The sequence below is a fragment of the Ostrea edulis genome, chromosome 10 (genome assembly GCF_947568905.1).
Source record: "Ostrea edulis chromosome 10, xbOstEdul1.1, whole genome shotgun sequence".
Taxonomy (NCBI): domain Eukaryota; kingdom Metazoa; phylum Mollusca; class Bivalvia; order Ostreida; family Ostreidae; genus Ostrea; species Ostrea edulis.
The window spans coordinates 39807544-39866561 of NC_079173.1; the positions used below are offsets into that span (position 1 = coordinate 39807544).

At 34.9% G+C, this 59018-nt stretch overlaps 1 protein-coding gene and 1 pseudogene across 1 annotated transcript; both read left to right on the forward strand.

Moving 5' to 3' along the window:
- The first annotated feature begins 10576 nt into the window (after positions 1-10576).
- On the forward strand, positions 10577-34183 carry LOC125666075 (uncharacterized). The gene is made up of 11 exons (XM_048899197.2): positions 10577-10644; positions 21366-21475; positions 22783-22909; positions 23576-23707; positions 24631-26512; positions 28562-28717; positions 29640-29813; positions 31850-32170; positions 32318-32529; positions 32924-32996; positions 33674-34183. The coding sequence occupies exons 3-11, from the start codon at positions 22847-22849 to the stop codon at positions 34054-34056; spliced, it is 3396 nt and encodes a 1131-aa protein (XP_048755154.2). The 5' UTR covers positions 10577-10644; positions 21366-21475; positions 22783-22846; the 3' UTR covers positions 34057-34183.
- A 13422-nt stretch (positions 34184-47605) lies between these two features.
- LOC125665411 (uncharacterized) overlaps positions 47606-59018 on the forward strand; it is a 17942-nt pseudogene continuing 6529 nt past the window's right edge.

Genomic DNA, 59018 nt, shown 5'->3' on the forward strand with positions numbered 1-59018 from the left:
TCGGTAGATTATATACTGATATCATCTAAAGGTCATCTAAAGGTCAGATGATTCCATTACAAGGACAAAATAGTCATCGATATCTGTCAATCGTCGTACTCGTCATTCTCCTTGTTTTTATCAAAGATTGCAGTTATGCATTTTTATTTCTTCTTTGAAATTCTAAATAGCATACACAGAAGAAAAGTTCCGCTCAAAATTCTTAGTGACTGTCAATTTATACGTTCTTAACGTTTTGCTAGTTTGTGATGAAATTAATCATAATAACAAAAATGTACGTCATTATTTCTTATCTTTGTGTCAAAGTCAATTCAGGGTAACGTTTTGATATAAAATGAAATTCCGGCGTGTCAGACTATATAAATCAGATACTCTATAAATTACATGTAACGATAAATGTGTATATAAGTGCCATGAAAAATACTGATTAATACTCTACACAATTAGCATTTCACTCCAATTTCATCAACACAATAGGTACTACAATTGATACTAAATATCTATAAATACAGATGTATTTCAAGCTAACTAGGTGAAACTAGTATAATCCGTTCGTTCTGCTTTTTCCAAGAGTACATTTTGTCCATGTCTACGTTAGCCTAATTACATTGTTAGAAATTAATTGTAGCATAATCTGAGACCATCCATATAGGTATGCTAAACCCATGCAAGCCTACACTACAGTTTTGGTTCTCAAGACAGCGTTGTTGTTGCTTACTACAACTTAAGTACACCTACTAACGTAAAAGGAAGACACTTATACAGATAACTTGAGGTACTGATTAGATGTTCAATACGCAAAGAGTGGGTTCTGGTCTGCTTATATGTATCCGTGACATTACTGAGGGTGCCATATTAAGCTCATCATTTATCTTTTATTCACATACTTGATCAGTACAGAGTCAAACGGGGTCCAAAGTAATATCCGAAGAGGTCCATATATATTGCAATACTTGTTATATGTAACTGAGCCAACCATGATCGAAGGGAAAGTTGATCGTTGTTCACTGGTTTTAATGTTTGGTCAATGCAGAGTCAAATGTTGTCAAGTCAAAGGAACTTCGAACGAAACTTGTTCATACTGCTATAAACATCATGACATACTGTTATAAACATCATGACATACTGCTATAAACATCATGACATACTGCTATAAACATCATGACATACTACTATAAACATCATTGTATACTGTTATAAACATCATGACATACTGCTATAAACATCATGACATACTGCTATAAACATCATGACATACTGCTATAAACATCATGACATACTACTATAAACATCATGACATTCTGCTATAAACATCATGACATACTACTATAAACATCATGACATACTGCTATAAACATCATGACATACTGCTATAAACATCATGACATACTGCTATAAACATCATGACATACTGTTATAAACATCATGACATACTGCTATAAACATCATGACATACTATTATAAACATCATGACATACTATTATAAACATCATGACATACTATTATAAACATCATGACATACTGCTATAAACATCATGGTATACTGTTATAAACATCATGACATACTGCTATAAACATCATGACATACTACTATAAACATCATGACATACTGCTATAAACATCATGACATACTGCTATAAACATCATGGTATACTGCTATAAACATCATGACATACTGCTATAAACATCATGACATACTACTATAAACATCATGCCATACTACTATAAACATCATTGCATACTGTTATAAACATCATGACATACTGCTATAAACATCATGACATACTGCTATAAACATCATGACATACTGTTATAAACATCATGACATACTATTATAAACATCATGACATACTACTATAAACATCATGACATTCTGCTATAAACATCATGACATACTATTATAAACATCATGACATACTACTATAAACATCATGACATAGTGCTATAAACATCATGACATACTATTATAAACATCATGACATACTGCTATAAACATCATAACATACTGCTATAAACATCATGACATACTATTATAAACATCATGACATACTACTATAAACATCATGACATACTGCTATAAACATCATGACATACTACTATAAACATCATGACATAGTGCTATAAACATCATGACATACTATTATAAACATCATGACATACTGCTATAAACATCATGACATACTGCTATAAACATCATGACATACTATTTAAACATCATGACATACTGCTATAAACATCATGACATACTGCTATAAACATCATGACATACTGTTATAAACATCATGACATACTATTATAAACATCATGACATACTATTATAAACATCATGACATACTACTATAAACATCATGACATACTACTATAAACATCATGACATTCTGCTATAAACATCATGACATACTATTATTAACATCATGACATACTGTTATAAACATCATGACATACTATTATAAACATCATGACATACTATTATAAACATCATGACATACTGTTATAAACAACATGACATACTGTTATAAACATCATGACATACTGCTATAAACATCATGACATACTGCTATAAACATCATGACATACTACTATAAACATCATGACATATTACTATAAACATCATGACATACTGCTATAAACATCATGGTATACTGCTATAAACATCATGATATACTGTTATAAACATCATGACATACTGCTATAAACATCATGACATACTGTTATAAACATCATGACATACTGCTATAAACATCATGACATACTATTATAAACATCATAACATACTGTTATAAACATCATGACATACTATTATAAACATCATGACATACTATTATAAACATCATGACATACTGTTATAAACATCATGACATACTGTTATAAACATCATGACATACTGCTATAAACATCATGACATACTGCTATAAACATCATGACATACTACTATAAACATCATGACATACTGCTATAAACATCATGACATACTGTTATAAACATCATGACATACTATTATAAACATCATGACATACTATTATAAACATCATGACATACTATTATAAACATCATGACATACTATTATAAACATCATGACATACTACTATAAACATCATGACATACTACTATAAACATCATGACATTCTGCTATAAACATCATGACATACTATTATTAACATCATGACATACTATTATAAACATCATGACATACTGTTATAAACATCATGACATACTGTTATAAACATCATGACATACTGCTATAAACATCATGACATACTGCTATAAACATCATGACATACTACTATAAACATCATGACATATTACTATAAACATCATGACATACTGCTATAAACATCATGGTATACTGCTATAAACATCATGATATACTGTTATAAACATCATGACATACTGCTATAAACATCATGACATACTGTTATAAACATCATGACATACTGCTATAAACATCATGACATACTATTATAAACATCATAACATACTGTTATAAACATCATGACATACTATTATAAACATCATGACATACTATTATAAACATCATGACATACTGTTATAAACATCATGACATACTGTTATAAACATCATGACATACTGCTATAAACATCATGACATACTGCTATAAACATCATGACATACTACTATAAACATCATGACATACTGCTATAAACATCATGACATATTACTATAAACATCATGACATACTGCTATAAACATCATGACATACTGCTATAAACATCATGACATACTGCTATAAACATCATGACATATTACTACAAACATCATGACATACTGCTATAAACATCATGGTATACTGCTATAAACATCATGAGATACTGTTATAAACATCATGACATACTGCTATAAACATCATGACATACTGCTATAAACATCATGACATACTGCTATAAACATCATGGTATACTGTTACACAATGAATCGAAGTCCTCCATATTCTCGTCTTTTTGCTACAGGACTTGTAAGCAGGAAAGGAAGTGAGCTATGGATAGCGTGCAGAATGTTTTAAACCCAACATTACGGAGCTAGAGTGATGGTATTTTGAATATAGAGACAAAGACAATTTCAATATAGGGCTCATGGTGGGTGTGACCGGTCGCCAAGGGATGCTTACTCCTCCTAGGCGCCTGATCCTACCTCTGGCATATCCAGGGGTCCGTGTTTGCCTCTACTTTGTATTGCTTATAGGAGTTATGAGATTGATCACTGTTCGTTTCGTCGCCTTTCATTACATCATTTATATAGATATTGCTGCATTATATTACAATTTTTAAATAACGAGATAAACATTAGGATTTATTTCAATACCAAGTTATCACGGACGTATTTATATCGGTATGGTGAAAATTGAGTGGATTTTCAATGATACAGTAACGCATATTGTTGAAACCATAGATTCATGAATGTATTTCTATTATTAAGTGTAAATGAATTAAAGTAGAAAAACTAGAATGGCATATCGTTAAAAGACGCCCGCCCATACATAATGGTTCTTCTTTATTCAAACTATAGCACTACGTTTAATTGTGAGCTTAAGTGAACGTTAACCTGCGTTAAATTTCAGATTCATCTTACATGTCTTTGTGAACCATACTCGTCACGAGTTGTACATATCTGATCATTTCAGAACGGCAGTGCTCTCTCTGTATCATGATCAAGGTTCAGATATCTTTCTACCAATCGAAGAAGCAGGTTAAGGAAGTTATGTACGTATATTGAAACTCTATCTAAGGACGTATATTGTACTTGTCCATTTAAAGGGACTGGTTCACGATTTTTGATAAAAATATTTTTCATTTTTGATGTTAAACATTGAAAATATAACTCATTTAATGTTGACAGCCAAAATTTTGACCTTCTGAATGGAACGATAAAAGCAATATTTTAGTCTTAAATCTGTGTTATGTAAACAAAGACTCGAGTCATTTTATTTTTACAAACAAACAAGTGAAATATTAATTTTGTAATATAAAGCATCTGAATTTTGCACCATCACAAATTTTGACTTTTAGATAACACGTTTTACCCCAAAAATGCTTGATATGTGAAGGATATAATAAATTTAGATAGAAATCCATTTCTTTTGAGAATTTTGAAAACAATAACATACCACAATCTTTGTGTACAAAACAAATAATAAACTCTGTAAATGAGCTTCTGTGATAAAAATATAACCTTAATTTTTATGTGAAATCTTTTAAACACATTAGACAGATTTTGATCATTAAAAGTGAAAAAGAAAATTTTGAGGAAAATCGTGAATCGGTCCCTTTAATTAAGAATATTTTGTTTGGTTTATTTTTGACCGCGGATAACTCCGTTTACCTGATCAGGATATAGGGCCCAGTCGAAATCTTTCCACCCATATCAAAATATCATCGGCTATAGGTGAAACATCACAAATTCAAATTAAAGAAAGGTGAAGATAACGAACAGTGATCAAACTCATAACTCTTATAAGCAATACAAAATAGATAGTTGGGCAAACACGGAACCATGGACACATCAGGGGTGGGATCAGGTGCCTAGGAGGTGTGAACATCCCCTGTCGACCGGTCACACCGCCGTGAGCCTTATATCCTGATTAACATTGCTATCTGACGTGTTTCATACCAATTGTTAGGTCGTTCTTGGTACACTGATTTTGACTACGGATTACTCCGTTTACCTGATCAAGATATAGGGCTCACAGTGGGTGTGATCGGTCGATAGGGGATGCTTACTATTACTAGGTACCTGATCCCAACTCTGGTATATCCAGGAGTCCGTGTTTGTCCAACTCTCTATTTTGTATTGCTTATAGGAGTTGTGAGATTGATCACTGTTTGTTATCTTCACCTTTTCTTAATGAATTTTAGAGGAAAGAAAATACATTCGATTGTCTTCGATACCATAGCGTTTTATAGTACAAACTTGGTCGATCTTGAATATATGTGTAGACTACAGACACCTGTTCTATACCTCAAAATGATGTTTTCATAAACTAGAAATATGTTACATGTACACTGTAGATATTTTTCTCATAAAGTATCATTGGGTTTACTTTGTTTTTGTCTTGTAACAACTGCACACACAAGGAATGAACTATATGCACATTTGGAACGTAACAGAATCCTGATTTTATCGCTTACACGTCGCCTAGTCTTGTTAAACTAGCTGCATTGTAGGTTTAAATATCCGTGTACATTCAGTCGTATCAATATTGTTTTTTACCTGTAAAATGGCTCCGATGACTGACGCTGCATATAAATGCTTTGCTCTCTCTCTCTCTCTCTCTCTCTCTCTCTCTCTCTCTCTCTGAGACATAAGCTATGTTTAAGGTACAGTATGTCTTCATTAAATTATTTTGATATGCATCTAATCAAATTAACTTGCTTCAATATAGAAATACAGTAAAGTCGATGATTGACATATTGGATTTAATTTTTAACATATATCAATAGAAACAATAATTCATCAAATCATGGATTAGTTACAATTGATCAAGACTTATATACTTTGATAGAGATGTTCATCAAAAAATTGTTCTTTGGGACTCGCTTAAAACACATTCAGGGTGGAAATTACTACTAACATAAAATGGAAGCAGATATCGTTTTTGCTTTGATAAATCAAGAAATAACATCACTGTAACGTAGACACTTTCAGCTTTCCGAAACAGTATAACATTAAGTACTTTGCGTTATTTTGTAACCAAGAAAAGTTGGTTAAATTGAAAAATATACATGATTTATAGGGTATGATTTGTGGATTGTTTGTATTTATACAGATCATTTACTTATTCAAATTCAAGAAAAGGTAATTACATTTTTATTTTAGTATTACAAGCATTCCATACACTTTCTTTTAAAGTTTACAGTTTCGGATTTGGTTGAACAGTAACAAAATAACAAAAGAAATAGTATCAGCACCTAAGTGTGTTATTTTCAAATTTTCAGGTTTATAGGTATACTTTGCTTAAAATATTCTATGTGGCTGTATATATGGCAATCAATTTAAAACTATATTTTAAGTATTTCATCTATTAACAAGTTAATTTCAATGAAAATTTACTCCTTATTATCAGATAATTGGAACTTAGTGTGCAAAAATGCTCACTGTTTGTAAATTCCGTAGCTATGTTTCTAGTAAGAACGGTTTTGAAAATATTTATTGATGACATGAATATATTTTCTGTTTTGTTCTTCAGGACTTGGAAAAGGATTATTACAACGAGTTTTGTAGAAAACTGATGAACAGTAAAATATCATGAGTATTATTACAATATTGTGTATAGAGTATTTTTCCTTGAAACGTTCTAGTTTACCATTTTTGTAATTGTAATAGTGTGTACAGAGTCAGTAGCCCTAAACAATTAGATGTAAAACTTATACAGTACCAATTTTGATGCACCAGATGCGCATTTCGACAAATAATGTCTCTTCAGTGATTCTCAACCGAAATGTTTGAAATCTGAAATAACATTGACGTTCTAGAGCTATTTTAGGGGAAAACAATGTGCCAAAATAGTGGAGTCGAATTCGTCTAAGGATACGAGCTATGCCTGAGGGAGATAATCGTTAATTTAGAAATGGATTTCTAAATTTTATAACAGCAATTAAATATACATCCGTATTTTCAAGGTAGTAACGAAGTACTTAGCTCCTGGGCTGCAGAGACCCCCGGGGACTAACAGTCCACCAGCAGAGGCCTCGACCCAGGGGTCATAATGTAAAACTTATACGGTACCAATTTTGATGTCCCAGATGCGCATTTCGACAAATAATGTATCTTCAGTGATGCTCAACCGAAATGAATTACAATATTCAGAATCTTTGTCATATCCCTATTTTTCTAGAATTATGTAATAAGCCCACTTATCACTGAAGGTAAGAAATTCAGACTATAAAACACAATTTATAATGATTTCAATGTAACTTGAATGTACTTTTAAACGTATGGATATGTTAGGCAACTTTGATAAAGGTCTAAATTGTATGCGTTTAGCACTTTGTGACAGATACAGTTTGGTCCTATTGCTTTACTAGGAGTACTGACAGAATATCAATAACTTTATTCTCCTTACATACTACATCAGTTAGATTTCTTCACGCATGGTATATTATCGTGTTTGTGATCTACGTCATTAATATTTGAAATTGAAGTACCAAAATTGTTAAGTAACACAACTTTCTCTAAATCAGATAATAGCAGGGTTGCATTGCCATTGCCATTAGCACACTTGCATTGAATGCGATGCATTTCACTCTTGGGTTTGTCATGGAAAATAATCTTTCAACAATTTTCAATACACTTATCTAATATTCCTAACAACATCATTTAAATAATTTTCTTTGTTGTTATAATATAGTTTAAGATAGCGAATTTCTTCATATTTGTTAACTCTATTTTTGATTTTCCCGAATATTGCAAAATTTAAACAATTTCCAATACAGTTTATTATCGTCCCTACTATCATCAGTTAAATATGTTCTGTGTTTAATGTCATAATGAAATAGCACATATAACACATGAAACTGACGTGTTTCATACCGATTGTTAGGCTGTTCTTTGACCAAGGATAACTCCGATTAACTAATCAAGATATAGGGCTCACGACGAGTGTGACCGGTCGACAGGGATGCTTACTCCTCCTAGTCACCTGATCCGTGTTTGCCCAACTCTCTATTTTGTATTGCTTATAGGAGTTATGAGATTTATCGTTGTTCGTTATCTTCACTTTTCATATGTTAACTCTATTTATGATTTTACTGAAAATAGCAAAATCTGATTCCTTTCATGTAATGAAAGGTGAAGATAAAGAACAGTGATCAATCTCATAACTCGTATAAACAATACAAAATAAAGAGTTGGACAAACACGGACCCCTGGACACACCAGAGGTGGGATCAGGTTCCTAAAAGGAGATTCTTTCAGAACCTATAACATGTACATGTACGTTTGTATTTTCGTAATTGCGAGTCCATTCAAGGTTTGTCGTTGGGTCTTACTGTGACAGTTGTTTCAGGTATACTTTCTTTGATAAATAACATGGCCTGTTGAGTGACAATCTCTGTAGCTGAATCCTTACTTTCAGACACAGATAAAATTGTTTCCAGATTGTTAAGTTGATCAAAATGCATTCTTACAGATCCCAACTTTGTGTTTATACGACACATTTATGTTAACATTTCGTCCAATATATATGCAAGTTACCTTGTGATCGTTGAGCAAATGATCAAAGCTCATATTTCATGAATCGTGCACTATCAATACTGAAGTTCACGTACAAGAATTGGGTCGACAAGTGCTCCACCTTTATGGACTCTGTATTTTGTCTGAAAGGCGAACGCTATTTATGGTGTTATATTTCATGTGTGTTTAAAAAAATTAAATAACTTAGGATCACAATATTACTTGATAAATCACTGGCTTAATCAACCGACCATGAAAAGGTTGGCCGATAATACATTACCTGATTTGGGAGGACAGTAATTGCAACATACGACCTCCAATAGGTTACTAGATGGGTGTGCTATTTTTATATATATACATTCTGTATCATTAGTTTCAAAATCCTCTTGGCGATTAACATTCAATGAATTTTAAACGTATATCAGAACACATTTTCCATTTTAGTGCAACCATACCCTTATCTTTCTATCACCCATACCCTTACATCTAGTAAACAGATTTTTATGACTTTAATACAAGTATTTCAAAGCCATTTTTCATAACGCTATTTCATTGATTAAAGAGACGAACTTTACAATTTTACAAATGTGGTATATACATGTAATTGTAGGGGTGTAGTAATAGGTGTTAAGTGGTATACTTTGGGCAAATATGGAATACATAAATGCAAAACGAATGATCAGTCATGTGTTTAAAGTTACATATATTATCATAAATTGTGTTGGGAAATAGCAGAGGAAATGTAAGTTGAAAAAAAAAATGAATGTCATGGCATTTTGTCACTTCTGAAACAAATTTACGACTTTGTTGTCTAAGTTGAATGCGTCCACTGAATTCCTCCTCTTAGAAGAAATTTTGTTTATACTCTCAATGACTAGATAAACAGTACTCAAACCCGCAACACTCGGGTTTTACATTGCATGATCAACTTTGGTTACATTACACAGCTATGCATGGTGGTTTATATTTCGTTTGGTAAACAGTACCACACGGACGAAACATTTGATTTAATATTATTACATTGATGTATACCACAAGACACTTTCGGAACACTTTTTTGTTTTCCCACTACTCTATGACGTTGTAAGAAATTCCGAAAAATAAATTAGCCTGACAATACAGTTTTCATTGATCACGTGATTGCTACCCATCGTTACCTTAAAGAAGCTATCTCCCGTGTTAAAAAAAACTTCATTTGTTGAAAATTACGGACCTGCACGTCTAAAACTAATTTATGACAACACGTTGTTGATGTGTGTTGCCTCATGTGTGGTTAATTTTAGCCTCCATGCTCGGGTACATGTCACGACTGCGCATGTTCATTCTATTCTTTGTGAATATTCCATTCCAAGTCGGCAAGAAAACGTCGATCCAAAAATTAACCAATCATCGTACAGGAGAATTCCAACAGGATAGCATAGTTATTTGTACAGGAGCTTGGGTGGCTTCTTTCACCAGGTAAATATGGGATTTTGTTTCGTAACTTTATTGAGTGGTCTTAATGTTCTAGTCAAATTTCTTGTTACCAAATTAGTGCATAATGTAGCGTTAATTGACCCTTTTTATTATTTGCAAGGTCTTCCTGGTTGGATATTTTTGTTCGTTGCTTATTGTGCACTTAGCATATACCAGAAAGCTGTTTTTATTCATTATTTGTTGTCATTTATATTTAATAAATGACCCTATTTTATCTTTATGAATGAGTTGGTTTTTAATGGTGAGTTGCAATCAAACATAAATGGAGGAGTGCTCAAATTACATTTTTTCTTTTCCAACACATCTCTCATTATAAAAGCTTTGTCCGTCTTAACACTGTAATTTTAATCTAATAAATCTATAACGAAATGAAACCTGGTGGTGTGATAACAACAAAAAACTTCCTAGTTGTATGATTTACAAAACTGGATGACCTCTGTGTGAAAAGTTCTGTGCAGTCGAGTATAACTTAACAGACGCATACTTCAATTTAAATGATGACATGTGCAGGAAACCGATTTAAAATTTCAGTTCAAATGCAAGTAACGAAATCAAGGTGGCAAACTACTTGGAAAAAGTACTCTCTGATATACCGAATATGTGGGTTATATCAGAGGTGAACAGGCCTAGTCTAAGTCTAAGTCTCAGAAGGACAGCAAGTAACTGGTCAATCAGCTCCAACATCCCTAGGATTTTCTTTGTCTGTCTGTGGTTTGGCATGCCTTAGAGCAAATCCAGTACCTCATTCTCCGCCTTTGGACTAATGAAAAAAGAATGGGATTAAATAATGCATCAGGATTATACAGCAATAGAAAAACATGTAATGCAGATATATATTTGAATGCTGTGAGACTTTGAGAAAAGTAAACTAAAATTACCTAGGCATGTGTCATGTGCAAATGTAACTAAAATTCTATGCCTAATAAAGAGGCGACATAACAGCTGCTAAAGAAGATATTCCAGTGTAAAAATTTGCCTCAACATAATCATTGGAAATGTTCAGTACATTCTACGTATATCTGGGGCGTTCTCTCTTGAGGTCAGAGTCACACTGTACATAGTATACAGTAATTAACAGATAATATTAAGGATTAAAAACAGGCAGATGAGTGTCTGATGATAAATCTAAATTCGAATGGTTTGGGCAGAAGAAGGAAAGATAGAAAAAGCGTATAGTGTGCCAGCTGATGGACATGGATTTATACTACTCTATTGGGAGTGGAAATGTTTCTTTCATGTCATAGTTTTGGATTAAGATAATTTGGAACAACATTTCATTTAATCTTATCTATCTTTAAGGGGTTGATGTCTTGACAAAGATAATATTAGACCTCGCTCACATTTTTGTCAGACGTTGCACTTAATTTGGATTGTATTTTGTTTAAGATAATTTGCCCTAATATAATTCAAGCCAAGACAATTAAATTTCCAATATTTAATATTTAGATATCTTGTAAATGTGAACATTTTCTTTTATATACATTTTCATCTTTTAACGTCTTTATACCAACATTAGCAAGAAGTATATTATCCTCTTTGTTGTTGTTGTTGTCCTACAGACAGTCAGTTTATACAACAACAGCTATGTGACGTCATGGTGTTTCTACAACAGCTATGTGACGTCATGGTGTTTCTAAAACAGCCATGTGACGTCATGGTGCTTCTACATCAACAGACTCTTCTAGGTCTCTCATTGATTTCCTAAAAATCGTATCATATTAAAAATAATTTAGAAATTTTAAACATTATTTATGCAGTTCTTATAAAATTAATATATGACTCAATGTGAATAAATCTATCACAGTAACTAACTCAATTTCATGTCATTATCAGTTAGAATATGAAGAAAGGAAAACAGTCAGACAACATGGACGCTTTTTCATAAATTGTCATTCTTGCAAGTTGAATTAAATTTTATGTCAGATATAGACTAAGGATGTACAAAACCTAGTCATAAGTGAGTCGTCATTTTATTTTATGAATATGAATTTTGAAAAATGTGAGTTTTAAAAAAATAGTGCAATATTTAGGTATTTATTCGAAATGATATTTCCTTTAGGTGTGCGCTGATCAAAATGAAATTGAAATTTTAGACAAATTCGAAATGGACATCTGGTGCATTAAAATTGGTACTGTATAAGTTTTACAGTAAGGAATTCTAGCATTTTCACATCAAAAATGTTGATTTGATGACGCTCTCTGGCCTGTTTCATACCAATTGTTAGGCCGTTCTTTACACTCTGATTTTGACTATGGATTACTTCATTTACCCGATTAAGATCAAGATATAGGGGTCACTGCGGTTGTTACCAGTCGAGAGGGGATGCTTACTCTTCCCAGACACCTTATCTCACCTCTTGTATGTCCAGAAGGTTCATGTTTTCCCAACTCTATTTTTGTATTCCTTATACTATTTATGAAAATGATTACTGTTCGTTATCTTCACCTTTCATATTATAGTTCATATCTGCTATTTACTGTATGACGGGCTCTAAGTGAGTCATCATTTCATTTTCTCACACTATATTTCACACTATATTTCATTGAAAAATAATTGTGAGGTCACTTTAGTCCATTTTCCTCAAAATTATTCAAAAATGTTCAAATTTGTTGTTCTAAACATGCTAAGAAGAACTGTGATGCATTTGAGTTATGAGATTGATCACTGTTCGTTATCTTCACCTTGCATTTGCATGTAGATTAAGGGCTTCAAAAGTAAACCGCACCGTAATTTTGGTGTGAAATTTTACCTCAAATACACATGTATTTACTAGGGAAACTGTTTATCAACAAGGAGAGATGTGTATTTACAAGATGAACTGTTTTTCCTAAGAGGAACTGTGTAATCAGAAAGTGACTATGTATTTATAGGAATTATGAGATTGATCACTGTTCGTTATCTTCGCCTTTCATTTACAAGGGGAACTAACTATTTACAACGGGAAATATACATGTATTTGTAAGGGGAATTACGTATTTACACGGGAAAAGATGTATTTCCAAGGGAAAGTGTGTTTTTACAAGGGGGACTATATATCTATAACGTATAAAAAATTGTCTGTAACTGGTTTTGGTCCATGTTATTCCAACTCTTTATTTTGTATTCCGTACAGGAGTTACGGAATTGATCACTGTTCATTTTCTCTTGTACCTATTCTATGTCTCCGCTGCTTCTTTGTTTAATTAACACAGTATCCTAAAATCATGAAATGTTTCATGTTGTAGCATATTTTCTAAACGCTTATGAGACATGCATAGAAATCGTAATAGAATCTATATACAAGGACTGTGTAGTACACATGGCATATATCATGTATTACACAGGAAAGCACGCCTTTTACAAAACGTTTTACTCCTCAATACGCAAGGTTTAAAAAAATGTCATGTATATCTTTTATTATCTACCAATATGATGAATTAAAAGCATAGTGAAAAGTGGGTGAATGCGCTCTATCAATGATTCATATAACATTGAATGTGACCTCTTTACACGTCTTACAAATCAACATATAATTGTTTCAAGTGTAGGCGTCTTAAATTTAGCAATTTAATTCCTCTGCAAATGTCCTCATGTAGGACAGAACTCAATGACACCCGGGTTTCAGAAATGGGGGGCATCGTATGATGAAACATACTAGGGATTTAATGTTATAGATAGAGAAACTGCAGTTATTCACGTAACCTATGTAGCGTATGTTCCCTTTGTTTGTTTCTTTATTCACTTGACCTATGCAGCGTGCGTTCCCTTTGTTTGTTTCTTTATTCACGTGACCTATGTAGCGTATGTTCCCTTTGTTTGTTTCTTTATTCACGTAACCTATGTAGCGTATGTTCCCTTTGTTTGTTTCTTTATTCACGTGACCTATGTAGCGTATGTTATCTTTGTTTCTTTATTCACGTAACATATGTAGCGTATTTTCCCTTTGTTTGTTTCTTTATTCACGTGACCTATGCAGCGTGCGTTCCCTTTGTTTGTTTCTTTATTCACGTGACCTATGTAGCGTGTGTTCCCTTTGTTTGTTTCTTTATTCACGTGACCTATGTAGCGTGTGTTCCCTTTGTTTGTTTCTTTATTCACGTAACCTATGTAGCGTGTGTTCCCTTTGTTTGTTTCTTTATTCACGTAACCTATGTAGCGTGTGTTATCTTTGTTTGTTTCTTTATTCACGTAACATATGTAGCGTATGTTCCCTTTGTTTCTTTATTCACGTGACCTATGTAGCGTGTGTTCCCTTTGTTTGTTTCTTTATTCACGTGACCTATGTAGCGTATGTTCCCTTTGTTTGTTTCTTTATTCACGTAACCTATGTAGCGTGTGTTCCCTTTGTTTGTTTCTTTATTCACGTGACCTATGTAGCGTGCGTTCCCTTTGTTTGTTTCTTTATTCACGTGACCTATGTAGCGTGTGTTCCCTTTGTTTGTTTCTTTATTCACGTGACCTGTGTAGCGTGTGTTCCCTTTGTTTCTTTATTCACGTGACCTATGTAGCGTGCGTTCCCTTTGTTTGTTTCTTTATTCACGTGACCTATGTAGCGTGTGTTCCCTTTGTTTGTTTCTTTATTCACGTGACCTATGTAGCGTATGTTCCCTTTGTTTGTTTCTTTATTAGTTTTTTTTTCTGTCGTCTGGGATTTTAAGATGTTTTACAGGGGAAACTAATAGTTCAGGTAATATTCGAAGTTCATGTTCCTTTTGCTTGTTGTTGGTTGGCTTTGTTTTTAACTTTATTTAGCTCGACTGGAATCTAATGTTGAACATGGAGAATATATAATAGTTCGGGTGGCCTATGTAGCTCACCTTCCTTTTTTTGTTGATTTGATTGTTGGGATTTTTAAAGTTTGTTAGCTCGTCTTGGATTTAATGTTACATATTGGGAAAATGCAATAATTCAGTAACTCTATAGTATTCATCTTTCTTTTGTTTATTTCTTTGTTTATCAAATTATCAGGTAATCTATGTAAATCGGGTTTATTTTGTTTGCTGCGCGTTTCTTTGTTGGTTTTTTAAAACTTTGTTTAGTTCGTCTGCGAACTTGTATCTGGGGGGAAATACAGTACAGTAGTTCAGGAAATCTATGTAAAGGATATAAGCCAAAAACTGTCCATTCTGTGAGAGAAAGAACTGATCTCTCACAGAATGACCAGTTTGAGGCTTATGTAGTTGCTATCTTTGAATGACAATATTGTTCTCTCTTTTTAGGGTTTGTTCTTTATACATGTAGTTCATACTTTAGCACTGATTACTTAAGGGTCCTTTTTTGATAGTGGATTAATACGTAAAACAGCGGTATCACCTTTGTTGCAACTACAATCTGGTTTTGTTTTTAAAAAAACGTGTCAATATAATTTTTTTCGAAACGTATCAAATAAAATATTTTTATGGATTTAATACATCACGAAAACATGAAGTACTGTGGCTTAAGAAAAAGAGAAGATAACGAACAACAATCTAAATCCTATAGAGAATACAAATTAAGAGAACAAAAATGGATCCTTGGACATAGCAGAGCTAGGGCCAGGCGACTAGGAGGTGTAGGTAAAATTTGTTGACAGGTTCCCTCCGCTGTGGAGTATTCACACCTAGTCTACACGCTGCAGTAAGTATTCTGTTGTCAAATGCAAATGTTTCAAAAAGAAAGCTCGAAAAAATACAGACATATTGCGTAAAGTAATTCAATTTGAGACGAATTTTTACCCTGTGTTGTCCCGGGAAATCATGCGATCTACACAGCAAAGTCAGTCAGAAAATATATAATCATAAGCTAGGTTAACCCGTATGCTATTGGGAAAGGTCAGATTGTGCATTTGCACCGGAGCTTGACGACGTGACCTTCATAGATTGGAACCTAACAGGGTAGCACGGGACCGTACACATGGGGGTCAACTTGTGCATGCACATGTTTCATAAAAAAAAAAGTCAAGAAAACTGATCTATAAAATTTGTGAAAAGAGTTAGTATCATGGAGTCTAATTTATTAATTTACACAAAGTTACATGATATCATAGTCACATAAACAACGCTCAGCAAGAGACAATGTACTGGTATTGTTCATATCTTAGAATGGACATCATTTGTAAAGTTGCACCGAGTTCTTGAAATGAACTTGTGAGTATCAATACTTTTTTGCCAGATTTATAGCATTGATTGAAGATATGTTGTTGCCAGATTGATATATGCATCATATTTACATTTGCAATTGTTTTCTCCTACATAACACTATTACGAGCAATACGTATTTATCCCTGCATAAATCCACTACGGGGTCAACAGTGCGTTTTTACATTTGTTAAAAGTAGGTAACAGGTACTACTTTTAATAAGGCAATACACATCTAGCAATCGCTCTCACTTGCTACAGAAATCTATCAATAGATGAAATCAACATCACAAAATGTATTTACGGTTTTATTTGTATTCCAAGCAGTAGACTTTCCTCCATAAATGATAAAAGCATTTCTGTAAACAATATTTTACTATCGTCTAAAATGTCGTCTGGTACAACTTCACCCTGGTCATCGGTGATGCGGAATTGTACCTACTGCTAGACGATGACATTAGGCTTTAACAAAAAGGTCATTCACAGGATGTATGGCCGATAAGTCGCCAAAGTGCATTAAGACCTACACACCACAATGCTTCCGTGCTACAGCAGCCATAAGTGATTGATGTCGGTTTCCAAGTTTATGTCGTGACATCGAAGCGAAGCGTCGTTAAAAACCTATAACAGAAATTTATCGAGTCAAAAGAAGCGTTCAGTGAGCTCATGTTTGTCAACAATTTCATGTCCAAATCCAAACCGTCCCTTACCTTTGTGCAGTTCCACATTCTCTGCGATGTTCAGTTCTTTCCGGAGATTCATCTGAGCTGCGTCCTCTGTCCTGTCTATAAATGATTTGCCTACACCTGACGACTGCCGCCCTGTTCTTCATGTTCTTCCATCTCAGTCTTCTGTTAACTCCGTAATATCCACAGAATATCTTTCAAAGTCGGTCTTCAACGTCTTCACTTTTTAAAAGTGAAAGCGCATCACAACTGCAAGTGTAACATTGCGCACCCCCGTTTAAATCATAATTCTCCACCCCCTAAAATTAGACATATGGAAGAGTTTTCCATTATAAACTCCCGAGTTAATGTATAAGTATATGTTGATATACTTGCTTTCTAGCGTCTTAATAATTAAAACAGTTCTTCATTTTATGGAACTTTGTTTTGTGTTGTCGTCATTTTGAACATTTATGACGTTTCGTTGTGGACGTCAACAATTTGAAATGTATGGAAACGTGTTGTTAACACAATTCAGCAATGTTACCGACCAAAAATGTAAATATAAGTAATAAGGTATCATTTTAAAATATTTATCGGGATATAAATACGGGTTGGTACATGATCAAATTTTCCATGACGTTTGATGTCCCCCTCCTCCTCCAAACATAACGTGACGTGTTAGCATTTTATCTTTTACATTATGAAGAAAAGAACACACGTTCACGGACGGTAGAGAACAGTCTTCCAGTTTGAAATGGGTGTCTTCACAAAGGTAAAAAGAACAATTGTGATTGTGTCATAATACTGCATTAAGACTATTGCTGTAGCACCGCTAATTATGTTATTTGATATGTTGTCTTTATAATTACTTGCTGTAGGATGTATGGATTCCGAGGTGTGATGCTTTGTTTTACAATGTGGTTAATGTATTTGTATCAGTGTCTCTTATTTTATTTTATTTAGTTAGCGACGGTTTGTATCTAATAGATTGGGTACGGTGAGGACGGTTTCAGGACCTAAAATGTACACATTCTTCAATTTATGTAAAATGCCGTAATTTTAGATAATCAGAGACAAAAGAAAGCCTCGTTCTCAACACGGGTTACTTTCTCATAATATGACGTCACAAAATTGACGGTTATATACAATTTGCTTGAATATGTCGGCTTTTTAAAAATGAATATGTATGCCCAAAGATCAAAGATGTCATGCTTGAAACAAAGTTATTTTCTGGTATTTGCAATATTAAGGTGTTCAGTGCGTAACGAAAGGTCAATGAACAATTTTGAATTATTTAAATCAAAATAAATGTTTATTGTTAGATAGCGATGAAAGTGAAGTAGATCTAATTTACATGACTGGTAAATGATTATAAGTTGACCTTAGTGCAGTGAAACTTGTACGATAGTTAATTAAGGTTATTGCATTCTTTTATACAAAGAAAATGCATGTAACTTTTTACTAAGAGATTTGTATGATAATATAATTTCTTTTTAAATTATTTTGATACCACACACTCTTCCAATAGACTTCAATTTAACATTTTGGGTGAAATAAATCAAGCAGTAATCAAAGTTTTGAAAATTCACATTGTTTTAATTATTTTAATTGATGAACCTTTCAAAAGAAAAATTCCAGCATCCATTTATAAGGTATTGAATATGATAATTATACAATGAATACCTTAAGATATGAATATCAACACTTTCTTATCTTAGTTTGATACAACCCATACTTTGTAAATTAATTGTATTTGATGGGAAAATGATAAATGTAAAAAAAAAATCAAATTACAAAGGTGAACGTAAAGAAACACAATATTTTCACAGGATGATGACAGACAAGGGACGTAACTTGCACAAAGTGTTGATACGGGCATTAGGCCAGCAAAATAAGCATTGAACTGGCACCTTCACATTTATAACATCTAACACAATTTTGCTCAGATGCTGAGGAATGAAGCTTCTTTAAATGGGAGCTAGTAAATGGTATGAACCAGATAAATATTGCGGGAGAATTGGCTATATTTGGGGATATATCTACTCTAGAGTAAGATTTGTAGCGTGCGGAAATGACTATGAGAGAACCATGTGTCTTCATACATTAACATTACGTGCGTTTTATGACAATTCATGCAGAAAGCTATGTTAAATTTTCAGTTTGACTTTCTTTTGTCATAATTATTAATTCTAATGTATCATAATACTTTTAGAATTTTGTCAAAATTTGGTAATCGACACAGTGCACCGTGCCTTATATGGTTGTTATAGCCAACGTCAACTTACGGTACTCAAAATAATAGAAGAAATTTTGATTTATTTCATTTTTGTACATTTGATAAAGTATCTGAAGAATACATATGTTGCAGTCAATAATTTTCAAGAAAGTCTATCCATACAGTATGTAATCAGATTACAATACCTAGTGTCTGTCTATCCACACATTATGTAATCAGATTACAATACCTAGTGTCTGTCTATCCACACAGTATGTAATCAGATTACAATACCTAGTGTCTGTCTATCCACAAAGTATGTAATCAGATTACAATATCTAGTGTCTGTCTATCCACACAGTATGTAATCAGTTTACAATACCTAGTGTCTGTCTATCCACACAGTATGTAATCATATTACAAAACTTAGTGTCTATTTATCCACACAGTATGTAATCAGATTACAATACCTAGCGTCTGTCTATCCACACAGTGTGTAATCAGATTACAATACCTAGCGTCTGTCTATCCACACAGTATGTAATCAGATTACAATACCTAGTGTCTATCTATCTACACATTATGTAATCAGATTACAAGACCTAGTGTCTGTCTATCCACACAGTATGTAATCAGACTACAAGACCTAGTGTCTGTCTATCCACACAGTATGTAATCAGACTACAATATTTAGCGTCTGTCATTCAAACAGTATGTAATCAGATTACAAAATCAAGTGTTTGTGTATCCACACAGTATGTAATCAGATTTTAATATCTGGTGTTTGTCTATCCACACAGTATGTAATCAGAGTACAATACCTAGCGTCTGTCTATCCACACAATATGTATTCAGATTAGAATACCCAGCGTCTGTCTACCCACACAGTATGTAATCAGATTACAATACCTAGTGTATGTCTATCCACAGAATAGGTAGTCAGATTACAATACTTATTGTCTATCTATCCACACAGTATGCAATCAGATTACAATTCCTAACATTTGTCTATTTACAAATTATGTAATCAGATTACTATATCTAATGTTTGTCTATCCACACAGTATGTAATCAGATCACAATATCTAGTGTCTGTCTATCCACACAGTATGTAATCAGATTAAAATACCTAGTGTCTGTCTATCCACACAGTATGTAATCAGATTACAATACCTAGCGTCTGTCTATCCACACAGTATGTAATCAGATCACAATACCTAGCGTCTGTCTATCCACACAATATATAATCAGATTACAAGACCTATTGTCTGTCTATCCACACAGTATGTAATCAGATTGCAATATCTAGTGTTTGTCTGTCCACACAGAATGTAATCAGATTACAATACATAGCGTCTGTCTATCCACACAGTATGTAATCAGATTACAACACTTAGCGTCTGTATATCCACACAGTATGTAATCAGATTACAATACTTAGCGTCTGTCTATCCACATATTATGTAATCAGATTACAATACCTATTGTCTGTCTATCCACACAGTATGTAATCAAACTACAATACCTAGCGTCTGTCTATCCACACAATATGTAATCAGATTACAACACTTAGCGTCTATCAACACAGTATGTAATCAGATTACAACACTTAGCGTCTGTCTATCCACACAGTATGTAATCAGATTACAATTTGTAATGTCTGTAAATCTACAATGACTGGAATTAGATCACAATTTCTAACATTTCTTTATTTTATTCTTTAGGTAGTAGCCATTTCTCTTTACCTCATTTTCCAGTTTGTATTTCTATCTGGAGCTCAAATATCTTTCGCAGCGTTCCTCAGTGCCAAACGATCAACCAATTCTGATATCTGGTAAATGCTTTTATGAGAATACCCTATGAGTATATGGGTTGTAATGTAATGCAATATTTGAAAAATGTGTATAGTACATGTATTGTATGAGTGTGACGTTTGGTGTACCGTGTATATGCAACATTGAAAAATAAACAACAAAATGACAGTTCCTGAAATGTTCTACTTTCTCATTTGAACAATGAAAGAATGAGAGAATGTTGAGTGGACGAAAGACGAATGAAGATCGAACTGTGAGTGCACGCTTAGCGAATATTGAGTAAACGGAGATGAAACGCTGAACTAGCGCTGTGTGAACGCTGAACAAGGGCTGTGTGAACATTGAACAAGTGCTGTGTAAACATTGAACAAGCGCTGTGTGAACGCTGAACAAGCGCTGTGTGAACAGACACAGAGCAAACAGTGAGTGAATACTGAATGCAATCAGTGAACGGTTAATGAACGGAGAATGAATTCAGAGCGCAAATAATCCAATGATAGGTTGTATTGGTAAAAATAGATCGTTATAACGACCATTAGATATATGTATCAAACACGGATACTATTGTACATGTGTCATCTTCCAGTACAATGACTTCACTTTTGTCATTCTTTCTACTCTGTGCTGCTAGTACACTTTGTGTTTCGTGATAATTACCATTAAATTTTAGTGTTATTCCTATTTAATCATGATTTTCCACAATATCAATCAGCTTATTGTTATACCTCCAACGATGATTCCGTTTTAATCTACCGCCTTTTCTAAATATAATAATTTAGTATTATCTACATTGACCTTCACCTTCCACGTGGATGTGTATTTCTGTAAACGCTGGTAAACCTGGTTCTGTCTTTGAAAACAGTACAAAATCGTTTGCATACATGATCAAAAACAAAACAATGTTTCTTATTTCTACAGGTGTACACAAATTTCCAATGAATTCCATTTGAAAATAAGTCACATGCAGAGAAAATAAAAATGGAGAATTTTTTTTGTCCTGTATCAAGCCCTCTTGGCACTTGGATATATATTCAACATTTGTAAAACTCCTTTAAGCACACGTTCCTTTTTTCATTTTGATGTCGTTAGAAAGATTGGCCCTTTCACTATGGATTTCTAAATGACAATGAAGAAAGGAAAAACTGAATGATGAGTGAACGATGAATGAACGATACGTGAACGGCAAAATGGGGAAGAAGAACGTTTTGTATATTTGACTCTGTGACATCAAGCTGTTTGTATACGTTTATTGTGGTTCCAAATATTTTAAATAACATCAGGTACACCTGTTGCAGGCTTATACTTTATTTCAATTATTTCATTACAGGTATGCAAACGTTTTGATTTTGCTTCTTTTCCCGGAAGTGCTAATTCTATTGCGTGACGTGTGGATGTCCAACCTTATAGCACAGAAAAAGTATAAGGCATGGCCAGATCTAAAAACATTGATTATGGTAGGTAATAAATTTATGCACATTTATTTTTATAAAGAACCTTATAAAGACGTGGTTCAGTGAATTGAATTTTATTGGATATGAATGTGATATCTCCAATTATACAGTAAAACACGGTTACAGCTAATACGCTTACAACGAATTCATGCTTACAGTAAAACACATTTACAGTGAACACGCTTATAAGGAATTCACGCTTACAGTAAAACACGGTTACAGCGAACATCCTTATAACGAATTCTCGCTTATAAGGAATTCACGCTTACAGTAAAACACGGTTACAGCGAACACCCTTATAACGAATTCTCGCTTACAGAAAAACACAGATACAGCGAACACCATTATAACGGATTCTCGCTTACAGTAAAACACGGTCTCAGCGAACACCCTTATAACGAATTATCGCTTACAGTAAAGCATGGTTACAGAGAACACGCTTATATAGTGAAGTCATGCTTACAGCGATGTGATTTTCATTCGTTGTTACTTTGAAACATTATAACTCATTTAACATGAATTACATTGATAATGAATCAAAACCGTTCGTTCACAGCACTTCACTGTAAGCGTGTTTTACTGGATACACACTTGTAAGTACGTGTAAATACGCAATATTGTTACCATTCTACCACAGTTATCTACATTATCTGTTTCTCTTTTTGATAGGGTATTGTAACCTCTGTAACACACTCACTGGCCTTGACCTATCTGACATCCGAGATATTTCCAAAATTGCCTCCATTTCTGATACCATGTATTCTTTATGTTGGGAACTCACCCACGATCCTAGAACAACAGGTAATGCATGCGCTTTTCTAGCCTGAGTTCAATGTACATTATGCATAATTGGATTTATTCATTAAGAATAAAAGGATTTTTTATTTGTCGTCTGCAACCTAGCTGTTCATGTCTTGGAAAAAAGAGATACTTGCATACTGTCGAATATGTTTTTGTACCGAAAAGACGATATCTAAACGCAATTTTACTTTCCAACTGAAACGTGTGAATAGGATAGTGCAATTTATAAATCTCGAAATGATACATGTATAAAGCTGTGCAATATTCATGATTTTCGAAATCAAATGGCACATCATACATGTTTAATGTACAGTAACTTCAAAATTTAGAGAACAGGGTTAATAGCGTAATCAAAAACTTGAAAAGGCATTAAAGATTTAGAATGATTAATTTCTCCCCTCTCTTTATCTCCCTCCCTCTCTCTGTCTCTCTGTCTCTCTCTCTCTCTCTCTCCATCTCCTCTCTCTCTCTCTCTCTCTCTCTCTCTCTCTCTCTCTCTCATCGGTCGCGATAACTCAGTGTTAGAGCACTCGCTTCATACATGTAACCGTGAGTTCGAGCCTTGCTCGTGTCAGGCCCACTTCAAACCTTAGACGTAAATATAGATAAAGAGTCATCCTTGGCCAAACGCTCATTATTTATTTAATCACCGGTCTTTCGGATATGGCTTGAAAACAGAGGTGCGATGTTGCAGTGTGCATTAACACCATAAAGAATCCTGCCTGCTACGGCTAACCGCTAGACAAAGATCTAAATTTGTAGTACTTCACCTACAGCTGGCGAAGCCACAATATGAGTGAACAATTCTTAAAGAAATAAACAGTCAACCAAATCGATCTTTCTATCTTCCTTTAAGTACTTTGTAATCACTACTTTGGAACTTTGGACAATTAGTAAGGGCCTATATTTATGATTACTTTCAGAAAACCAAAGTACCACATTCATGTAATACGGGAAGAAGAATCATTCATATCATGCAGATACTCTTAGCAGCTGTCGTATCGACCATGTCTGTATTTAGCAGGTTACTCAGTATTGAAGAAGGGTGCTTATTTGGAATCTTTATATTAGTAATAAGTTATTTACGATACATACCTTTGCAAAACCTCATCGTTGGAGATAATGCAAATGAAGCACAGAATGCTAAATTGTTGTATCGACTTTTACGCATTCTTGTAATTGTATTGACTACTTCGGTCGGTTTCAGCAGTGGAAAAGGCTACAACACACTTCCTTATTTTAACAATATTCCAGATGATGAAATCTCCTATTATGTAATTGCCATATCTTGTTGCGCGCTACTTATCCAAGTGAAAGCCTTCATACCTTCTTTCAGTGTGAAAGTTTCATTACTGTCGACGTTGATATGTTTTTGCAGCACAGTGGCAGTAAGCGCACTTGCTTTGTATATTCATGCCCAGAAGAATGATCTTGGATTGTTTACACCGTTAAAAGATTTCCCGGTATCATTTTCAGTTTATCATATAGTAGTGTACTCTTTCACTTGTTGTTCTGTACTTCTGTATTACTTTGCTACTTTCTATGATATCAAAAAGGGGTATCCCCCTATATATAGAAAAATCGCTATGACGGTATATGACAACATATCTCTTTGTCAGGATCTTCTGCGGACAATGTTGTGTAAGATTGATAATTTCAATTCATTTGATAGAAATCATAAGAGGATTTTCTTATGCACCACAATGTACAGGGAATCAGCTCATGAAATGAGTCGTCTCTTGTGCAGTTTAAAAAAGGTATCCAACTCCAAAGCGATTCAAGTACGTCAGATACACATTGAATCTCACATATTTCTTGACAATGGAGCTAACGGAAAGGATGTTAATGAATTCGGAATACAGCTTTTATCTCTCATAGAGGAGACTTTCATGATGAAAGAACAGTATGGAATCATGATTCATACACCATACGGAATAAAATTATCATGGACTGTACCAGGAGAAATGCCACTCTGTTTACACCTGAAGGATAATAAGCTGGTAAAGGGAAAGAAAAGATGGAGTCAGGTTATGTATATGAGATACATATTGAACTACAGGGCAAATATTGACAAGATGTATCGTAAAAAAATTGATCCATTAAATTCTATGCGCAATGATTCTTCCGAATTCGTAAACGTAGGGATATCAATTAATGAACAAACCACACAAACCGAAAAAGACATGATGGACCAGGATGTGCCCACAGTAACGTTTGAAACCTCAAGTAAGGCATCCTCATTCAGTGATCCCACAACAATTACAAACCTCGAAGACGGCGAAACCAAAACTACAGATCTCGAAATACCATCAGGAAGAGTGGATTTTGACTCTCCAAAAGAAAACAAATCAGAATTAACTTTACGTGTCCCCCGTCTGCATTTTAATTCCAAAAATAGAAGATCTTCATTTGACAACAGCAGGTTTTCGTTCGAAACTCTACAGGACCGGAATAATCAGAACGGTTTCAAATATGCCTTTGACGCGGATACGCAAAATCATGATTTCACATACAATTTTACTGAAGCAAAATTCCGATCTTCATTCAATGACATAGAGTTTCAATATCATAAATATAAGACAGGGGAGCTAAGTCAGGCATATAAGGGTTCCGTTGAAGATGAAAAATATCGTGACTTCATTTTAGCCACAGATGCCGATATGTCTTTTGACGATCATAATGTTCTGAATTTGTTGGATGCCATTGAAAAAGATGTGAACATAGGCGGTGTTTGTGGAAGAACCCTTCCTATTGGCATCCACAGACATCCGATTGTTTGGCTACAGATATTTGACTACGCTAAAGGTACTTGTTTCATTGCAAATACAAATGTCATTAAGTGCACTTTTATAACAAAACTATTTAAACTCATTGAATCTTCTCTGTTATGTTTCTTTTGAAAATGACATTGCTTTCAAATGGAACAATGATCTCATGTTTGCTGTCAACTAGATCGATCCGGTTTTTAGTGTCATCTGTCTGCGTAATCATAATCAAATATAGAGTGTCATCAAGATCATATGGTGATTTGGCTGTTCGATTTAAAGTCAACAATATGATCTTAAATCGAGTTTATATTTCTAAAAAAATTGTAGATATGATTTTTATGTAAAGAAATCTTTCCTTGTTGTTTTATTCAGTGGTGAATATCTAAGACATGATAATAGAAGTAATTTAAACAACCTTTGCGAAAACAAGGGTCCTGAAGGGGTATATTTCAACTGAGAACTTGTCCAAAAATGATTCTGAAATTATGCTTTAATAGAAGTGAAGATAACAGTGATCAATCTCATAAATCCTACAAGCAATGCAAAATAGAGAGTTGGGCATACACGGACCCCTAGATACACCAGAGGTGGGGTAAGGTGCATATGGTGAGGAAACAGTCACTGTCGACCGGTCATACCACCGTGAGCCCTATATCTTGATCAGGAAAATGGAGAATTGCTATGCATCCCATTTTAATCTTAAATAGTTACATTGGAAACAAACCGGTCGCTGTGGCTCGGTGGTTAGAGCGTTAACTTGTAACCAGAAGGTCGTGCATTCGAGATCAGCTCGAGCCTTGACGATGTTAAAGTTAATGTGCTAAAATAGGTAATGACTGTACCATCGCCAAACATTTAGAATTTAGACCTACATCGATTAGCAAACGCCTGTTAAGTCGGGTAATTAGAAGATGAATCGAGTGTATCGAATTGTTGAACGTCGCAAGCAAGACTTTTCCCGCTTATACCTGGGTACAACCCACTTAAAATATTGGTAGTGTTACGTCACAGACTTAACTGTAAACAATGTAGGTGTGTCTCATTATTTTTAGGTTATATGATCGTTATAATGATATAGTATGTCAATATAACCTATCATTGGGTCAAATGCTGTCTGTCGTGTTTCATATGGATTGTTAGGCTGTTCTTGGCACACTGATTTTGATTTCGGATTACTTCGTATACCTAATCAAGACAACAAGGACCCTTCAATATACCAGAGGTATAAAATGTGAAAAATTAAGCTATATCCTACCACTCCTAGATCTTTGGTTATGATTATGTACTGGTTGTAATGCCGATTCTTTGAGGCCAGTTATATATATATATATATATATATATATATATATATATATATATATATATATATATATATAGGGCAAGGTAACATACATCAATCCTACTATCTGCATGAAATTTCACTAGTCATTTGGAGTCTATATATTTTAATGGCGAAGTGAGAGGACCATATAAAACCCTGTACCGCAAATCGGAAAGTGAAATTGCTCTAAAATTGTGTGCAGTTATTGATAAATTTCATGGCACATTTCAGAATTTGTATTTTATCGTAACAAAGTCAGAATTGAGTAGCAAATCGCATCAGAATCATGTTTAATCGTACCATAGAATTACGTCACGAATCATGTAATGGAACATAAACATTGTATTTGTTAGAGGAATCTATGGATTCGATATTATCTGCGTATGATTGGTGCATGAAATGTGAAGATAACACACATTGATTAATCTCATAACTCCTATAAGGAAAGGTGTTGGGCACACACGGACCCCTGGACACACCAGAGGTAGGATCAAGTGCCTTGGAGGAATAAGTGTCTCTTGTCGACCGGTCAGACCCGCCGTGAAAATGCCGTAGAAAATGTTTTTGTTTGGGTCGTTTCGAGACGTTAAGTACACATATCACATCGTGTATTCCCTTGACTATAATTGACTTCGATGAAATGCCACATATCAATTTAGTCTACTAGTATGAAACAGTTATATAGAATTTAGATTGTGTTAGCGACAAAATACAAAACAATGTTTAATTGAGAATACATTGTATATATAGATGTTATATTTCAAGATTTTTGGATGATAAAGAGCGCACAAAATATAATCGGCTCCGTCATGTGTTGTCCTGGTTGCTTCAGTCTGTTTCGGCTTGAAGCCATTAATGATGTCATTGAAAAGTTTGCGGAGCCCACACAATCAATTATGGATGTATTTACGAAAGACAGTGGTAAGAGGCTAAGTAATGACAATAAAATAAGATATTGTTAATTAGCACAAATTAGAGCAGTCACAAACTTCCTATACACACAATAACAGTACGTGGGAAGTCATTAGCAGTGTAAGAATAAAACGGAAATCATCGCTCCCTTATTGTTTCACTTATTACAATTGATGATATTAAGACCGATCGCATTCATTGTGTATTTAGGAGAAAATTAAACTTACGCTCCAGCATCTTCGAAGATGGCCTTTTCTCATATTAATGAAATGAATACATGAAACAAATGTTTTGCTCTGAGACCACACGTCCACATTCATCAAACCTGTATAAAACGTTTGTACAATGCATCTATCACTGTCACAGACACATTTTGTAATGTTATGAAAAGTAAAAACGATTATGTTGTCAACACATGTGACGGCATGTTCAACTTAATAATCAACACGATTTTAGAAATGATTTTCAACTACAAGGTAATACTGTTCTTTGTAAGTGACATTTAATTTTCCACAATTGATGTGCAGAGATTGTGCTCCTTTATTAGTTACTTGTTTTCATATTCTTATATTCTTACGAGGAAAAATTTATTCAATAGGACACAATCTTTTTCTGTGCCCTTCAATTCAACATTTAGATGAAAAGTGAAAATAATGAACTGCGATTACTTAATTTTTCACGACGAATTATTTTTTACTTTCAAGATTCTAGATTGTTTGGCTTTTTAAAAAAAATTAATCCTTTTTTTTTTGTTTGCTTTTCAGTGTAATCTTATATGTTCTTATGACGAATTATTTTGCTTTTGAATACATATACTTCTATGACGAATTATTTTGCTTTTGAATACATATACTTCTATGACGATTTATTTTTGCTTTTTGATCCTATATAATTTTATGGTCTGTCATTCAAACATCGTTTGCAACTTTAGGAGAAGACAGATGGATGTGTACGCTAATGATGAAAGCGGGATGGACTCTGAGATACTCGTATCACGGAAAGAATACAACATTTTGTCCGGAGGAAACCGAGGAATTCATGAAACAGAGACGGCGCTGGCTTTTGTCGGACTTTGCCAACGCTGCAGTGACGATTGGTAATCTATGTGAGTGAATGCCGGTTAATAATTGTTTTTCATATCTAGTACTTCCTTTTTGGGATTCGCGAAGTTGAGATTGTCAGAAGCGACGCGCTTTTAATGTTTCATTCTTTTTTAATGAACTTATATTTATGTATGAAGGATGGCAAGGATTTTGAATGGAAAATCATCGAGAGACCCAATTGCTAAGCACTTGAATGACAGTTATATTTCATATACATATAATATCTTACAATATATTTCTAAAATACAGCAATGTGGCCAGATAACAACATGGAGTATGTTGCGGAGATTGTCATTTGACAGTTGGAACACCATGTATATCTAAATATTCAATAAACTCAGAAAGAAACATTTGATTCATTAAAAAGAATTGAGCATACATGTTATCAATTGCATGAACACACATAATTGAGATTATTTGATTTATATCAAATAGTCTGTATTAATTTTGAAACACCCCGTATGTTAGGTCAACATCACTTAACTTACACACTACGTCATCTATGTCACAGTTAGTACTCCCTGGGAAAGACCCCAATCATTAGGCAGATTCAACCCAGAACATGACATCCTAATGATTCCCTAGATGCAGTGAATAATGAAGTCTGGACCTGTTGGACCATGACTGAATTGTCATTCGGAATACAGTGCCAGTGATACAAACTTTAATTGTTAATGGGACATTTTCTTTTTTTTCCGTGAATAGTAATATACTACTGAACTGAGTCTAATAATTTAAGCTGTCGCATGTTTTGGGGAAGCTGGGGAGTCGGTAATGGTATTGAATGACCGTTTGTACATCAAAACCTGGGTATCCCCTTCTAAAGCAGGGACAATTAAAAGGACTAAAAGCCTTTCCAATTAAACGAGAGTTAATCTACTATAATGTAGCCACCACCGGGGGCGGATGGGGCCACATCCACCTCACTTCAGTAAGGGAATGGTACAGGCTGGTGCATGTTATTGGCTTATGTATATGTCCCACGTTATTCCAAACCAGATAGCACTGCAGAAGAGAGAGTGAGAAGGACAGGTATCCTTACCTCCTTAGAACACGGGTTTAGGTAATTAGGTAATTAATGCTTTGCACACACACACCCCCCCCCCCCCCACCGTTTGCCCCCTTACATGTTAGGTTAAAATAGTGTTGAAGGTGATTTCCCAGCTACCCCACAAAACCATGTGACCGATATCTATTCAATTATGTATATCCCGAATGCACCATGCACATGTATATATCATAAAGTATCCTCGTTTCACGTTATGCAAATGTAATTAGTTTACAGGCCAATATGCATTTAAATATCTATGTCAATTTAGTTATTTAATTATCAAGGCGTATTCAACGATTAATTAATAGGATGGCAGTCAATAACCTGTTATCGCTAACGTATGTTGTTTTGTGGATACCATTGAACCTTCAAAATTTGAAGAATTTTATATACTCCTCGGTCAGTTGTATTGCTTATTGTAAAAGCACCGTAATGACTTATTTGGTTGAGCAAATTTAGTTATACATGTAGGTCTGCATTGTGATGTAGTCATTCGCCTTTGACCGGACTACTTTGTATTCTAGATTTTTAAGGTAGCTTATTACATCAAGCATTTTATAACTCTGTATCACAAGATAGTGATTCAAATTTTCTGTGAAATTACTTGTATCGATCAGTTTGTTTCAATATTTACGTAACTCGGTGGATGAGGTATTGGGTTACTGACCCACAGATCCCGAGATCGACAGCGCAGTTGTCTTTTGTGTTTTCAGGTATTTATTGAAATAAGGTTTTGAAAACCATGTCTCTTCTCTCAAAAATTGCATATTTTGTGCCTTTTCACATATGTACTTATTGCATATCACCATATCTTTCATGATCAAATCCTTTCGTGCTGATATTAACTCTTTCAAGGTGTACTGAGCTACCTTAAGTTTCCTGAAGACAATCTTGATAGAATACATTATGAAAATACTGACATTTTCCTGTTATATTCATTTGTTCTGTTAAATCATATATATAAGTATCATATTCTTGAATTTACAGTGACTTTGATGAGAAACAACACAGCCTTCACGCTTCTTTATGCCCTGTACATACTGCAGCTGTTTATCGCTATGTTGTTATATCCTGGATTTACAATAATGATGCTTGCCTTGGGAGTTGAGTTTGTCACTGAGTGTCCATATTTGGTGGTTCTAGGATTTTTCTCTGTGACGTGCCTAGTGTTCTGCATCATCCAGATAAGCACATGGACCACTTACCGGAAGCTCATCGTTAGCAAACTTCTCATCTTGATTCTCGGTCTTCTGACAACATTCGTTTTTATTTCAACAAGTGTTTTAATCGTAGGGAACATTACGAAAGGTATATTGATCATCGTTGGTATCCCCTTACATACAATTGTATCCATGAATATATTTAAATTCCGTGCATTACTTATTCGAATCGATAAAGAAGGCGTAGAACGTCAATACATATTCATTCTTATTATTTTCTTAATTTATTCTGTAGACATTACTGTTGGAGAATTCAACCACATCGAGAACCTGATGTTGGCTGGGGTGATTTTTGTGTATCTCTATTCGTCATTTCTGCATCCCTTTGAGCTGCATTTGCTATCCACAGGAATTGTATACCTTTTCTACCTCCCAATGTTGAATATTCTACTTCCGCTTTACGTTGTTTGCAATATCGTGGACCAGACCTGGGGAACTAGAGATGATGTATATTATATTTTTATTAAATTAGAGAGTGCATGTGATTTAATATCAAAATGTGCTTCTCATCTCTGTCATACACATATAACAAAAATAACCAGATTAATTTCTTGAAGTACGAGGCAATCTGTTTAGAGGTCAATGAACGTTTTTGTGAATTCGTGTGAGGGAAAATAAGGGAATAAGAAAATATACTGTATCTTTAATATGATTCAAACTGAATGATTGATATTGAAACTAAATAATATGCATACAAAAGTGAAATTTTACCTGATAATTACATGTAGGTTTGATTGATGTTATATGTGTTATTTGTAACTATTTTACACCATCATATTGTGTTAAACATACATATACATGTATATACTTGTAATCTTATCAGCATATTTTTTTCTTACAGCAAAAAGTATCTGTGCCAAAACTATTACGACTGCCAAAGTTCAAGAAGCGTAATAAGAAGCCAAGCTTGAAATGTGCGTATACTGTTACAATTTCATCGCACGTAGTACAAACTAAGTGAATTACATGATAAGGAACGTTTAAAAGGGAATGACACATCAGAGGAATTAAGTAGAATTGAAAGGAAAGTGGACAATATAATTACATTTTGAAAAGGAAAACTTTGAAATTTACCTTATTTAGTTAAAATAACATTATTTTCAGGGCCCACGGCGGGTGTGACCGATCGGCAATGGATGCTTATTCCTACTAGGCAACTGATCCCACCTCTGGTGTGTCCAGTGGTCCGTGTTTGCCCAATTCTCAATTTTGCATTGCATATAGGAGTTATGAGATTGATCACTGTTTGTTATCTTCACTTTTCATACATATTGTTTAAATGATATCTATGTTTCCATTAATCAAAATGAAGTCATCTATTTTGACGGTGTGTTACTCTTCCTTAACCCGTCTTAAATAACATATTACAATAATACAAAGGTGAAGATAACGAACAGCTATCAATCTCACAACTCCTATAAGCAATACAAAACAGAGAGTTGGGCAAACGCGGACCACTGGACACACCAGAGGTGGGATAAGGTGCCTAGGAGGAATAAACATCCCCTGTCGACCGATCACATCCTCCGTGAACCCCATATCCTGATCACGTAAACGGTTATCCGTAGTCAAAATCAAAATTTCTTTTCAGACAGAAGCAATTCTTATGAAAGCTTAAGTTACTCGGCCATCGACCTACAAGACGTAAGTGGGGATGAAACAGCGTTTTGGCAGAATCTCGTAACTAACAGCATTGGAGCAACCATTAACACAGGGCTTACACAAGAAGATCGAACCACAGGTCTCCGAGCTCTCCGAAACAAGGCTCTAGTGGGTTACCTTTCTCTAAATTTGATCTGGGTTGCCTTGCTGGCTGGATTTTATGCATTTTTGATCAACTATTTCGAAGATAAGCTTGTGTATGGTATTGTCGTCTTTGGTTTCCTTGGCGTATCCGCCGTGGTTCAGCTATTAGGAATGACAGTGTACAGAATTAGTGATTGTCTCACGAGGGTTGGACGCTTGATAGCATGAACACTTCTACCCTGAAAACAGTACACAAGACGGCATGACCTTAATATTTTATCTTATTGTTCTCATCACATTGACTGTTATATGATTATATTTATTCATTATAATCATATATATATATAATCCAAAATATAAGTAAATATCCACACAAGTAATAGTACGATAAAGAAAAATTAGAACGCCGAAAATAACTCAACTGGTTTCATTTTCAATTTTCAAGAGTTATCAGTGATGACATTATTGCTTAGTCACACATCATAGATTTTCTATCTATAATGTGTAACAACGCAATAATGTTCTAACTCTTGAAAATTGAAAATGAAAGTTTCGGCGTTCGAAAGTGGTTGAGTTATTTTCGGCGTTTAAATGTTTCTTTATATATATATATATATATATATATATATATATATATATATGCCACACTTGTTGTACATACCTTTTTAATGTTGCTTGGAGGAGGGAGGGTTTTAATGTTACGTTTGAACAAATCTCAAATGTGTTCATTAAGATTGAGATCGGAAGATTTCGCAGTCCAGACCATGTTGTTTCTTGCAAGAAACTGTTGAATTGTTCTTCCACAATTACAGGGAGCATTATCTTGTGTCTTAACCATACTTCTGTTAGCTGTGATGTGCGGAACAATATCTGGTCTAAGAATGTCATTTTGATATGTCCTAGACCACCGATAACACGAATAATCGGAGTTTCCATGTGTCTTGATACTTCCACCAAGACCATAATAGTACCACCTCTACCAAACCCCCTCAACACAAACAGTGCTATGGCGTCCTCCTCGTCGCCGATCCAATCTCTTCCTACCATCAGAGCTCCTTAACTTGATTTTTGAGAACATTTGCTTAATCAGTCTTGGTAAATCGTAAATGTATTCGTGTCCATGCCAGGCGTAATGATATTCGATATCTGTACTATGTGAGTCAGCACAATACCTCTCCTCGGACGTCTGGTACATAGCTGTACCTATTTAAGGCGGTTGCACCTTGTTTGAGATAGCTGTACCTGTTTAAGGCGGTTGCACCTTGTTTGAGATAGCTGTACCTATTTAAGGCGGTTGCACCTTGTTTAAGATAGCTGTACCTATTTAAGGCGGTTGCACCTTGTTTGAGATGATGTCGAATGGCCATGGACACCATTTGTTTGTCTTGCCGTTGATGTGGTTGATTTCCATATGTTTCTAAAATGGTTAAGAACGATGTAGATCTTGACTTCTGGTTGTGACACGTCATCTGGACCTTCGACGGATATTCCGGACAATTCCTGTTTGATCTAATTTTGTCCAGAATTTTCGAATTGTTATAAAAGTGATGTGCCACCTGTAACAGAAATAATAACCTCTAATGCAATAGAAATTAGAGACATATCGGGGACGAGATAGATAGTGAAATAAAATTAGTATAACCTGCCGTAAGAACCATCCAGACATGGTTATTTCCACGGCTGTCGCTCTTTCGTCAATGATTATTCTGTCCATTATGTGTGATTTTGCATTGAGACGATTATTAAAGAATGGTTTAGTCGTACAAAGTAGCCGATTACATCAAACACGTTCTGCAAAGAACCGATTTCTTGTTTTGAGGTTTTGTCATGGGTCAATGATTTTAATCGATGATGTTTGTCTTTTTAGTTCACCTAAGCCGAACGCTCAAGTGAGCTTCTGTGATCAAAATGTGTCCGTTATCTGTCGTCGTCGTCGGCTTCGGCGTCGTCGGCGTCGTAAACTTTTCACATTTTCATCTTCTTCTCAAGAACCACTGGGCCAATTTCAACCAAACTTGTGTGAAGGGCTTTCGAGTTTGTTCAAATGAAGGGCCATGTCCCTTTCAAAAGGAAAATAATCACAAAAATACAAAAATAGGATGGGTTATTTAAAAATCTTCTTCTCAAGAACCACTGGACCAGAAAAGCTGAGATTTACATGAAAGCTTCCTTATATAGTGCAAATGCAAGTTTTTTTCAAATCATGGCCCCCCGGGGTTTGGATGGGGCCAGAATAGGGGATCAAAGTTTTACATACAAATATATAGGAAAAATCTTCTGCTTAAGAACCACTGAGCCAGAAAAGCTGAGATTTACATGAAAGTTTCCTGACATAATGCAGATTGAAGTTTGTTCAAATCATAGCCCCTGTGGGTATGATGGGGCCACAATAGGGATCAAAGTTTTACATACAAATATATAGGAAAAACCTTCTTTTCAAGAACCATTGAGCCAGAAAAGCTGAGATTTACATGAAAGGTTCCTGACATAATGCAGATTCAAGTTTGTAAAAATCATGGCCCCTGGGTATTGGATGGGGCCACAATAGGGGATCAAAGTTTTACATACAAATATATAAGGAAAATCTTTAAAAATCTTCTCAAGAACCACTGAGCCAGAAAAGTTGATATTTACATGAAAGCTTTCTGACATATTTCAGATTTCAGTTTGTTAAAATAATGGCCCCCAGGGGAGGATGGGGTCACAAGGGGGGTATCAACGTTTTGCATACAAATATATAGGGAAAATCTTTAAAGGGTTTTTACCACGATTTTTAATGTAATTAAAATCAGAAGGAGTAACCTTAATAAAGCACGTTTCTGCTGTTATATTGTTTCATTACTCCCAATAATTGATACAAACATGCATTTTATCTCCATATATTCAAAGCTTCCGCTTCTCAAATCGTCACTAATGAGCTATCTTGTCACGTGATACGTCATGACGTCATACGTGTCAATGTGCTGCAGCAGCTATGTATATGTGTGTGAATAGATTCTATTGAAAGTCATAAATTATACAGAATGGATAGTTAATGTTCCGACATCAATGACATCCCGTTAGCATTTAAGATTCCGCCATATATATTTGAACCTGCCGCTGAGCCCAATCTTAAAGAAATTCCCTCAGCAAGCATTTATATTAGCCTAATACTACATCGACATTGACCACTCGCACGGAGATCCCGCTCACAGAAGGGAAACTTTTGGTAAATATCTGAATGACACTTTCGTTTGCAAACATTTTGACTGTGTTCTCTTGTAGATCATGATATTTTTAAAGCATTAGAGGTCTGTATATGTAGAGTGTAACATGCATTAGCAGGCGCGGATCCAGAATTTTTTTCCAAGGAGGGGGGGGGGGTGAACCTTTTCACAAAATCGAACCCGTGATATAACTCATTTTTCTTATAAATCGTTATATTGTAATTTTTTTTATCGTTGCAAATTCCAGGGGGTGGGGGGGGGGGGGGTCCGGACCCCCGACCCCCTCTAGATCCGCGCATGATTAGCCAATGCAGATCTGTTCTTCTCTAACCGTTACACTGGAGAAGGTACAAAAGATTTGCTTTTAATTAAATTGATGCATTGACCTACAATGTGTCGAAGGAAACAGTCGATTTACCGATATCGATTTAATTTATAATTTTATTTTTCAAAGGGAAAGGGGGAGGCAACCGGATTTTAAAATTACCAATCTGATGAAAATCTATCGACTTCTCAAATCGTATAGTGTCTGTTTAAGAGGGTGGGAGAGAAAGAGAAGGGGGATGGGACCAATAGTGGTAACCTCTACCTTATAATCGTCCCTCTCATTACTTAAAAAAAATAATGGGGGGGGGGGGTCTGTCATTCATTATATTGAAATTACATTTTTTTTCTCACTACGTTGGCACGCACCGTCATTTTTTAAAATAACGCCGCCGTATTTCAGCATTTTTGACGATTATTAACTGGCATTTTTTCGACTTTTTCATTTTCTTACTATTTTAATCGGGGGAAGGGGTAGGGATAGTCTGATAGACCGTGTAGTCATTTCATAAGGGGGGGGGGGTATATCGTTGCATATGAAATCAAAGAACTGTGCATATATATAAAAAGTGTATGCTACACAGAAATTTCTGTGGGTGCCAGACCCGCGGCGACTTCAATGATTGCCTCAATACCTGGTAGGCTATAAGAGTTCTCAAACTGAAGGCAGCCTCTGATTATGTCCAGTCTGATCTAAGGACAACGAACCTATTAATTTGTAAACAGAAATGTCGATATCAGGAATTAAATGGGTTAGAATGCAATATGTAAGTTCGTCATTGAAGATGGTTTTCCGTTGGTTTGAAGTATTTCTAAATTTAGTTCTAAGCTCACAAAATTTCTCCAACTTGCCTCATTGGTATAAGCTTCGACAGGTAACACGTAAATCTCCGATACTAATTTATAGGACATCAAGAAGAAATGAAATCACGTTTTGAAACACCATGCAGTGCTCAAAATTACAATAAACATATCGTACAGTAGTAAATCATTCTAAAAGCTTTGGATTAATAAATATAGCAAATGGTATAAAATCTATACCATTCACACTTACTTCAAGCAAAATGCAAATACATAAATGCTACTGTACGTATAAAGAAGACATGATCATGTACGCTCGTCATGAAAAAGCATCGAATGCGGATGACTATTTACCTGGGTCTACTCGTAATATCTGTAAAGGACCGAGGATGTACGTGTACACTTGTCGAAAATACTCAAAGTAGTAGTAAAACTCCCTTCATTAGCATAATCCATGAAACAATACGATACACTCCATTTGTATTCCAACAGTAAACAACATTGTCCATTGTACAGACTGCGACACACTTAGCCCGTGCCGATCAGCTATCTTCAATCAGGGGAAGTATCAGAGTAGAATATTTACCCTGTATTGTGCATGAATCCTTATACTGTATGATTTATACTTGTCAGAGTATTGCAGATTTATAAATCAGGATATCATTTAGGTACATAAATTGTTTGTGCATAGATAATTTGCATATACAACACTGCATGAGTGTATGGAGAGAGAGAGAGAGAGAGAGAGAGAGAGAGAGAGAGAGAGGGGATTCAAACGATGATCTTGTAATAATCGCGCTCTTATTAAGACAAATAATATCGTTAATTCAATATAAGAGAACAGTAACTCAATATTGCTCTTAATTGATAATACAGATTTATTTGATTCATTTAAAGCACGCAATAATTAAAAATTAAACATATCTTTAAGTAATGTTATTTTCAATAACTTGATTTTATGCTAATTCGGCGCTCAATAGATCTTATATATCTATGCCATTTTGCTTTATTACATTCTGCGTTGAACTCGACGCAAATTGTAGTAATGCAAAATGTAATAATTGAGAGTTTATCATATGCGTAGTTACCAAGTACATAGAATTTTTTTTTTATCTAAACATATTTTATTGAGAAACTCAACAGGATTGGGCAACAGGCATAGCCTATGTAGGCCCTCTCCCAAATACAAAGGTCAAGTACAAAGTACTTAGAATGAAGGGGAGGGGACAAGAGTGTCTGTCCCCCACCTTTGATAACAATATCCATTTTTTTAAAAAATGTTTTCCGCCACACTCAACAGTTTTTCAGTTATCTGGTGGCACCCAGTTTTTGTTGGTGGAAGAGAGAAACCAGATACAATGTACCTGGGAAGAGACCACCGACCTTCCGAAAGTAAACTGGGAAACTTTCTCACTTACCGGCGCGAGCGGGTTTCGAACCCGTGCCGACAGAAGTGAGAGGCTGTTATTTTGTAATGCAAGTAAAAAATATATTGGGTGACAAGCCCACCCCCCAAACTTGACCCCAGCTTGAAAGTTCTGATATAATAGTAGAAGACACACACCACCACCAATTAAGAAAATGAAGATATTATGAGGCACTCATAGTAGAGGACTCTAACCACCCCATCCCACCCCCAACGATGGAAGAAAATGAAGTGTAGGGGGAAATTATTGAGGCAGTCAAAGTAAAGACTCTTTTAACCCTTCAACCCCACATTAGGACTTTGAACATCGGATGAAACATCTTGGTTTGTTTGGGTTTTTTGTTTTATTTTATTGCTGTTTTCGTTCATCTGTTTTAATTATTATTTTGAATGGCAAGGAATTTTGAAGAATCCAATTTTCCATTTTTTTCATCCTGTTGTACCCCCCCCCCCCCCCCAATGGAAAATGACGATACATGTCTGGTTATTACATGTACATTTTACTTTTCAACACATGCATGCATACTAATTGTATGGTGTAGAATTGCACCCTTTACCAAGTTTTCCTTCATTTACACAGTGTAAGGAATGGTAAACCAAAATCACAAAACAAAATGCATAAAGGCCAAGATAGTTTTAAGCGTAGGAACTTCATTCACGAATACATAAATACATGTATTCAGAAAAATCGCATGCATGCATTGCAGGACTATAGCATGTGTGTTTTAACGTTTCTGTAACATTCCATAATGATTATTTGCATTTCGTAGATCTGGCGCAATGGATATATTCTGAAAATAGACATACTGCTGTACGTCGAAATTTCATATCCAAATGTATTCGATAAGATGTTAGTATTCATAAATCAGTAAAATTCGTGTTGAGGTTTTATTTGATATGATACAGTGTCAATCTACTGTAATGCATTAGTAGGATATGCAAAAGGCAAGAGTATAAACATTTTCTAGTATCGATATCTATATGATCACGAAAAAATATCATATAATTTGTATCCGGATTCATATGCCGATTAGATATCAATAAAAACAAAGCTGCATAGTTTGGGGGAGGGGGTTCTAATGAGTCTGATGAAATTAAAAGAAGGAACCCCACATTTGCATGCTTGTAAGCTTACCATTATATCACTGATCAATTTTCTTTCCTTCTGTGAAATGATATTGTACATCGAAGTAGGACAGTCTCTCTCTCTCTCTCTCTCTCTCTCTCTCTCTCTCTTGTTCAATCTATGAATATGGACATACAGAGACCGTAAATAATTATGGGGTTCCCAAAGAAACAATAAAACTATATTTTCGTTTATACATTTCCTTTTATATGTGTCTTTGTGAAATCAACTGTTTATTATGGATTGCAAATGTAATACCCGCATTTTTAAACAGATGTATATTTTCGATCATTATTCCCTTATTTGTATATCCAAATTTGTATATGATAATCGATAAATTTTGAATTGAGCACGCAATATATCCAACCAGATGCTCAGTGTATATGATTAGATTCCCGATTTCTATAAACTGCAAAATCTCGACCAGACAAGCATTCAATGCAGGAAAAATGTTCGACTCTGACATCTCCCCTGATTGAAGACACCCTGTTTGGCACGGGTGAAGTGTGTCGCAGTCTGTATAATGGAATGACGTGTTGTAAAGGCAGTCTGTATAATGGAATGACGTGTTGTAAAGTTCTAACGAGATACAAATGGAGTTTATCATTTTGTTTCGTGGATTTATCAGAATAAAGAGAATCTAATATCTTCGGTAAGTGCACATCTCCGATACCTGTTGAATAGACGTCCGTATTTGATACGGTGTTTTTTGTGGCGAATATGCCATGTGCATTACATATTATGCATATGGCATGGACCTGTATTTTGCAAGAATTGATATAAATAATATATTTTATGCTCTTTGCTTATTCCATTCTATCAGTATGTAATTGGCAAATGATTTCTCCGCATTTATTTCATAAGAAACTGCAAATACTTGCTTGCACTTGCAAGTATGCAAGAAAAGCTTTCTTTCTTTTTTTTTTGCATTTTTTTCTAAATTATCTACACTTTCGGAATGTTGCATTGGTATACAATAAATATTTTGTAATTTTGAGCAAAGCATAATGTTTTAAAATGTGATTTTATTTGTTTCGCATTTCCCTATATATTACTATCGGAGATGTGCACAGGTCGAGCCCACCTAGAAAAATCACTCAGGTGTGACAATCACATTTGGGGTATATACAGGTAGAGTAAATTAGGCTACCTGAGAGAAATATGGCGGATAAGATGAGAAAGGTGTACGTATATATTAATTCATGTCAGCTTTAAGAATTTATTTAGAGCTGTAGACTCTTAACATGTCTGAGGTGTTACTTGCGTTTTGGTTCTGTTCTATGTTTGCAAGTCCTCAGCCATTTTGCAAATGATTGGCAAGTATTTGTTTTTAAATAACGTCCCAATGGGGCTGAAAATTCAAAGTACCTGCGATACATTGTCATAATTAATTTCGCATGTTGTAATTAGATTTGAACATAAAAAATACTCTTGTGAATCTTTATTCGCATTTACATCAAGGGGCAGAACATCTATCGGTCGTTATAGGAACTTTGTCTGGTACATATCCATCAGAATGACTGATCACAAAAATCCTGTCAAAGTCATTTCTCTTCTCGATTCCTCCACATGTTGCATCTGTTTATTGTAGAGTGAAAAAAGTTTAATTAAAGTACGCCTTCTACTGGCATCGGAAGATTGTGTGTGTGTGTGTGTGTGTGTGTGTGTGTGTGTGTGTGTGTGTGTGTCGTGAACAATCATCATCTTATGATTTTTTTTTTTAAAAAAAAAGGAAATTGCTCAAATCGTGTAATGGTATATTCAAATTCATTCAGACATCTTCAGTCGTTATCGTTATTTACTAGTATCTAACATTTGAATTAGTAAAGTTGGGAAGAACTTAAATGATCTCCACACCTCTTAATTCCACAAGTGAGAATGTTAGTTTTTTATGATAAAATTTAGAAGATATAAAACAGAAAGAATTTTGATACAAGTAAAATTTTTCATATAGTTTTTGAAAATTATCTAGATATGCAATATGTATAAGAGTAATTTTCTCATGGGGCGCCCCTATGCCGGCTTGATTAGATCGCGTCATATACGTACATTTAACGACAGAGTGAAATTTCAATGTTTTTACTGAAGAAAATATGTGGTTGTCATACTATGTGTTTCTCAATGTAGAGGTGGTCAATATTAGAAATGAATTTGGAATAAAAAATCCTTTTAAGACTTTGTATATTTTAGCCATGCACCAAACAAGGTTAAACTAGTGGAGTAAGTGTTAATTTTCCGTCATTTCACGATACATCGTTGGTTTAAACTCATAAACACCTGCATTATTCAGTCACTTATCTATTCCCAAATAACGGGTAAACCTCGTCATTGCCTCTTCTAAGGCCCTATTTCTCACGATGCAGTTCCGTATTTGCTCTGCATTTCCGATGCCCAAATAACTACAACATCCTCATCTTTTCCTTCCATGCATCTTTTAACATGAACGAGCCGCCCCGCAACAAACGCACGAAAGACGTAACGGTGTGTATTCACCAGCCCTTCAAACGGACTATTACGTTCCATTCAAGATAATCCAAAATTCCTCTGATCATTATTTGATGTCCGTCGTGTTTATCAAAACATCGGAAGCCGGAGTTAAAAGAGTAATGGCAGGGTGTTCATTTGATGGGACCATTAGACGAACGACAGACATCCTTAATTACGTATAGTTTGTTTTCTTAAACAGTATCTGTTTAACGAGCAAAGTCAATAACGAACCCGATTACATATACACGGTTAGACATTGCCGCGTAATGTAGGTCCCCACCTGAACTTAAATGTTAGATTAGAGTAATCAAACAATCAGCTATGTAAAAATTCAGTATGCGCGTTGATTCTCTTCACGATAATCACACGTGGAACGATTTTACATCATTGCATGCATGCTGAATAAAATTCTTCGTTTAAAGGACACATCGCATGTTTTTAAACTTTTTAATTTTTTCAGCAAAATTAATTCATTTCATGCCTAAAACTACTTTACATGTGTTTTAAAGGAAACAGTTTGCGTAGTTTTCGAGTTTGAAAGCGATGAAATTCAAATCTTGCGATATGCATATTTTCTTCGATATTTTACGCGCCATTATCTGTGACGTCATATGCGACCTCGAGCGAGAAGATTTGGAAACAGTTGTTAGCCATTTCATTAACAGATTAGATTTAATTGACAAACAAACAATTATCACATTAACGGCTTGTAAATAACACTGCATTAGGGTGTTTTATGCCGCTTAAGGGTGTACTTGCTGTCAGTAGAGAGGATTTGGACTGTGTTTTTTTCGAAAGGTATGAGGGACAAGACGTGAATATTTTTTGTCGGCACAACGACTTTGCCATAAAAAACCCAGTAGAATTTGCCCCTGTACTTTTTTAAACAAGCACTTGGACAAAGACGTAGATAAACTGCGAGAAAATGGTTCTATCGAAGCTACCCACTGTTACAAATAGGCCTACGGCTTATGCTTTCCGTTCTGCTCTCAAATTCAATACACATTCGCACCAACTGACCTTCACCTTGTAACACCATATAGGCAGAACTTCGCTAGCAGTGTCTACCAACTGGTAGTTTTAAAAAAGAAATTTGAAGATAAAAGATAATTGAACTTTCAATTATAAATAATAAAATATGATATTTCCCAACTTTGAATTGAATTATAATGCTTTCATTTTTTTTTAAGGAACACGTACGTGTTTACAACAACGTACAGCACGCCGCGCTCCCACTTCCTAAGTAACAACGTGTAGACAACAAAAAAATAATGATTAATAAAATTGCTTGAATAAAATAATCTAAAAGTATTGGGATTTTCACCATAAGTTTGATAATTTTTATTATTATTTTTTTCTTCTCGAAATGCACCCGTGACAGTAGGCCTAGTTGTCAATGATACATAATCGTATCATAATTTAGATCTAACTTCTCCAAAATAAATTTAATAATAATTGCACTGTTTATTTTCAAAAAGCAACAACGCTAATTACAGTTGTTTACAGAAATGACATTACCATATAGTGTTTAGACAGTGATCCCATGTAAACATTATTTACTCACAGATTTCATACTCGCTTTCCTCGCTACATTTGGGCCGCTATTTGTATGCACTGGTGGCTAAAAGATACAAGACTCGGGAAATTTGTTAACATCGAAATAAATGTTACCCATGGTAAATTTATTAGGCCCCTAAAACCCGAGTTTTTAAAAATATCTAACACTACTTTTACAACAAGTTGATCGACGAAGGTCGCATATGACGTCACTGTACCACGTGACTACCTATCTAATTAACTAGGCTTTTTGAAATCGGGGCTTAGATTTAAGTCCGTATTGTGGCTAATTATCGCAATACTTCAGCGAACGAACTATTACAATTAATTTCTATAAGCATAAGGAAGACAAAATGCATATAATTTTGTATACTTTGAAAACACGATATGTGTCCTTTAAAACATTCAAATAAAATATTTACATTTCCAATGTTTTTACTATCAGTATTTTAACGATCGAAATGATAGTCATTTGCTCATGAGTGTGAACAGTATGCGCATGAATCTTCAAAATTATAATATAACTATATTAAGGGCCGATAATATTCCGATATAAATGGTAATAAAATGTAAATATAAAAAAAAAATGATTTCATTTATGAAAATATCAATAACGGTAATAACTGGTTCTTATCATTACATAGGTCTATGGAAATTATATGCATCGCTTAATATCCTATGTATTTCAAATTGTAGTCGTTTGAGATAACTGAAAAATGTGATGCACACATTCGTTGGTGATACATGCAATTATTACCTGAGATACATGTATTCACGCGCAGGCTTGAACAGCTCTAACGGGCAATATTACATGTATTACAATACTCAGTACAGTATATTGTCACTCGACAGAAGATTTGTATTAGGTATACCGTATTCAAAACCAAAATGCGGATGTACATTTAAGAGTGAATTGGTTTCAAAGTTGTGATGAAGGTGGTAATTTTTCAGTAGATAGTTAATCCTTAATTAAACAAGAAAACAAAGCAGTGACGTTTGATGTCCCTCCCCCTCCAAACATATCGTGACGTGTTAGCATTTTATCTTTTACATTATGAAGAAAACAACACACGTTAACGGACGGTAGAGAACAGTCTTCCAGATTGAAATGGGTGTCTTCACAAAGGTAAAAAGAACAATTGTGATTGTGTCATAATACTGCATTAAGACTATTGCTACAGCACCGCTAATTATGTTATTTGATATGTTGTCTTTATAATTACGGGCCGGCATGAGTCGGTTTATTATATGATATAAGAATTCAGAAGTCGCGTGCGTTTCTGCGGGACATATGTCTGTTACTGCTGAAGTGTTCTAATAATGACGTCTTTTTTATCTATTTTTTGTTTTTACAAAGGTTTATATGTAATTGCTTGCTTTAGTAGTAATGAAGTCCAAGGTGTGATGCTTTGTTTTACAATTCGGTTAACATATTTATATCAGTGTCTCTCCTGTTATTTGATTTAGTTGCCTATGGTTTATGTCTAAAGGATTAGGTACGATGAGGGCGATTTCAGTACCTAAAATTTACACATTCTTCAATCCATGTAAAATTCAGTAAAGTTGATATTGTTAGAGACAAAGGATTGACAGCCTCGTTCTCGACACCGATTTCCTTCGCGGAATACAACGTCACAAGCTTAATGGTTATACACAACGTCCTTGAATATGCTGATTTTTTTAAAAAGTGAAAATAAAATCACAAATGTCATGCTCAAAACAAAGTTATTTTTACGTATTTGCAATATTAAAAAAAAAGAATATTAACCATTTTATACCTTATATAGTTTGATGATAAATACACATTCTAAACGAATAAAGTCTTCGCAAAATTATCCGTTTCGATCTGTTTAGAACGCTCGTGTCAGAAATAGAGAAAGCACTGCTAAGATTGCACTCCGTTCACGTGTCTAACACTATATTGGATTTACCTTCGGAATTAGTGTCACGGCAGTAATCTTAACCCTTTCTCTGCGTTTTGGTAGATATGATTCTTTCACAGGGTTTTCTTCCAGAATAAATAACGTAATGGTTATATATATATATATATATATATATATATATATATGTCTATCTATCTATCTATCTATCTATTTTTCTTTCTTTCTTTCTTTCTTTCTTTAACATAGGCCTAAATTTGGCAGCCCTTCACCGGAAATGGTGATGTCTCCATATGGATGAATAATTCTAGAGGGGGACGTAAAACAATATACAATCAATCAATCAACACACATATTTTGATGCTGGTAGTCCACCTACAATTGCTTATCACTGGCCTCTCCCATCTCAAAACATTTTCTTCGAAGTAAAAACGTCTGTGCTTCCTAAACAAAAGACGCAACACACTCACCATTTGCTGGTATATGTCCGCCATTCACTTGGCAGAAAACACCTTCAATGAGTTGATGACTTGGCCGGGAGCTATAATGTTACTGATACACTCATAAGTAGCTTTTGCGAGACACACGTAGCATATCGTCAGTCTTGTAGAGACGGGCTTGCTTGTGAGTTCAGACAATCCAACTGGGGCTATTTCATAGCACGACCATCATTGGACTGCTTTCTCGAGGGTTTCTACATTTCTGACCGATTCACAACTTCCGGGCTGAAAAATCCGACAGTTTCACAGTCTGACATCATGCTGTCTGAAAAGAAAACAATGCACAATATTTATGAACAATATCAACAGTATACCCACCGCAAGTGATAAGAAAACAAATCTTGAAAACCTGTAGAAAGTTTAAACTCATTTTGTTAGACAATGGCTGAAATCAAAATACAAATGTATTACGCTTGTTTTCTTCAATATTCATTCAAATGAATTAAACACATCATGAAATACTATGTTTAATGTCTTTCCGTAACTTCATTCCCGGTAAAATTGCACTAGGTTTAAAAGGAATTATATCTACATGCATAACGGTAAATTTCAAGCAGAAAAATAGGAGAGATACTTTAGTGATGTCATTCCTTGTTTTTTTCACAACCTCAGTGAATTACCAAGGCAACATGGATGATAACAATTTTGTACACCGTGTTAAAAATCAACATAGATCTTATGATTTCACTGACGAATGGTCATATTACATCTAGTAAATCATATCATGTAGATAAAGAAGGTTTTTTTTTCCTAAGGCTTAATAACCGTTTGTATAAAATCATAAAGCCAAGTTATTTATAACGAACACAATGGCCAATCTCATGAATCCTATAAAGAACACGACCGCCGCGGTCGTCTAGAGGTTAGAGCGTTTGCCCCGCGGTGGTCTAGAGGTTAGAGCGTTTGTCCCGCGGTGGTCTAGAGGTTAGAGCGTTTGCCCCGCATGCGGAAGGTCGAGGTTTGAATCCCGGCCGCGACAGTCGTTAAAAGAGGTAGAGACAGTTCCATCGCCAAACGCTCGGCATCAGGTGTGAATGTCACGGATCATCGGAGATTACCTTAAAAACGGAAGTCCCGTGTCGCAGTAGATGTGGCACCTCAATGGCCTTATGGTGGCTCACTACACCATGAAATAGTTTCTCAAATAAGTACAAAATGATTTGATTATGAAAGATATGATGATATACAATAAGTATATATGCCAAAAAATATACAAATCTGGATAAAAACATGATTTTCAAAAAATTGTTTCAACACATATGAATAGACAAATAAATCAATCGATACAAATAATTTCACAAAACATTTTTAAATCGCCATCTGGTGACGTGGTGTCATACAGAGTATAAGCTTTGGTGTAGTGAGCTACCTTAAGCGCCAACCATAAGCCTAAATTTGAAGCTCTTCACCGGTATTAGTGAACAAGTATCGAGGGGGACGTTAAAAAATCAATCAATATAAAGAATATAACATATAGAGTGAGACACACACGGAGAGACACACCAGATCTTAGGAAGAGTTATATCCCTTGTGCACTGGGCACACCCGCCGTCACTTGTATGAGCCTTCTGTTTTGATGAAGTAAATGTAATAATGAAATATTGATCGAATTTAGTTTAATATTTTCCTTATTACTGGCTTTCTATAATTACAATTAGTTTATAATACCTAACATCTGTCTATCACAAAGTATGTATTCATATTATAATACATAATTTCTGTCTATCCACACAGTATGTAATCAGATTACAATTTCTAGCGTCCGTCTATCCACACAGTATGTAATCATACTACAATACCGATTGTCTGTCTATCCACACAGTATGTAATCATATTACACTATCTAGTGTCTGTCTATCCACACAGTATGTAATCATATTACAATATCTAGCGTCCGTCTATCCACACAGTATGTAATCAGAGTACAATACCGATTGTCTGTCTATCCACACAGAATGTAATCAGAGTACAATATCTAGTATCTGTCTATCCACACAGTGTGTAATCAGAGTACAACACATAGCGTCTGTCTATCCACAAAGTATTTATTCAGTTTATAATACATAATTTCTGTTTATCAATACAGTATGTAATCATATTACAATATCTAGTGTCCGTCTATCCACACAGTATGTAATCATATTACAATACCGATTGTCTGTCTATCCACACAGAATGTAATCATATTACAATATCTAGCGTCCGTCTATCCACACAGTATGTAATCAGATTACAATACCTAGTGTTTGTCTATCCACATAGTATGTAATCAGAGTACAACACATAGCGTCTGTCTATCCACACAGAATGTAATCATATTACAATACCTAGTGTTTGTCTATCCACACAGTATGTAATCAGATTACAATACCTAGCGTCTGTCTATCCACACAGTGTGTAATCAGAGTACAACACATAGCGTCTGTCTATCCACACATAATGTAATCATATTACAATATCTAGTGTTTGTCTATCCACACAGTATGTAATCAGAGTACAATATCTAGTGTTTGTCTATCCACACAGAATGTAATCAGATTACAATACCTAGCGTCTGTCTATCCACACAGTGTGTAATCAGAGTACAACACATAGCGTCTGTCTATCCACACAGAATGTAATCATATTACAATATCTAGTGTCTGTCTATCCACACAGTATGTAATCAGATTACAATACCTAGTGTTTGTCTATCCACACAGAATGTAATCAGAGTATAATATCTAGTGTCTGTCTATCCACACAGTATGTAATCAGATTACAATATCTAGCGTCTGTCTATCCACACAGTATGTAATCAGATTACAATATCTAGCGTTTGTCTATCCACACAGTATGTAATCAGATTACAATATATAGCGTCTGTCTATCCACACAGTATGTAATCATATTACAATATCTAGCGTCTCTCTATCCACACAGTATGTAATCATATTACAATATCTAGCGTCTGTCTATCCACACAGTATGTAATCAGATTACAATACCTAGTGTCTGTCTATCCACACAGTATGTAATCATATTACAATATCTAGCGTCTGTCTATCCACACAGTATGTAATCATATTACAATATCTAGCGTCTGTCTATCCACACAGTATTTAATCATAGTACAATATCTAGCGTCTGTCTATTCACACAGAATGTAATCAGATTGCAATATCTAGCGTCTGTCTATCCAGAAAGTATGTATTCAGAGTACAATTTGTAATGTCTTTAAATCGGCAGAGAATGACATTATATCACAATTTCTAACATTTATTTTTTCTATTCTTTAGGTAGCAGCCATTTCTCTTTACCTCATTTTCCAGTTTGTTTTTCTATCTGGAGCTCAAATATCGTTTGCAGCGTTCCTCAGTGCCAAACGATCAGCCCATTCTGATATCTGGTAAATGAAGATATTCTATGGGTATATGGATTGTAATGTAATGCAATATTTGCAAAATGTGTATAATACATGTAAGCCACTATAGGGAACTATTTAAAAATCATTGGGCCAGAAAAGTTTACTTTTTAAACAATATGTGCATGAAAACGTTCTGATATAGTACAGACTCAAGTTTGTAGAAATTATGGCCCCGAGGGGAAGGATGGGGCCACAATTGGGGGGAAAAGTTTTACAGAGAAATATACAGGGAAAATCTTTAAATTGGGAAAATCTTTAAAAATCTTCTTCTCAAGAACCACAAAGCCATAAAAGTTTACATTTACAAGACAGATTTCTAAGATAGTGCAGATTCAAATTTGTAAAAAAAAAATCATATCTCCCTGGGGTATTTTTTGGGTCACGATAGGGAATATGTAGGGAAAATCTTCTTCTCAAGAACCACTGGACCAGGAAAGTGCAAAATTTGCATGGAAGCTTTCTGACATAGTGAAGATTCAAGTTTGTTAAAACCATGACCCCAGGGGTAGGATGGGGCTACAATAGGGGATCAAAGTTTTGCATACAAATATATAGGGACACTTTTTGAATAAAATCTTCTGAAGAACCACTGGGCCAAGAAAGTACTAATTCATATGAAAGCTTCCTAACATAATGTAGGTTAAATATTGCTAAAATTATGGCGCCCAGGGATAGATGTGGCCACAATAGGGTATCAAATTTTCTGAAAATCTTCTGAAGAGGAGTCACTAGACCAGAAAAGTTTACCTTTACATGAAAGCTTCCTGACAAAGTGCAGATTCAATTTTGTCAAAACCACCCCCACCCGATTCAAAAATCTTTGAAAAACTTCTTCTCAAGAACCATTACATGAAAACTTCCTGACATAATGCAGATTCAATTTTGCAAAAATCATGCCCCCGAGGGTAAGTTGGGATCACAAAGGGGATCAAAGTTTTACATGCGAATATATAAGTAAAATCTTTAAATATAGACCAAGGTGACGCAGGTGAGCGATGTGATCCATGGGACTCTTGATTCATTTTGTTGTCGTTAGAAAGATTGACCCCTTTTGCTATGGAGTTCTGAATGACAATCAAGAAACAAAAACAGAACGATGAGTGAACGGTGAATGAACGGAAAGCTGGGAAAGTCAAACGTTTCAGGGACTGGGTATATACGACTCTATGACATCAAGCGTTTCAGGGACTGGGTATATGACTCTATGACATCAAGCGTTTCAGGGACTGGGTATATGACTCTATGACATCAAGCGTTTCAAGGACTGGGTATATATGACTCTATGACATCAAGCGTTTCAGGGACTGGGTATATATGACTCTATGACATCAAGCGTTTCAGGGACTGGGTATATATGACTCTATGACATCAAGCGTTTCAGGGACTGGGTATATATGACTCTATGACATCAAGCGTTTCAGGGACTGGGTATATATGACTCTATGACATCAAGCGTTTCAGGGACTGGGTATATATGACTCTATGACATCAAGCGTTTCAGGGACTGGGTATATATGACTCTATGACATCCAGCGTTTCAGGGACTGGGTATATATGACTCTATGACATCAAGCGTTTCAGGGACTGGGTATATATGACTCTATGACATCAAGCGTTTCAGGGACTGGGTATATATGACTCTATGACATCAAGCGTTTCAGGGACTGGGTATATATGACTCTATGACATCAAGCGTTTCAGGGACTGGGTATATATGACTCTATGACATCCAGCGTTTCAGGGACTGGGTATATATGACTCTATGACATCAAGCGTTTCAGGGACTGGGTATATATGACTCTATGACATCAAGCGTTTCAGGGACTGGGTATATATGACTCTATGACATCAAGCGTTTCAGGGACTGGGTATATATGACTCTATGACATCCAGCGTTTCAGGGACTGGGTATATATGACTCTATGACATCAAGCGTTTCAGGGACTGGGTATATATGACTCTATGACATTAAGCGTTATCTGTACATCTATTGCTAATTTACTGAAGTTCCAGATATCTTTGATAGCATCATCAAGTACATTATCACAAGCTTTAATTCAAGTCTTTCATCGTCGTGTTTCATTACAGGTATGCAAACGTTTTGATTTTGCTTCTTTTCCCAGAAGTGCTAATTCTATCGCGTGACGTGTGGATGTCCAACTTTATAGCACAGAAAAAGTATAAGGCATGGCCAGATCTAAAAATATTGATAATGGTAGGTAATGAATTTATGCACATTTATTTTACAAAGAACTTTACAAGAACGTGACTCATGGGATTTAATTTCAATGAATATGAATTTGAAATTATACAGTAAAACACGGTTTCAGCGAACATGTTTATAACGAATTCACGTTTTACAGCGAATTGATTTTTATGCGCTGTTGCTTTGAAACATAATTCATTTAACACGAATTGCATTGATAGTGAATCAAACTCGTTACCATTCTACCACACAGTTATCTACATTGTCTGTTTCTCTTTTTGATAGGGTATTGTGACATCTGTAACACATTCACTGGCCTTGGTCTATCTGACATCCAAGATATTTCCAAAATTACCACCATTTCTGATACCGTGTATTCTTTATGTTGGGAACTCACCCACGATTCTAGAACAACAGGTAATACATGCGCTTTTCTAGCCTGAGTTCCATGTACATCATGCGTAATTGGATTTATTCATAAAAAATAAAAGGGTTTTTTATTTGTCGTCTGCAACGTAGCTGTTCGTGTCTTGGAGAGAAGCGATACTTGTATACTGTCGACTTTTATGTATGGGAAAGACTCTATTTAAATGACATTCATTTTTCAACTGAAACATGTTGGTAGCGCTAATTTCATAGATCTCCAAATGATATGAATCGTTACAAGTTCAATATTAATAATTTTCGAAAGCAATTGTCAAATATTGTATGGTTAACTAAATATAATGATGTACAGTGCAAATAGAGCTTCAAACTTAAAACATTAGAGTACCAAGATACCAGAATAATTAACCAATTTTAGTCTCGAAAAAAAAACATTAAATATTTTCAAAAAATTAACGCTCTCTCTCTCTCTCTCTCTCTCTCTCTCTCTCTCTCTCTCTCTCTCTCTCTCTCTCTCTCTCTCTCTCTCTCTCTCTTCGTTTTTCTATCTAACCGTAATCGGGAGGTTGTGAGTTCGAGCCCTGCTAGTGTCATGACCATATCAGACTTTAGACGATCGTTTGGTGTGAGAATAAGGAGCCTTTTGCATATGACATTAAAACAGAGGCCCGGTACGCGGCAGACAATAGCGCATGATAGAACACTCGCTTAACACTGGCGTATATCTAAATCTGTAATCCTTCACTTCTCAATATGAGTGACAAATTCTGTACAGTACGTTCAAGAAATAAACAAAGAATCAAATCTTCCCTCTGTCTCTCTCAAAATACTTTGTAACCGATACGTTGGAACTTTGAATGCTTAGTAAGGACTTATGTTATTTTCAGAAAACCAAAGTACCACATTCATGTTGTACGGGAAGAAGAATCGTCCATATCATGCAAACACTCATAGCAGCTGTCATATCGACCATGTCTGTATTTAGCAAATTACTCAGTATTGAAGAAGGGTGCTTATTTGGAATTTCTATATTAGTAATAAGTTATCTACGATACATACCTTTGCGAAACCTCATCGTTGGAGATAATGAAAATGAAGCACAGAATGCTAAATTGTTGTATCGACTTTTACGCATTCTTGTAATTGTATTGACTACTTCGGTCGGTTTCAGCAGTGGAAAAGGCTACAACACACTTCCTTCCTTTAACAATATTCCAGATGATGAAGTTTCATGTTATGTAATTGCCATTTCCTGTTTCGCGCTTCTTATTCAAGTGAAATCCTTCATACCATCTTTCAGTGTGAAAGTTTCATTACTGTCGACGTTGATATGTTTTTGCAGCACATTGACGGTGAGCGTACTTGCTTTGTATATTCATGTCCAGAAGAATGATCTTGGATTGTTTACGCCGTTAAAAGATTTCCCGGTATCATTTTCAGTTTATCATATAGTAGTGTACTCTTTCACTTGTTGTTCTGTACTTCTGTATTACTTTGCTACTTTCTTTGATATCCAAGAGGGAAGTATCCTCAGATATAGAAAAATCCCTATGACGATATACGACATTTTTCCTTGTCAAGATCTTCTGCGGACAATGTTGTGCAAAATTGACAATTTCAATTTATTTGATAGAAATCATACTAGAATTTTCTTATGCACCACCATGTACCAAGAATCAGCTCATGAAATGAGTCGACTCCTGCGCAGTTTAAAAAAGTTATCCAACTCCAAAGCGATTCAAGTACGTCATATACACATTGAATCTCACATATTTCTTGACAATGGAGCTAACGGAAAGGATGTTAAAGAATTCGGAATACAGCTTTTATCTCTCATAGAGGAAACGTTCATGATGGAAGAGCAGTATGGGATCATGATTCATACACCGTACGGAATAAAATTATCATGGACTGTACCAGGAGAAATGCCTCTTTGTTTACACCTGAAGGATAATAAGCTGGTAAAGGGAAAGAAAAGATGGAGTCAGGTTATGTATATGAGATACATATTGAACTACAGGGCAAATATTGACAAGATGTATCGTAAAACAATTGATCCATTAAATTCCATGCGCAATGATTCTTCCGAATTCGTAAACGTAGGGATATCAATTAATGAACAAACTACACAAACCGAAAAAGACATGATGGACCAGGATGTGCCCACAGTAACGTTTGAAACCTCAAGTAAGGCATCCTCATTCAGTGATCTCACAACAATTACAAACCTCGAAGACGGCGAAACCAAAACTACAGATCTCGAAATACCATCAGGAAAAGTGGACATGTATTCCCCAAAAGAAAGCAAATCAGAAATAACTTTACGAGTCCCTCGTTTGCATTTTAAATCCAAAAATAGGAGATCTTCCTTCGACCACAGTTTTATTTCTTTGGGAAATCTACAAGACCGAAGCAATCTGAACGGTTTCAATTACGCTTTTGACGCGGATACACAGAATCGGGATTTGCCATACAATTTTTCTGGAGCAAAATTTCGATCTTCTTCATTCAATGACATAGAGTTTGAATATCATAAATATACAGCAGGGGAGCTAAGTCAGGCGTATAATGGTTCCGTTGAAGATGAAAAATATCGTGACTTCATTTTAGCCACAGATGCCGATATGTCTTTCGACGATCATAGTGTTCTGAATTTGTTGGATACCATTGAAAAAGACGTGAACATAGGCGGTGTTTGTGGAAGAACCCTTCCAATTGGCATCCATAGACATCCGATCGTCTGGCTACAGATGTTTGACTACGCTAAAGGTACTTGCTTCTCTACCAATATAAATGTCATTATGCATTCACTGAATTTTTTCTAATATATTTCTTGAAATTGACATTGCTTTCATAAACGATAATGAATACATGTTTGTTGCAAATTATTTCGATGCAGATTTCAATAGTGCCTGTTTACGTAATCATTACCAGTTATGAAGGGTCGTCAAGTTCAAAGGGTGCATTGGTTATTCCGTTTAAAGTAACGAATGCATTTAGGTCAACAATATGACATATTAGTGCTTGATTGATCGAATATTGTTTAACGTCCCTCTCGAGAATATAGACATTTTAGTGCTTAAGAAGGTGTCCATTATGATATCAGGCAGAGGTTGGCACATGTTATCTCTCAGAATTTCTAAAACTTTGTGTACAGGTTCTCACTCACCCTAATATTAAATTTGCCAAATAAAAAGTTTCTATCATGTTTAGTTTGGGTTCGATATGGGCAAAACTGCTTTATGATAATTTTCAATGTGAAAAGGTCACGAAATATTGGGGGGAAAGTGCTACGTTTGAACAGCTATAAAGTGTCATATAACTAAGAAATAGAGAACAGCAATATTTTATATGGTTGGGGTGGGGTCCGGGGGTTGGAACACACCTTCCTTTTTCTCTGGGACATCTATGTAGATTTTTTAGCATTAACCAGAAATTTCGTCACTCTCTTGTAAAGCATTTTCATTTGCATCCATGGAATAACATGCCATATTCCATTTTCTGCCTACATCAGATTGGCAGGACTTGCTTAATGCATGTTTACTCTGATGTTAAAAAAGATATTGACCAGATATTCAAAATGTTTGTTGAATTTTACCTACGGAAAATGTTAAAAAGTATCTTTAATTGATGAAGAAAGGATTAACTAGCAATGAATAATACAAATATCCATTTTGATGGATTCATTGGATATGATCTAATGCATATCTTAGAGCATTTTTCTGGAACCCCTCCCCCTTCCAAATCACTGGATCTGCCTGTTTATAAATGACAATAAACAAATAATGTCTTAATGCCTGGTACTTAGTAACATGGTTTGTAAAGAAAGAGCTAGTGCATATTTCTGACACTTGTTACAAACAGCCCCCCCCCCCCCCCGAAATTATGAAAATTGGCACTGAATTTATATTCATACATTAACAATAGATACATTTCACAGTATGGGATCTTATTTTATCACCCCAACACTCTGTTCTAATTTATGTCTAATGCTGCGTTCTGTTTGATTATTGGTTCACAAAAAGGAATTAAATTTGTCACTTCGAAAATCGAGATATGCTGCAGCGATAGAGTTAAAGTAGTGGTCATCATTCGATTATTCTTGTCAACTGCGAAGTGTTTCTATGAAATTTCTATCAATAGATCTAGAATGAAGTGGAACTATGAATTGTGCATTTCCCCTTATTATTTCACAAGTCTTTTTTCTGTAGTAATTCTGCATTCCATTCGATGCCTCGTCCCATCTTGGACTCAGCTGATATCTAAAAACAAAACGTTGGGCGAATAAATGGAAATTAAATAATGAACATCTTTAAATACCACTGTAGAAGGTCAAAAGACAATTTGATATTTATTTTTAATTATTTTGTACTTTTTCAATAAACATTCTCTCCTGTAACATTTACTTAAGAAGATCAAACAACAATTTCACATTTATTCTTAATTATTTTGTACTTTGTTAATAAACATTCTCTCCTGAAACATTTACCTAAGTAGATCACACGACGTTTTGATATTTTGTTTTTGAGTATTTTGTACGTTTTTAAAATACACTCCACAAATTCTTATTATGTAAAACTTAAAACAATTTTGATGCACCAGATGCGCATTTCGACAAATAATGTCTCTTCAGTGATGCTCAACCGAAATGTTTGAAATCCGAAATAACTATGAAGTTTTACAGCTAAATTATGATATATTTTAAAGATGTAACTTTCGTTTGCAAAAGTTCATTCAGTCGAGCTGTCCACCATTTGACAAAAACGAACATATTTTATTTCTTTAATTTTCTTTGTAATGTGTCAGTATCAGCCACAACACTATTTTGAAAAGTGTATCTATATTTACTAGTATTTGAAATTATCTCAACAAGAATTGTCTTAAGAAAACTTAGCTTGTCAAGTGAGTTAAAATCTTTTATAACAATCATGAATTGAAAATGCATGTATGTGCATGAGGAAATCATCTGTTGTGTGTGGTATTATAGAATCGCATAAAAGTTCAATATGAAGGGTCATGGTCTTAAGGTAATTCAAAAATGTTACTTATCAAAAGGATCACATATTTCTGAAATATCCAAACCCCATCTCTAACCATTCTTATTCTATTGTCAGTGTTGACGTTTTTATAATCTACATGTATGTCTGTCGAGTGAGTTAAAAACAAAAGGATTGTGACATCATAACTTTGAGAGCCTTTGGTCAGGACTTGTTGCAAGCACTGAACATGTCAAATGTGGAATTAAGCCCTTAACTGTAATAGTTCTAAACTCACATTTATGAATTATGACCCCAAAAACTGTTATAAAACAGTCCTACTTTGTAACTCTTGAAATCTTGCTGTCATGATACATTTTATAAAATGGAAATATGATGAACTTTCCATGACCACAATTGGCAAAATGTTCGGAACATGGTGAATTCCTGGTACTTGGATCGCAAATTTGCTGATCGTGGTCGTGCAGACGGGTGTTTAGTTTGCTGGTTTCTCCGATGTAGTTTTCATTATAGGTAGGTATTGTGTATTGTTATTGGCATGTAACCGTAAATAGCCACAGCAAACACTTCTATAATGAATTCATGGTTATAGCTGAGTAAGTTTCATTCCTTGTAGATTTAATTCATATTATGAACTTATCGGATATAACGACGCTTAAAAGTTTATAACGCTTCAGAGTGTGTTACTGTAAGCGTAATTTACTGTACATGAAACTGATCGCGGTAGATCAGTGGTAGAGGATTTGCTTTGTAACCGGGAGGTTGTAAGTTCGAGTCCTGCTCGAAACTTAAGATGTGAACATAGGTAGTGATTGGTCCTTCACGAAACACTCGGCATTTAGAAGTGAGAATCACGGATCTATCGGCTATGTCCTTAAAACAGAGGTCCC

What these genes read in the sequence shown, in the direction of transcription:
- LOC125666075 (XM_048899197.2), top strand. Translation starts at nt 22,847, where the DNA reads ATGTCCAACCTTATAGCACAGAAAAAGTATAAGGCATGGCCAGATCTA. An exon ending in AGTGACGATTGGTAATCTAT is followed by an intron (nt 29,814 to 31,849) that starts GTGAGTGAATGC and finishes TTGAATTTACAG; the next exon opens with TGACTTTGATGAGAAACAAC. An exon ending in CCTGGGGAACTAGAGATGAT is followed by an intron (nt 32,530 to 32,923) that starts GTATATTATATT and finishes TTTTTCTTACAG; the next exon opens with CAAAAAGTATCTGTGCCAAA.